We start from the raw sequence: 72,089 nt of genomic DNA, 5'->3' as shown, positions 1-72,089 counted from the left end.
ATGCATGGCTATAAAGTGTGGCAGTCTGCTGCCAAACTCCTAAAGAAAACACAACTGTGCAATATTTTCTGCTAACAAGCCTTTGTCCTGTGTATTTCACTCCCTGGTTATGCTGGATAAAGGCTTCCTGTTAAAGGATTAAGGGGTAGCTTAGTCAAACAAAAATTCTCCATCTTCCAGCTGATCCAGGCAAGGAAGCATCTACTACTCAAAAGCATTTAAGCTAAACTGAAAAAGTCTAGGAAGGAGGCTCAGCAGGTGCAGGGCTTCTGGGAGAGGAACAGAGACATCTGCTTTTGGGGTGATGGGGAGACAGTAGGAAGCAGCTGCACGGGGGAGCAGCAAGCCCCACGAGAGTGGAAACTGGAATGTGTTGCAAGAATCTGAAGCACCAGGTGCAAGTGCGGCTTCGCTTTCTCAGCTCTGGGTTGTACCCGTGTGTCACAAGAAGTGCTGGGTAGGGATGGCAGTCACGCCCTGGGTATGAAGATCCCAGCCACCTGCAAGCAGCACTGCTGCCCCCCAAGGCCAGGGGCCATGCCTGGAGACCGAGGCTGGCTGCAGATACCTTTGGAAAAGCTCACTAAGCTCACTCCTGGATAAATAACCTGTGAACTCTCTTATGCTTGTCCCTGCCAGCCCAGAAATTTTCCTCTTTATATTTTAGTGTACTATCCAGCCATCATGAAATGTGGTGGTTTCACATAATGTTTTCCCCACAGCGACCAGTTATGAAATAAAATCTCAAGGAGGAAAGGAGACTAGGGAGTCAGGATGCTAACCATAATATGTGACAGAGGTTAATGTTTTAATTTCCATCACTCTCTTAGACCAGGACTTTCCACTGCAGCAACTGCCCATTTGGAGGCACGTGCCCTCTCCTTGCAGGTATTCTGCAGCAGATGCCTGTCTTTCCCTACCATGTTTTAAACAAGGCTCAGGCTGTGCCTCCCTACCTACAGGCATTTGCAACAAGCTATACACACACAGCTTGGCCAGTGGCATGATGTGGACTGCAGCCCAAGATTCAGGGGTTGTCTAAGGGCAACTGGAAATCCATACATCTAACATACAGCCTCAGTCTCTAGCAAGGTCCCCATGGAGGACTTAATACATAATAATTTTTGGTGGTTTTCCTCCTAGAGTGCTTGAACTGATGTGAGACTGTTTCCTACAGTGATGTTTTGGCTTGAGGAGGAGAAGGGGAGCTTCAAGATTTTCTTGGATTGTGGTAACTAATGGATGGTGGACAGATCCAGACTTGGGGAATCTTGTCCATACTTTGCCTGTGGAAAAGTATCTCTGAATGAAGTATCCTTTGACATTTATTTAGTAGTGCACATACATCTGTGGGAAGCTAACTTGAAAGGGACCTAGCAAATGAGGCATCCTGGGTACCTCACCTCTTACTCCATAATTCACACAGGCTCCTGAGACATCTCATCCCTACAGGAGCAGAAAAGCAGGTGCCAAATCAGGCTGAAGGTGTTTTTACTGATGTGCCTCAGAAATTGCTTCAGCTCTAACCTTGTGGCTGGCACAATGTCCCATGATGCTGTATTCACATTGATATGTTCACAAGACCACCTTTTTCCTTGAGCATTCAGGTTCCACTGGGAGAGAACAAGTGGAACAAAAATGAGAAAACTCATGAGTTGAAATAAAGATAGTTTAATAGGTGAGGGAAAGAGAAAAAAACCCAAGTGGGATTACTCACTCTGTCCCACAGGCAGATCAGCTGAGCAATGACCACCTTGGAAGTCAAAACTCCATTGTTCACTTTCCCTACCCATTTTTATTCTTGAGGACATCAACCACTATACAGTATGAAATATCCCTTTGGCCACTTTGGGTCAGTTGTGGCTCCCAGCTCCACTGGAAAGCTGAGTCTGACTTCACCAAGTGCCAGCTGGTTCTAAGCATTGCAGTTCAGACAATGGACATGGGATTTCAGTACTAACTCTTCATGTGCATAAGAGACACACAAAACACTTAATGGTCAAACTACCTACCCCTGGATGTGGCTAGAATGTCTTTTTTATGGTTACATATTTCATAGGAGAGTTCTTTCCTATATGTTTGAGCTGTTAAACCTAAAACAGTGAGTCAGGGCTACAATACTGGGACCAAAGACCTCAGTAAGTGTTTGTGTTCACAGTCCAGCTTCTATTTACATTCCTCCCTTCAGCAGCTGAAATCAAAGTGGGAAAAAGAAGTGGGTGGCCAGTCCCAGGGCCAGTACTAATAATTGCAATTAGGAAGCTTCATAAGAATATACCCCACATTGAAACAGAGCACCCAGTGTTTTGCAGCTTTGCTACACTACTTAATTGTGAGTGCTAATTTAACTAAAAAAGGTTGAACTGTTTTTTATCACAAACATCCAGTTTGTTTAGGTCTCTATGGACTTCCAAGAGCTCATGAACAAAAAAACCCTGCACTGAATCCATCATGTTCATTATTTCTTCTGAATGACCAAGTTAAAGTTTCTTTGAGAAAACAGAACATCATCCGAGCCCGTTGCATGCACCCCACCAGTGAGAAAACAGCTGCATCCTACCACCATATCTCTGCCCATCTGTGCAGACTGTCTCTCTACTGACATTCAAAGCATTGACAGGAATCAGCCCACCTTGCCTCAGCTATGCCCACTAGCTCATAAACTTCATTGTTTTGTATCTCTTCTAGAGCCTGCTGCTTATTTGCCATGCTCCTTGCATCCACATACAGACAGTGCATTAATATTCTTCATATTCTCTTGCTGAGCTACTCCAGCTTCAGTCTTACCTGTAGGCTGGAAGTACATGTCAGATTATTTGAGTTAGGTGAAAATTTTTCCTCCTTCCTTCACACTAAGTTTTATTGCTATCCAATAATGGTTTTGAAACTGGGGGTTTAGTACCCTGTTCTGGCAGAATAATATTAAACACAAATTGCTTGTATCTAAAAATAATACATGATAATTTTGTTCTCTCTCAGAAACTGGCACACTGCATTCTCTAAAGGGAGATAAATTAATATGTGAAAACATTTTCAGAGCAGTTGCTTGTCTATAACAAGTCAATATGAAATAAAGATAGAATTTATCTCTTCATAAACACTTACTGAGCTGTGTTTCAAACATCTTTCAGCATGAACCTTCTGGAGGCCCAAGAATGAAGTACTTGATCTTTCTAGAGTTTTCTATTTAGAAGGAGACAACACACTTGAATATTCATCTCCTGGACATTAGGCACAGATTACAGCCCTTGCAGAATTTCTTTGTGGAGTGAGGAAATCATGATAATCTTTTATTTTGCTCTCAATTTCCTGAGAAAATTCTGGGCATAGCAACATGTAGCAATTTCCTACAAGGAGTCCTACATGTTAATTAGATCTCCTGAGAGTCATCTCTCCCAGTCTGAAACAAGGGCCAGACATTTGCCAAATTACATAATTTCATTGTGAGCAACTTCTCTAAGTCTCACCCGTGTCAGCCATGACAAAAATTGTGGTCATGCCCTGATCATTTCTCCTCAAGTCTGCTTGAGCCTTCTCTTCATTTTCACCTTTTTCCTTTGCAACCTATTTAAAATGTCTCAGTAAATCATCTGCCTCAACAGCAGCACCTCTGAATTCTTCTATCATCTTCCTTTGGCCTCCTGCATTAAATTTCAGCTATCTGTGCTTCCCTTCAAGGATCCCCAGAACACTGCCCTGACTTATAGCACCAACTGCAGTATCTCCTGCCCTCATTTCACTCAGCCAGTACATCAAACCTTGGTGACACCTTCATCGTCTCCTCCATGCTCCAGACCATCCTCAAAAATGGAATTCTTCTTGTATGCAGTTTAGAAAGGAATGCACTTCTGTTTTCATACATCCTTTCTCGAAGCACATCTTCCTTTGTGGAAATGGGCTCCTCCAGCCCTTCCTACTCCATTATGATATTCAGACAAGGTTAAATATTGCCAAAACTATCACACTCTGGCCACTAACAAGCACCAGGCACATATTTACAATTCATTGGTTAAAAGCCCCTGGGGCAGCTGCATTTTTCAAGCCCTGTACAGTATCCACCTACTTCTAGACATCAATAACTGATAAAACTAAGAGTCCTGGAATAAAAGTCCTAGTTTCCTTCTTGTTCTACAGATGGAGTCCTGTTACATTTTTAAAAACAAAGTCCCTTCCGAGGTATAAAAAGAGTCAAAGTGAAGATTAGGTTTTCCTGAGAACTCCTCTATCCTTAACTGGCTGGCTGAGGCTACGCCCAGGACACTTTTGTTCTCCTTCTCTTCATATTTGGTCCTAGTTGCCTCCTTGTTTAGAGAGCTCCTAGAAGACAAGAGGCACTGCAGGCTCATGGCTCCAACAAGTGGTGGAGGATCTCACCTGAGTATTGGAGTCCCATCAAACCTAGTGGCTTAGCTATTTCCAGCCATACAAAATGTTAATAATGTGAAGCTGGGTTTGTTATTATATGTATTTACCTGGCTTAAAACCACAACATTGTGTTTGTAGTGAGAAGAGCTATAGGAATCTGTTTCTTATGCATCATTTAGAAGTGTGTGAAGAGAGCATAAAAAATAGAATGTGTTGTATATTTTCTACAATGCAGTATTATCTGGCAATTTTGCAAAGATCTGGTGAGAAATTATTGCAACCATATTTCACACTTAAGCCAATAACTGCAAGTTCACTGGCATCACAGAAGCAGTGTTGGACTTATGCAAATGCTATTTATATCTTTTCCCTTTGGCCTTAGCTACTGTGGCTAAAGGGAGCACTTGCTTATTCTGTTTCTGAAATTTTGAGTTGACCCTGCCTGGATGCCAGGTACCCACCAAAGCCACACTGTCACTCCTCTCCTCAGCTGGATTCCCTGGATTCCCACAGACAGGGGAGAGAAAATTTAACAAAAGGCCCATGGGTTGAGATAAGGATGGGGAGAGATTGCTCACCAGTTCTTGTCATGGGCAAAACAGACTCAGCTTGGGAAAATTAGTATAATTTGTTACCAATAAAAATCAGAGTAAAATAATGATAAAAAAAAAATCTTAAATCACTTTCCCCCCACTCCTCTCTTCCTCCCAGGCTCTACTTTACATCTGAGTTCTCTCAATCTTCCCCTCAGCAGTACAGGGGGACAAAGAATGGGGGCTGTGGTCAGTTCATCACACCTTGTCTAGGCTACTCCTTCCCCCTCACTGGGAGAACTCCTCACCATTCCTTCCCCTGCTCCAGCATGGGGTCCCTTCCATAGGGTGCAGTCCATCAGGAACAGACTGCTCCAATGGGAGTCCCTTGCAGGGTCCTGTCAGGAAACCTGCTCCAGCCTGGGCTTCTCTCTTCAGGGCTCCACAGGTCCCTGCAGGAGCCTGATCCAGCACAGGCTTCCCATGGAGTCACAGTCTCTTTTGGGCACCCACCTGGTCCAGGCATGGGGTTCTCCAGGGGCTGCAGGTGGATCTCTGCTCCACCATGGACCCCCATGGGCTGCAGGGGCACAGCTGCAGCACCATGTTCTGCTCCACAGGTTGCAGTGAAATCTCTGCTACAGCACCTGGAGCACCTCCTGCCCCTCCTTCCTCACTGACCATGGGGACTGCAGGGCTGTTTCTCTCACATATTCTCACTCATCCAAGCAGTTTTTTCTCTTTCTTAAATACATTATCCCAGAGGTGCTACCACAGGCTGATGGTCTCAGCCTTGGCCAGCAGCAGGTCCGTCCTGGAGGCAGCAGGTGTTGGCTCTGTCAGACATGAGGGAAGCTTTCAGCAGTTTCTCACAGAAGCCGCCCCTGTAGCCATCCACTACTGAAACTCTGCCACAAAACCCCAACACAGCAGTATTTTCTACTTTTCCCTTTTCTGGATCAGCTGTTTGATTTGCACTGAGAAGCTGTATCTTCCAACAAATATAAATCAAGCACATAGTCTGTGTCTTCTCTGTTTTCATAAAATGCATGCTTGCCTTCTCTCTCTGCAGTGAGGCTTCTATGTATGCAAAAAAAGAGACTTGCATATGAAAGAACACCTTCCAGACACCAAGCTGGCTCCTTTCAGGCAAGACTCACTCTGCTGCAACCCTCTTCACCTTAGCCTGAGCCTGATGTGTTCCCAAAGATTGAGGACCTGAGTTTGGATCCTTCGAGGAAGTGCTTTAAATGCCAGTGGCACAGGTGTTGCATCTCGTTGTGTAGTCTCTTGTGCCTCACTGACAAAATGCCTACTAGTGCCAGTTCCCAAGAGCAAGAGGTGATGAAAGGGTCAGTACGGGACTTTTGCCAACACTCAGATCCTATCTAGGGATCACAGCAGCTCAGTTACATCAAGGCTTAGCGAGCTTGTGAGTTCCTGTAAGCAAAACCTAGGTTTCAGGGTTGCAGCAACATAGACACAAGGTTTGCAACAAGTATTAATGTCATTGTTGGACAAGGCACTCCAAGCAGCGGTACAACTTTTGAAGTACTCAGTGTCCAACACTTAAACAACAAAGTAATTGCACACATAAATGGCCAGAATTAGCCAGGTTTCATTACTTGCTGTGTTATGTACCGATGCAACACAACATCACAGTTATTGTATTTTACAAATTGGTCCCCTCATAGTTGTTCCAGAGAGATGTAGGCTAATGAAGCAACGTTCTGTCATGGACTCAAGAGGCAGAAACGTCTCTGTAGATATTTAAACAAGACCCTTGCTTGAAGAATTAGTGTTGATAGAATAAAATTAAGATTGGAATAGACTCTCTAGTCAAGCAATTCTTCCTATTACAGCTATCCTTCAGAAATAAAATGTATGTTCCTAAAGCTGTGCCTTCTGGAAATTTTGAGGAAATTTATGTGCCTTAAAAGTCAATGTTCTTAGACCTCGTTAGACACAGAAGAGAAGCACAATACAGAACAGAAGACTCTCTCAATTAAATGCTTAAAATGTTCCAGTAACAAACTCCTCCACATTAAACTGGATGACAACTAACTGAGGCATTTCTGATGTGTTCTGCTGCTTTGGTGCTACACAAGCAGAGATCATCTCTAGAAGGCACAAGATCCAGCCTACAAAGGCTGCTTTGTGCACTGTTTCTCTGAAACAATTTTTATAGCAATTACTTGGAAATTACATTCTACTGCATTTGCCATTAGCTTCAGTGGAACCGGGCTTTCATCCATTTCATATCAGCTTTAGGGGTGGTTTTTTTCTGTTTTCCTATTTCTGGCATGATCCAGTTCAAAGAGTAGCTGCAATCTGTCATCTCTTAGTGGATACTGAATGTATACTGGGGGGAGGCAGGGGAATTAAAAAAAACCCAACCTGCCAAGTCTTTCAGCCTTCAACCTCTGGTGCAGTACAAGGTTTACAAGATGATTTAAAATCTGCATGTGTAGGAAATAAGGAAGATGGGCTGACTCTATACAGAAAATGGGTTTGGGACAGACACAGATTGATGGCTTTGTGACAATGACACTAAAGTTAATAGCTGATACAGGCAGACAACAGAGTCTATTTTAAATTTCAAATTGAACACTGTGTTGCTCACAGCATCATACTGACCATTCATTGCTAGACCTAATTTTTTTCTGCTAATGACTACAAGAATCAGAATAGATAATGATGTGCACTGCTGAACACTGGGGAAATGGCATTAACTGATTCTCCCCCCGCTTCCTGTTTAAAAACCAACAATTTAATGATTACTAGGGGTGACTATCCTTGAACACTCCTGAAGGGTAAAAATTAGTCACTCCTCTGGGGACATCTCTGTCGCCTTTCCTTTCCTTTTGGAGACAGAAGGGGTGTAAATTGTGCTTGCAACAGACTGGGAAGGCTGACACTGCTAAAATATAAGACCTTGACAAAAACCCTGGAGATGATGTATCACTAGTCTCCTGGGCAGTTGCACTCCACATTCACATTTGCACACTGCAGATAATTCCTGCCTCTCAAAATCCTGAACCCAAACTTCAAATGCAAATTGTCTTGGAGGTGGAAATGGAAACCTGCATGCACTGAGACAGTTATTCACATATTTAAATAAAAATCTCACAAATAAAAACCAAATCCTTCAGTCCTGGGGGAAGCATTTCTTTGTTGTCTGTTTCTGTCATTAATCCCTCCTGTTTACCTAACCTGCACTTCAGGGACAGATACCCATTGGTTTGCTACATCTCCACCCATACAAATAGAGATCTTTACCTGGCATACCAGTATATGGTTGATCACCAGAGACAGTATGTCAGTGAAAGGCCTTTAAAAAAGCACACCGACCATAATACAAGGGGCTTCTGAAATTTTATATGCATGGGACATGGAAGCAACTGAATTTGGGAATAAATATTTGTGCCTCAGACCTGAACACAGCCAGCACACATGTGTGAGGTGAATGTTGCTGGCCTTATGCTAGAAGTCTGGGCACTGTCACTGAAACCACTTTTCTTGGTAAGTGCTGTGGCAAAATTTTAATAGTACATTCCATTATTTGCTTGAAAACTGTATTTCAGAGTATCAGCAGGCTGAAATTTCCACCTGTTTTCCTTACTCCAATCTGTGACACACGTTTGCACATGAGAAGGATTTACTGTTTCTCTGCCTAATTTTTTGTTCAACGGGAAAACTAGCTGAATTGTTTGCATCAAGTTCAAAAGCTCTAATATGAAAGCCACATACTTTTTGCTTGAATTAATTCCTACTCCACTCTGGCTTTGTAAAAGTAATTTAAATTATAGCTGTCTCTGCAACTTCCTGTTATAATAAATCAAAATAAATACATCTAATTGTGTGTGGCTTTACTACCATGAATCTCATTACTTTCCAAATGGTATGGTGGGGCTCATAGTTTCGATAAAATCTACCAAATTATTTTGATGAGAAATTGGGACTGTGGCAATCTTAAATACATATGTAAAAACCCATTTTCTTTTCCGTGAGGAAGAGCAATGCCTATGTTCTATTTCCATCCCTTACTTCTGTCTTCTGTGAGTGCTGGAAGGTATTTTAGATGTATTTGCTCAGACTATTCAAGATCTTTAAACAAAGTTTTTGTCCCTAGAAAATAATTGAAAACTTCCACGTTGAACAAAAATATATGTAATGTGTGTAAATGCTATAAAAGTAACATGTGTTTTACATTATTATCTTATAATGGTACTTCATATCTGAGGCAAAATGTGATCAGATATTTTACGCACTTAGTTCAGCCCTCTGTGTTTGTGCTCTCTTGGTGCAGACTGTGACACCAGCTCACGCTGCAAGGCACGCAAGCACTACAGCTGGTTTTGTTACAAGATGGGGAAGGGTGGATAAATAGCAACACAAGTCCCATTAGTGAAAGGCTTCTTAAGTTCTACTGAGTCAACAGACAGTAATCAGGTATCAGCTACTTCACTAAGAAATGCATCAAAACTAGGAGTGGGAGGCTTGGGATGTGAGGTGGGGAAGCAAGGAGTGAGAAACAAGGTTCATTTCTTTGTCTGCTCCAATTTCATTCCTCTAATAGAAATTCCATGAGGGCATGTTAACCTGAAGAGGAATTTCAGCAGCAAATCATAACAAAGAAGACAGGAAAGCCTCTTTAATACTTGCAGGTGGCATCCAGTCCAGGTGTTCTCTAATGAGCTCATATCTGACAGTCATCTGATAAACATGCTTTACAACTGTACAGTCTAAAGGTGGAAAAACCAGTCAGGTCAGCTCAGTCCACCTCTTGTTCTGCCCATCCAAGACAAGATTCTTTCTTGCCTTTTCCCAACATTTTGTTTAGCCTTTTTGTGCTGTTTAGTTTTTAAATTTCCAGGTAACCCAAGAGGTATCTTCTAAACTGCAAAGGAAATTAGTATTTCATATCTTGATACTAAGAGGTTTCCATCTTCACTACTGTTTGGTGAAGTAAGTTCTTGTTTACCTTCTTTCGCTGTTCTATAGTACAGCCACTCCAAATCACTCTACCTCCCCTTTGCATCTACTCAAGAATTTCTGTATTTGAGCCTTGTATTTGCCTTCAGAAGTTATTCTAATGATTATTCATATGGGACCACATCAGTATTCTTCTCTTCTACTGTGTTAGTATCATGCTGACCCCAAAACTAATTCAGTATTTCATGCAGAATTACAGTATCAGAATCATTGGTTTCAGAGAAAGAGCTCTCATATTGCCTACTATGCAATATTTGGACATGCACCCTAAAACTGCAGTGCCTTTTCTCCTCTCACTGCATCCAAATTTATCTCTTTAATGCAGGTTTAAAATGTGCTTTCCCAAATCCCCTTTCATTGCCTCTATTTTATGGCCAGGGTGTACCCACCCAAGTTTTGATTGTTGCTGTTGTATTTCTTTATATTTTCCCATTAATTTTTGAAAGTCTTCCCACTCCAACAATGCATTTCAGTAACAGACTGCCTTAATGAACTTCCTCTCCCTTCTCCAGGACTGTAAATACCACTAAACTCATTATATGGATATGAAAACAACTGCATTACTATCCATTGCTACTCAGACAACTTTAAAATCACAAATCTTTCTTTCTATTTAGGCAAATCTGAATTTATTTTTCAAGCAAGATTTCATGATAAGCACACAGAGTCATAGGAGAAAATTTTAGCAGAGACATGTATATAATTCATTCCACTCATCCCCTCAATTTCAGCTTCATTCTGGAACACTGCTCTGTAGTTTTGTAATGGGCACAGTCAGCTTAAGGCGAGAGCCCAAGAAGCCAAGAAGGGCCTAAGCACATCAGGTCTGTTATAGGATTTAGGCAGAAAAATCACAGTTTCTACAACTTCAGCAGTGATTATCAGATACCATCAGCTGCTGGGAAGATGTGCAGAAGCAGAACTCCAAGCACATTGAACATGGAGGCATTCAATGAGCTATGATGCTCCCAGAGTTAAGGAGATACATGGAAACTTGCCTCTGCTTGTTTACCTCAAACACACTGATGGTCTTTACTGGGTCTAGTCTGGTCAGAAGTGCTGGAAAACACAGATTCTGCTTCTGACTAAATTCAATCAATACAAACACTGTTGCAAATGATTCTTCACAGTGCTATTTGTTGTACAGTGTAGTGTTTTAACAGATGCCAGAATGTGTCCCTTATGCAATATGAGCAAAAAAAAAATCCTTAAAATTTACACAGATGTTAGACTTAGCAAAAGTTTTACTATATTGTATTTATTTAGCTCTTACATTCCACTTATCCATTACATTTTGTTAAATAAAAACTGGCATTGGTACATATTTCTGTCACTTTAATTACTATCCTGCAATATATATCAGTCAGCATGTTCTTTTCACACCTATGGAATAACCTTCCAAGTCAGGAAAACCCCCTTCTCTTTTAAAGCTGATGCTCTACCATATCAGACTTCATTACTATTACATAAGGGGAATGAGAAAACTACTCACTTCCTTCCCCAAATATTATTTCTGTACTGATGTATTTGTAAATTCCTTTATAATCCCCCATTTCCTCTTCTAGCATGAAGCAATTGAACTAATCCATCCTCTGTCAACCCCAGCCGACTCATAGTGTCTTTCAGTGCCACTGTACATTTTTTAAAGTTTTTTTTCTAATTCAGGTCTTCAAACATATATCTGGAGCTTACTGTTTTCCACAGCAGCAGTCAGCTACCCTTCAGCTGTAGTGTTTTTTGTTTCTGCAGCCATCCTGCGCACCGATGAAATCCTGGATCCTATGGGACCAAAATCCTCATCCTCCTCCCTCTAAATCCATTCCTTAGTGATGAATTTGAGTAGCACTTGTGCAAAAGTTCCAGCTTCTCCATCAGTAATACTACAATCAGAGTAGGTTTTTCTCTGGGACAACAAGAATAGTCATGGATTTGGCCTTGCTACCTCTATGGAAGACAAGAGGCAAGGTAAGCTCCTTGCATCTTTCCTGAGCAAGGCATAAATCTGCTCTGAACTTTTGTCTTTTTATGTAAGAAAAACCTTGGACTTTGCATACTGCCTAGCAGGCATCTTCTGTGCTGTGACACTGAACCACACATTCAATATCCTTTATTTTGTCTACAAAGGTGTTGGATTAATGTAGTATTTAATATCCTTTATTTTGTCTACAAAATAAAGGATTAATGGAGTATTCTAGAGTGTGTGTTAACTTGGACTATTTCCCACAAATACTCTTTAAAGTATTAAGCATCGCAGCTCTACTCTCCCAAGTCCTATCTGGGCAAAACAAAGCCCCAGGAAATCCAAACCCCCTCAAATATTTTTGTATTCCCAAAATATAACGATCATATTTTCTGATATTTGCTTTTGGAAGTATCAGCATGTTTATCCAGCTTCTGCCTTATCAAAAATATAAAAATAGTCACAAAATCATAGAATTATTTAAGATGGAAAATACCTTTATGATCATTGAGTCCAACCATTAGCAAGCAGCTAAACTTATTACCAGTCACATGAAAACGATGCTCCAAGTGAAGAGGGGGCACTTCCAGAGCCAGTCAGAGCTCTGTGTGTTCAGGAGGGACAGCATTGTTGCAGGCAGCAATTCTGGGAGCCACCAGCCTCGTGAGGAAAGTAGGGGAGTGCCAGAAGCATGAAGATAATTTCAATGATATATAATGATATAACAGTCAATGATACATAAACCAAACACTGAAACATCTGTGTTTGTATTGCTTTACTGGTATTTGTAAATACCTCATCTGGTGCCATTTCATTAAGCAGCAGTTAAAGTTCAGTTAGCATTAATAAAATATTAAATTTCAGCACATGTTGATGCCCAGTAATTCATTCAAGTGCATCACAGCTGAGAAACACTTTTCTTAAAATTGCCATCTTCTTGGCCAAATCCTATACTTATTCATGGATCTGATAGCATTTGAATTATATTCACTACCCTTACTTTCATTTGTGTAAGTCAAAGTGTATGGTTTTGGTCCAACACCTTGCACAGTCCTGTTGTGACAGTATTTACTGTGATAATTTACAATTCTGTCTATTTCTGCACTTTGCAATTTAGCTACTGCCCATCTATTCTGGTAGTGGTTTGAAGTGTTTCTCCTCTCTCCCAGATGAAAAATTGTAGTACAGACCTTGGCTACTGGTAGCAGCTGCACAGAGAAAGCTGAATATTTAATCACCCAGACATCTACTTGCAATAGCTGCACTCTTACTCACATTTTAGGTTACTCTGTACTGTTTGTGTATAATAAAAAACTCACCAAACTTTAAACACATTTAGCAAGAAGACCTAGATGCCATATGAGCTGTACAGTGAAGACTAATCTCCATTTTCCATAATTGTTCCAAAAGTAGAACAAAAATATGAAGAACTGAGAATTTTACACTTATAATTAAGATGATGATGCCATTTCAGAATTCACTTCAAATACTTCTTCTAGGCTGCTTGCATGCTTATGCATGCACTAAACAGAAAGCTGCCACTACAGCTTGCAAATAAATAAATGCATTTGCATTTTAAACCAACAACAAAGTAAAATCTCTACTTGCAGTCATCTCTTTTTCAAAAGCTTTGCATACAAAATAGTTATGACTCTCACAGCTGCAGAAAAAACTATTATTTCTGACCAGAAAATCTGCCATAGTGCTGAATCTAAACAGGGAACAAACAATTCTGCTGCAGCCTTTGCCACAGAGGAAGAGATCTACTCTTGCATTTGTGACATGGGAGAAAAGAGAGATATCTTATTTGTGAAGTGTTTTGACATCTACTCACATCTAGATACTGTCATACATACAGACCACTTTCAACATCAGGTAAACTAATCAAAATCAACATTTTCTACCACTTTACTTTCAACTGTAAGACTGGATGTTCATTCATCTGTTAATATTTACAGCCTTAAAAAAAAAAAAACAAAAGACTTGTACCTATATTCATAGAAAAGTCACATAATATTAACCAGGTGTGATCACATTACCAGTGATTTTTACCTCAAGGAGTAGACAAATGGGTTGAAATTATTAAAAAAAAAAAAAAAAAAAACAGAATTAAAGAGACTCATAGAACAGAACACCTGTGAGGGTGATGAGACACTAGAACAGGTTGCCTAGAGAAGCTGCAGATGTCCCACCAATGGCAATGTTCAAGGTGAGGCTGGAAGGGGCTCTGAGCAATCCTGTCTGTGGCAGAGGTGTTGGAACAAGATGGTCTTCAGGGTCCCTTCCAACACAAACCATTCTATGACTCTATGAAAATCAGTGTAACATTTTAAAATCCATGAATCTCAAATCAGTAAGTGTTCAGTATCAAACCATCAGACTACAAAAAAGGTAGCTTTTAAAAGGATACCACTTAACTGGACATTTCAGGAAGTTCTGAACAAGTCTTTCACAGAGAACTACTATGGAGTCTGACTGGGCATGGAATAAGAGTTATAAGTGATACATAAGAAGCAAATACTGAAGATGGCTAGATTTCAACCTGACAAATACTAAGAGTGAAGTGCCCTATGGATTTATACTGAAACTAAAACTGTTGTTTTATGTATCTTTTCATTTGGAGAAAGAGACACACAGTACACTGGCAGCATCTGTAGATAACAAAAATTTTCAACATTATTTTCCGGGCAAATGAAAATTGTGAGGAGTAACAAAGTTAGAACAAAGAAAGATGAAGGTTTATGATTAGCTCAAAATAATGAACTGCTCATATACTCCAAAGTTTACTACGACTGATAGTCATAGGGACAAGATTAATGAGGTCTTTATTCAGTGCATTCTGGTAAACAAAACCAAAGTATTCCAACCATACATAAATACAGAAATACACAACCAGTCACAGTTGTTCAGAGCCAGCATGGCTTCATGAGGGTCAAGTCCTGCTTGATCAACCTGATTTTCTTCTACAACAGGGTAACCCACCTAGGTGATCTAGGAAAGCCAGCAGAAGTGGTATTTTTGGACTTCAGCAAAGCTTTTGGATACTGTCTCTCACAGAAGCCTTCTGGACAAAATGTCCAGCACACAGCTGAATAACTGAGTTACATGACAGGTAAGCAACTGGCTGATGGGTTGGGCACAAAGTCTTACAGTGAATGGGGCACATCAGACTGGTGACTGTCACTAGTGGGGTTCTGCAGGGCTCCATCCTTGGCCCTTTGCTCTTCAATACAGGACTGGAAGGAATACTAAGTAAGTTTGTGGATGACACTGAATTGGGAGGAGCTGTCAACTCCCTTGGGGTCAGAAAGGCCCTGCAGAGACACCTCCACAAATTAAAGGGTTGGGCAATCTCCAACTGTGTGAAGTTTAACAAGGGCAAGTGAAAGATTCTGCACCTGTGATGGGGCAGCCCCAGCTGTGTGTATAGACTGGGGAATGAGAGGCTGGAGAGCAGCACTGTGGAAAAGGACGTGGGGGTCCTGGTTGATGTCAAGTTGAACATGAGCCAGGAGGGCCAACCCTGTTCTTGGGGGCATTAGGCACAGCATCACCAGCTGGGCAAGGCAGGGGATTGTATTGCTCTGCTCTGCACTGCAGATAATATAAAAAATACTGCAGACAGAATTGCAGTATCTGATTGATGATTTCAGCCCTCTAGTTTTCTGGAGTAACTCCTGTCTTGCAAGTTTTCCTCTCTGTAGAGGCATTTGCACTGCAGAAAAAACTGCATATAAACATATGTTTTTATAATTTTTAATTGTATTATAAAGAAAATCTAGAAACACTTAATTTATAAAACCCCCTATCTGCATAGCAATCCAAACTACTACTGTAAATTACTGAGGCTGTACAGCAGAATCACACAGGTAAAACTTATACAATGAATCTTCTATAAAAACAAACCCAACACCATTTACATCACTAGAAAATGACCCAACACTTTAATCTTCGAGACTTTTTAAACATTACTGCAATATAATTGTGGAAAAACATGTTACTTCTTAGAAGGAAGTTAAGTATATCCAAACAGATTTGTATCTTCAGTTACAAAGATTGATTTTCCTTGTTCAGTTCCTCATTGCCAACATGGCATTTATGTCCCAAATAAGATTTCGTAACTGATCCATGATCTGCTTCAGCTGCTGATTCTTCTGTTTCAGTTTCTGTGGGAAGAGTTTATTAGAAGTTTTTTTGTGATCAGTTCAAATAGTGCACTCAAAAATTCAACAAAAGTTACAGTGCTATGAAAAGCTATATAAATCTTTTTCTCAGTTGTCAGTGAGCACTATTAGTGGAAGAATACATCCCCTTTAAAGTACATTCTAAAATTACAAGAAAGCCTCAAAAGTTAAGGACCACTGCAAGAGGGGGAATGCTGTTTCATTACATTGCAGCCTTTTATCAAAACACCTGACACCTTCAAAAGCTGGAGGCTTGTGGGCATCAGTCCTCACTTTGAAAAGTCTAAAAGAGAGCATCCTAAGCTGGAAGAAAAAGTCTGGGGAGCAGGTAAATTTATGTGAATATGTGTTTTATAAATTTGGTTTAGAGAAAAATGAGGCATTAACAGTACAAGTTTATAAGGGTATAAACAAATCAAACTTTTGCAGCCCTTCTGCTATGTAGGTCAACTGTGATGCTTTAAGAGTCCTATCTTGAAAAGGTTTTCCCAAGCATGCTGAATTCTTTACAATTATATATTCGTTTCTGCAAACTGCAAAAGCATTTGGAGGAACAGGAGAACAGCAAACTAGCTTTAATTTGGTTGCATAGCCAAAACTTAGAAATTATGTCTCTACAGAAGAAAGAGCAGGGCATCAAGACATCACACAATTTCCCTAACCTTTCATGTTTCACAATAATACCCCTATTTATTGTTTCATTTATTCATTTTCCTGGTCCAATCAAAGCTGTTGAGAACTAAGTTAGGTTGTTGTTAACAGTACGCTGTTTGTCCTTCATTTCATTCTGATTTGATAAGATGTCAGCCTTCCAACATTAGAGATCAAACTATTTATTCATTAGGGAAGTCCGGAGTTCCAAGTAAAGTAAAAGCACAGGAAAGACTTGCTTCCATCAAAACAGAACAAAATGTTTCAGGTTTGATGTAACTTTGTTATTTGCACTACACAAAAGGCAATACATTAAAAGCATGACTCAAATCAGTAATACAACTGAAGTTACTGGAACAGAGAGAAAATGAAGCAATATCCTGAAAATTAGTCTCCTGAATTTTGATGCAGTCAACACAACAATATTTTTAAATTGCCAGCTGGTCAGCTGGGAAAGAAGCCCACAGAAAAAAATGAAGCCTATTCACTTGAGATCTGTAAAAACAGTCTGCAGTAGTATGGTAATTAGGTTAGATTACATGGGGAACATAGTGAGGGAAATACTCCTAAATACAGACTTTGCGGGACACTGGAAGAGACAACACTCAAATCCAGACTCCCAAGAAGGATACAAAAACATACGCAGGACAGTTCATGTGCACTAACATGGAATTCCTAACCAAGCATTTGACAGGCTAAAAAGTGTTTTAAAGGTAAGTATGTGAATTTATCTAATGCTTTCTTTCTTTTCCATTTGCTGATCCAAGACTTCACAACATACAGCAGAGATTCAGCTCCTAACTAAAGACGAGAGACAGCTAAGAAGCATGTAGTTACCACGGCATTGAAATGACAGAATTTCAAGGGTCTTCCTACCAAAGGTCATAAATGCAAGATCCTGATGCTTGAGAAAGCACAAGAGGGATGAGATAAACGAGCATGTTCATGCCTGGGGCATTTTTTAACATAATTCTGTTTGCCATCCTCAGCATCCAAACCTAGAGAAATCAGTGACTGTTAAATCAAAACTACTAGTTTAATGCAAGCTGTAACTCCCTCATACGGAGGCCATGCCATTTCAAGGTATTTCAAAACCTTCATCAATGGAAAAAGGCTGAACAGTTGATGATGGTAATTAAAGTCACAGACAGAAATAAGAACCATTGACCACTGAGAAGTAGACTGTTTTCTCTCTCCATCCATGTCTAATTGTACTAGTTAAGTACTGTTACTCACATGAACTTTGTGTAAGTTATGCCCAAAAGACTCATTCTGTAATACTGTTTTCCTTTCTTGGGAAAGTATTATGACACTGTAAATTGTTTGATCTTTATTTGACGCTGCTAGACAGGGGAACATTCAGACTGGATTTCATCTGTTTTCAAAGCATCTGTAAGGACAAGAAGTATAAATTTGTTTATTTATCTGAAGATAATTTTAGATCCTCATCTTTACTGAAGAGCTAATTTCTTTTCTGGAGCCAGAAAAAACATGTAAGATGAAGCACCATCCCTGGGTTGCTAGGCTGTTAAAAGAATAAAGAGAGGAGAAAAAAATCTACTTCAGAGAGCACAGTCTCCTAATTGAAATGCATACAGTGATCTTTGTTACTGATCTTTGACAGGCAGTGGTCTACACCACAAAGTACTACATAATTAATATGTTCTGCACCACTGGAAGTGCTGGCCTCTGCTTAAGACTTTGCTGAGCCAGTAAGAACATCTCAACTCAAGCCTAACCTTGAAAAGATAGGTGAAATGGCCTTCTTGGGAAATGGGCAAAATCTTTAAGCAGCTTTTGCAGCAGTGACAAATTTTCATTTGAACAGATTGCTTGCAAGTTGTCTCCCACTCTTTCCTCCTTCTGTTGAAATGACTTAGTTGAACTCTAGACTGCTTCTCAGGATTAACAGTTTTATGAAACAAGAAAAAGTACTTCATCCTACATGCATGCTACAGCTTCTGACTTTATCTGTTTTTAGATAGCACTGGGAAAATCTATGAGGCAGTTTATAATGAGTTTAAGAGACTTAAATTCAAGTTACATCTGTCAGGCCTGTTTCTGTTAGTTCCTCTTTGTCAGAAAAGTGATCTGACTGAAAACCTACCCTAGGGGGTCTTCTTTGGTGATATTAATTTTCAATGGGGTCCATTTTGACTGATCTTGCAAGTATTATAGCCATTGTGATGGGGCTGGCAAGGACTGCACCTTCCAGTAACCAATGAGACTTTAGCTAGCTTAGGTCAGGTAGGTCATTTATGAAAACATTTACTGAAGCACAAAACCCACATAAATGAAACAAAGTGGGAGAACCGTAACATACATCCAGAAAATAGTTGTCTTTCAAGGAAGAAAAGCTGCTATGAAGAACATGCCATGTTTCATACAGATTTGGGTTCAGTAGGACACAGAAATTGCAACTTTGATTGAAATAATTTTTTTTACCAGAAGTCATTTTTTTTCTCTTGCATTTCATTAGAAATCAGTGCTGTCCAGACCAATTCACAACTTACGACCAGAGATGTATCAGAACCTTCCTTTGCACAGTGTTCTTGTCTCTCTCCTCATTTTAAGCTCATGTATCCTTCAAATTTTAAAACTAAAACATCACTGTGAGTTATTATGCTGCACTCAACCCATTTGTTAGAAATCCCTTATTCAGGCAAAGAAAATAATGTAAACACTATGGAAGAGTAAGATCATATTCCAAGTGGTGCTTCTAAAAACATCAACAATACTTGTCTAAGTTGTACAGGCTCTTCTTCTGCTTAAGGAAAAAAACAAGCAAAGATCTGTTTCCATCTTGAAAATCTTATATTAAAGACCATTCTCCTGAGTGCTGTGCCAGCTATGGTTTTTACCTGCTCTGTTCAAGATCTACAACAGTACAGACCAGAAGGACATCTCAATGTCTCAGTGTAACATTAAAATATTAATAACCACAGTACCTTTACTTGCATAAATCTTAGCAAAATTTTAAAAAATTACATTTACTTTGTTGATTAAGAGTCTACTACAGAGAACTTGGATCACATTCTTTCCCAGGAGTATAGGATCATGGAACAGTTTGGGTTGGAAGGGACCTTTAAAGATCATCTAATCCAACTCTGCAATGAGCAGGGACATCTTCAACTAAATCAGGTTGCTCAGAGCTCCGTCCAACCTGACTGTGAATGTTCCCAGGGATGGGGCATCTACCACCTCTCAGGACAAGTGCTTTACCACCCTCACCCTAAAAAATGTCTCCCTTATAGTTCATCAAAATTGGTCTTCTTTTAGTTTAAAGCCATTAACCCTTGTCCTATCACATCAGGCCCTGCTAAAAAGTTTGTTCTCATCTTTCTTATAAGCCCCCTTTAGGTACTGAAAGACTTCTTTAAGATGTCCCTGGTGTCTTCTCTCCTTCAGACTGAACAGCCTCAACCAACTCTCTGCCTTCCTCATAGAAGAAGTGTTCCATCCCTCTGATAATTTTTGTAGCTCTCCTCTGAGCCCACTCCAACAGGTCCATGTCTTTCCTGCGCTGAGGAGCCCAGAGCTGGACACAATACTCATGTTACTCCTTCTGACCACTCAACTGCTGTAGGAAGCGATTCTTGAAAGCCTTATAAAGGTGACAGTGGCCTCCATGTTTCCAGGTAAGCCAAGCCCAAGAAATTCCTACAGAAACACAATGTTTGTAATAGGAATGTGACATTTATACTGTTCTTATTTAAAATGAATCCTTCATAATGAAATCTCTGAAGTATGAAGGTGGAAAAATCTGCTTTTTTCCTTTGGTAGTTAAGTTTCTTGCTTGGTTCCTTTGGTAGTTTTTCCTTTGGTAGTTAAGAGACTATCACAATGTTATATGCATATAGCATATATTATATGAACATAGCTGGAAAAAAATATGATGGAAAAAGTGCCCTCAACACTTTGCTCAAACTCTCTTAAAGCTGCCAAGTAGTGTCTTAACTTATGGCTCCTCAACTGATACCAAGGCTCATTTTCCATCATAATAAATGCATATATCAATCTACTTATAGTGTTTTTCCAAAGGGGCAAAAAAAATATTCATCACTAATACAGTAACTGCTGTGCAATTAAATATTAACACACTCACTGTCCAGTATCTACAGCTTTTCCTGATGTCATTACAGGCATAACTGTTCTACACTTAGCAGAAATGTGAGACTGAGTTTTCTGCCTTGCACCTCACCTGACAGCTGAAAGGAAAATGCTCCTTCTGCATGTGTAATCGTGTGTTCTTGAAACAAACAGAAACATCACTGACAGCCTGTGCTTTGCTGCAAGTGCAATACTTCTCACCTATTGACCCAGATAGGATTTTATTTATCCACTGATCTGCTGTTCTGAGAGGAATAAGCACCTTCATTGAAATAGATGGATGTTTGCTTCATACCAATTATTTATCGTTTGGCAATGAGGTCTGAGGTCTTATTTACTGAGTATCATCTAAACTCTGTAGCTTGTAATGGAATTATTCATTCCTCAAGGTGGTTCTCTACCACATTTCTCAGTGTTATATCCCCAGTCTTTATATGAAAATCCTACACATCTATGATCGTCAGTTCATCTATGATCGTCAGATGGCAAACTCAGTCACATGAACACTACAGATAAAACTCCAGTACTGCCAACTTTATCCAAAGATATTTAAGATTCATGTTCATCTCTAAACTTTATATTTTAACAGCTTCCCACATATTCAAAGCTACCACAAGCCATAAGGGGAAGAATCAACAATCACCACAGATAATTTGTGGCCGAGAAAAAAAAATTCACCTCCCAAGAGCTGCCTTAGTTAGTTACTCACTACACACAATAAATCCTTCTCATTCCCAAATTCCCTGTTTACTCAATAGTTTAATGCCAGTCACGCAATACACAAACCAGGATTTTTATAATCTTATTTACTACCATACTGATCTGATCTAAATAGTGCCTAGTCTGCCACAAAAGCAGAAAAGCCCTAAGAACTCTTCCAGAACAGAAAGTGGGAAGGAGGGAAGAGGAACCAAAGGCGATAATGCAATACAGGTTGTATAATATACATCTATATGGGAACAAAAGGGGACAAGTGGGATTTTACAGGCAGCTTTATGCTCACTGTTTCCTAACTTTTCTCAACTTTGTAAGCGTGATATGGTTTTGATATGGATGCAATGTGAAAAATTTTGTGTGCAACATTTTATACAAAACTGAAAAGGAAATAATTCATTATCTGGAATAAAAATACATCTGAATGTTGAGAAAGTTGGTTTTTGACAAGACCACCTTACTTCATTTTCTACTGGAGAGGCGGGATATGCTCCTGATGAAAAAGGAAACATTTCAACTCATTTGCAAGAAAGACAAGGAGGGGGATCCAGAAAACTACACGCTACTCAGCCTAACTCTTGGCTCCAGGAAGACTGTTCAGCAAATCCTTCAGAAAGTCCTATCCAGACACATAATGATAAGGTGACTGGGAACAGTCATACTGGATTTCCTACAGATGCCTTGTGCCTGACCAACATGACAGCTTTCTATCGAGAAATGACTGGCTGTGTGGCAAGGGGAGAACAGGAGATTTTCTTCACTTTCATAAGGTAAAATCATTCATTAGTCAGGCTTTTGACACAGCCTCTCATTGCCTTTGAGCAAATTGGAGAGATGTGGTTTGGCTAGGTAAATTACTGGGTTGATGGAAAACTGGCTGGACTATGGGATTCTAAAAGCTGGGATCATCAGTATTAAGATCAAGTGCTAGCTGGTCACTCTTCAAGTTTCTCAGGTTTGATACTAAGGTGGATATTCTTAATATCCTCATTAATGACTAATCTGCACTTAATGACCATATCAAAGCTATCAAATTGGTGGAGAATGCCAAACTGGGGAGAGTGAAAAATATACTCAGTGGTGGGATATCAGATTAAGAGGGACCTCAGCAGGTAGGAAAGGCAAGCCAACACCTATCTCAGAAACTTCAATTAAAGCAACATCCTACATCTGCACACAGTATAAACTCATACAACAGCACAGGCATATGGGTGACTGAATAGAAATGAAATTTGCAGAAAAGGATCTGAGGTCCTTTTAGATACTCTCTAACAAATTTAACATGAGTCATCAGCAGATCTTTTTTTGCAACAAGGAAGACAAACTGCACTCTGCCCTGTATTAGCTAGAGTGTACCTCTCAGGTCAGGTGAGTACCTCTCATACTCTGGCTCTGGAGAATGACTGTCCAATTTGGGGATCAATACAAGGCTCTGTCATACTGGATAATACCTAGTGGATGGCCACCACAATGATTAAAGGTGTGTTTGTTCAATCTCAAGCAGAGAAGACCAGAGGACAGGATCACAGTGCTGTCTTCAGCCACATAGTGAAGCTCAGAAAAGACAAAACTGGACTCTTCTTGAGTATACACAGCAGAAGAATGAGGGGCAGTGAATATACAAGTTATGACAAAGAAAATTCCAATGTAAAATTAGGAAAAATTTCACAGTAAAAGTCAACCATTAAGAAGGGCCCACAAAAGACAGATTTTCAATCCTTATAGGTATTTGAAATGCTGGAGCATGGACATGAGTTGAAGCAGCTGGATTTAACTTTGCTGATTGGACTGTCTTGGGCTGGGGGCTGAACCAGATAATCTCCAGACCTCCTACTGAGCCTAAATTCCTCTGATTCTACCATTGAAGAGAGTCAGTTTGGGTATTCAAAAATCATGGAATTGTCCCTAGTGCAGATTAATCTGCCCAGAAGGTGTCCAAGTAAAGAATTCTTCCCCTCTTGCCAAAGCGTTCCTTTGTGCGCACTCATATTTTGGGCAAAAAAGGACTCTACAAATATAAAACCAATTACAATACATGCAAATAGTGTGAAAGGCAGTTTAAAAGGAATTTAGGTAAACTGACTTGCATCAGCTGCAAGGCACAGTGTTTGTGCTATCAAAAAAAGCCCAGCGCTAAACTTGTTACTTAAGCTTAACTTAAAAGTCTGTCATGTAGATTGTCTTTTCCTCTCTTAGCAAGATCAGTGTTAAACACTTAACAAACACTAGTTAAGAACATTAAATAAGATTATTATCTAAACGGCTACCTGGAATGTCCAAATGCTATTTTGCTTTATTTTCACCCAAATGTACTTACACTACTAAATACGTGATGGTTTTCCTATGTGCTTCATTGAAACCAGACCTACAGCATGAATGAAGCCTAAGCTGTACTTGCACAATTTCTAAAAGTGAGCAGTAAAGAAAACCATTGACAGGGCAGCAAAACAGATTACATAATTCTCAATTTTTGATTTGGTATTTCTGTTTCAAGACCTGCCAAATGTACTACAAGACCACAGACTGAGGGTGAGCCTACCTTGAAAATAATATTGATGATTCTATACTTAAAAGGTAAAAAACGTAATAGACAGAACATTGAACACTTGAAAAACATGAACTGAAGAGAGGAAATCTTGGTAACATCTTCCACTTGCTGCAAATAGATTAATTTCAATGAAAACTGGATCAAGACATGTACTAAAAGATCTATTCAAGTGCTAAACTGATTCTGGAACAGTAATCTATTCCAAAAATTCAACCACCTCAACAATTTACAAGCCCAGAAAGCATATACAGATAAAAAAGAATAAGCTACATTTTTGGAAACTGCAGGAAAGAATTGCTTAAGACAAGAGATAGAGGTAGCCAGTGCTCACGAAATGGTTTGTTTTGTAATAATGGCAGAAGCTTCTTATTGTGGGCAAAACTCCCTTGTGCTATAAAGCTTAATAGGTTTTATTTAAACCTACAGTTGCTAATTATTACTGAATTGCTAGGACAGAAATTTATTGCCTTGTAAACAAATCTATATTTTAAATTAACAGACAAGTACTTGCATAGCCAAGGTCAGCACATTAAACTTTCTGACCTAAAAGGTAGCTCTAATACAGCAGAATAACTATGTAAGACCAAAAGGTGTCACAATAGACCAACACAAAAAGCTCCTGCAGTTTTTAGGAACTCTGTTACATCAGCAGGTTCTCCTGCCCCATGAATGAGATGGTGAGCATAGGAAGTACCTGATGGTCCCTTCCTCCTCCTGAGGATGCTCCCTTCCCAGACACCTGCAGTAGCAAAGGAAAGCTGCTATTTTTCAAGTCAGTGGTTCATGGAATGAGGACATTTTGATGTGAGAATATATGAGCCACAAAGTTTATGAGAGCTACTACTAGTTTTGGCAGTGCTCCACACAGTGGGGCAGTTAGTGTCTTTTATATACATCCCGAGCCACTAAAGAAATCAGACTGGCTGGGATATCATGACAAGAAGGGCAAAATTAAGAGACCCATGGCAGGTGTAAGAACCAATTCAAATATCACAATAGTGTCAAAGTCTTGGGTTATTACAACAGTGATTTTTTAGTACCAATAACATGTAAGACTGAAAAAAATAATGCCTATCACAGCAGAAAGGATTAGGTGAGAACAGTACAAGGAGCTGAAGGAAGAAAAGATTTGGTCAAGATTATAAAAAGCTTCTTTAACTACCATGTTGGTTTGCCTGTCACAGTATTTTTGTCAACAATTTATATTACTGAAATTTCCCTAAAATTAATTCATCAAATTGAGTTGGACGTGGACATTACAGACTAGAGAGGAGTGAAGAGCTGTAAGGTGTGCCAGCTAAGAACCAGAGCAAGCCCTCCTTGCAGCCAGCAGCCAATGTTATAAATTAGACCAATTATCTGATTCTAGTGCTTTTACTTTGCAAAAAATAAAAGAATAATTTATATATTTCTAGTCATAAAAGCATTACCTAGTCTGTAATGTATTAAAATTTGAACTTTGAAAATGGTTGTAAATGTGCTTATACAACTAGAGGAAGACAAAAGAAAAAATCAGTGAACTTTCAAAAAACAAGAAGCTTAACTTTCTTTTGCTGCAGTTACTAAGTATTTGTCCACAAGAATACTAGAGAAAGTTCAACTATCTTGTGAAGGTTTACTGTGGAAAATCTGGAAATTAGGTCTAGGCATTTAAGTATAAATACAGGATTTCACCCTATATTTATGTGAAAATTTCAATGCATTCTTAATTACCAGTTTGCTACCAATGGTCCTGTGACACCATCAACCTTTTTAAGGTTCAGAACACTTCATAAAAATTTATGAAATTATTTTCACAAGATCACACCAAGGAGGTTTAAAATCACATTAGCATCCAAGTACAACAACAAGGGCAAAACCATGTCACAGAACTATTAAAACCACAGCAAATATGGACAGTTAAGCTTATTAATACCTAAAGATTGCAAATAAATGTGCATTAATTCACAGTACAACACTACATACAATATAAAATATTCAACCCTGCTACATCAGCAGTGAAGAGAAAGATTACAACAAGAGAGCTGACAACTGCATTTCTCTAAATTCACAAAGTCCTCATTTTCTCCTGTATAATACACACGCACTTTTCTAAATAAATGGGTTATGAAAAATTCAATACATGTATGATTGGGGAAGACAAATTAAAACATTGGAAATATTTTAAAAGCCCAAATTTCATCAATTATTCCTCCCATAAATAAACATTTTATCTATTTATTTATTTATTTTGTTCAGTTATTTTTGTAGATTATAACTCCTTTTTACTGAGCATTTGCAGACATTAGAGCTATAGAAATATTTATTTAATCCTATATTTGTACTTTACAGATTGAAGAAGCAATGCTCAAAATTGTGGTCTGGTAAAACTATGTATTTTTAATCTCTGTATTACATTAGCTTTTATTACAGCATAATTTTTTTTTAGATTTGAATCCCTCTTCAGTAATTGTACCCAGCTGCACAATGCCACTCAAACTGAAAATTTAACATTTAAACTCATTTAACATTTATAATTCATAGTACATTTTTTTCTGAACGTGCCAAGATTCAATAAATGTTCCTCTTTACAAAAGGAACAGTCTTCCTCAAACTGTCAAAATCCAGAAGGTAGACTTGAAAATTCTTTACCAATTCACATAATTGTAATAATATTTACACATCTGGTGTAAATATTATCTATCTATTATTTATTCTGGTGTAAACACTTTTACACCTAAGGTAAGTTTTGAAGATAAATCAGTTCAACGGGCACCTTAGTTCAGTTTGTACTGTCAGTATCTAGTGGGTTACACATAAACATAACGCACTGCATTCATAAGAATATATGTCTGTTTTAAAAGAGACACAAGTTAGAATTGTTAGGAAACCCAATTGTTAGGAAACTCTACTGGCAGAGGTACAGCTAAAACTAGTTGTTTAACTAAAAAGTCAATACTGAAATATTTATTAAAAAAAGTATTTATCTCCAGTTTTGATAGCAGTCATCACACATTCCATATTTAGTACAGCAATCTAGAAATTTAGGCTTCGTAATGTGAAAATGACATTTCTCAGTTTATGCAAATTAATTTCAACTTTGTTACCTTATTTACTTCCATGATTTCCCTTCTCTCTTCACTAGCAAAACGAAGCTGACTTGCAGCACCACGATCATCATGCTTGGAGCCATCTTCTTCAACATATGGAATAAGTTGCTGTGAAGACAAGACACATCAGCTTTAGAGAAAAAAAAAAGAAAAAAGAAAAAAAAAAGGAAAAAAAGAAAAGAAAAAAAAGAAAAAATCAAATCCAGGAAATACATACAGTACTACCATTTTCTCCACAGGTTCTAACTGCCCAAGAGAAAGCAAAGACAAGCCTGCTTGCCACCTCAAACCTAAAGGCCTGGCAATGATCTCAGTTGCTTCTCCAGAAAAACAATGTGTTTCGAAAAGACACAATCTCACACATTACCAAGCCTAGACCAAAGAAATTTTGTAGCTGAAGGCAGAAGCCAGTCTTTCCATTTTAAGAGGTTTGACATAGATAATCCTTGTAGTTTCAAATTCTACAGACTGGGATTTTAAAATTTATTATTCCACACTAAGAAATAAAACCACAAACATAAAGTTATCATTATGCTAAGTCATTTTAGTGATATACTGGACATAAATATAACTGGCTTTACATAGCTACTTGGCTAATACTCTAGTTATGTCTTCCTATTCTAATGAGCCTCTGTTTAGCTACTCTTAAGACCGGGCCCAAAGTTACCTAAAATTAGTTTTTCTGTAAGTATTTCTCACTGTGATCTCCTCAGACACACAGAATCATAGTTTGGTTTAGGCTGGAGAAGACCATAGTGCACTGTCTTTTCTGTAAGCTTCAACAAAGCCAAAATTCCTTGATGTAGAATTTCTAAATAGATACTATTATATGTTTCCTTCCTAAAAAAATAAATCAAAAAGAAATACACTAGATACAAAACAAATACTTGCTTCTGTATCAGAACTCTCCCAAGCTACTAACAATTTCTTAAAAATAATACATCCACGAAGTCCATAGTCTGACACTGACTTTTCTGTCCTGAACTATGCAAAATTACATCTGTGTTCACAAACACACTACAGACAAATGGAAGACTAATACTGATAAAATGAGCAAGGAGGCATTAGTTTAAAAGCCTGGGAGCAAGCTGCCCATCAAGTGCGTATTAACTTCTTACTTAGGTTGGGGTGCAATATTACAAAGTGTTCAGTGCCTCCAGCACTCTGACGGAAAACTTATTTTGATTTAACACACTAAAAATGTAATTTCCTTCTATACAAAATTTTTTGCAGCCATTCTTATAAAGCTTAGCAAAATGGACAAAAGCTACCACACTTAACTCTGCCATGAAAAAGTTGCAAATGTTAACCAGTTATTACATTTGCAGACTATAAAGAAGTAGTAGGGCTGCTATTTGCCCTTGGAAAAAAATCTCTCTGATGGAAAAATAAAGTAGCACTCAAAGTAGAACATTTCTTTAAAACTTCCTTATCTTCCAGAAAAGGTGATAGATAAAAAAAAAAAACAAAACAAAAACCAAACCTACCAAGAAAAGCTGAACTATACCTAATACACAAAAAAAAAAAAAAAAAGCAGGAAATTTAATCTTTGTAGGCAGATCTCCTTCACAATTATCTCATGCTTTCCTATGATGGTTAACAGAAAGTTAGTAATACCTATTACAGATTACCAAAATTATGAAAATATTTATATCAATAAAAATTGAATAAGCAATACTAGTAGGTATGGACTTCTCTTGATTGTGCAAAGAAAAAAAAAAGTTTTGTTGCTATTCTGTAAAGACGTGGTTACAGTATCAGCCACTAAATAATACAATTGAGACTATTACTGAACTACTGGAAGAAGAATTTAAGAAAACTGATCCAAGAGGAATGGTGTGCCACTGTCATTCACTCTAACCAATAAAAACATGAGGAGGCAGACATCTACTAAGTTCAGAGAGGAAAAGACTAAGAAGATTCAAAAAAAAATACCCCAACTATCAATAAAAAATTCTGCTGTGACTAAGTTATCAGTGAAACCTTGCATTAAAAAAGCCTGCACTGACTACTTATTTTCTCTATGGAGATTCTTTTCCATCCTGATAATGGGAAAAAAATGTGAAAAGTTATAGAAAAAAACCAACCGAACGCCACATCATTCCACTGTTATGGGAAAACAGGACACATGAAAAGCTTTTAAAGAGGACACAAGTACTTGGTTATTGCACACAAGTTCAACACACCGTGAAAACAGGTTTTATTTTCTTAAATGGGAAAATGAACTTATTCCCCTGCTTGCTGTCAGGTTTCCAGATACATATTTATTAAACCCTTGTCAAAAGTCAGCAACTGTTAACTGAAACAGTAGTCTAGAATGGACTGTACAGAATGGACTTCTTCCTTTCTTTACTCCTATTCAGTTAAGAGACTCACGCTTCAAATATAATGCCTGTATGATTAACATTCAATGGACAATCAAAAGTCCATTAATAAAGTTGCCTCAGAATCCAGAGGTCAGTAATTAAAGAATGTCAAAGTTCTGGTTAATATAGAGCAAGATCAACTCAAATTGTAACAAAACTCAGGGTTTACAAGTATTACTAGAAATCAGAAACAACTTATGAGGAAGATGACATTTAAGATTTTATGAATAACAGCAGTATTATTAAGAAAAACTTTGGCCTCCCTGGAAGTTTTATGTTGGAACTTTTCTATCACCACTGCACATTTAGGTTTGGTTCATACTGGCCAGCAGGTTAGGAATAGCTGAGTGACTGAGTGAGGCAACTATGGAGGCACAGACTATTGGCCAGAGAAAGTAAATAATACTTATTACTCAGGAGCCAGGTTGACAGGTGAGAGCTTGAAGCAGGCTTTTTCCCACTTTTTCCCACTTCTTGTAAAAAATTTGCCCTGATCTTTTCACAGAATCACAGGATCAATTAGGCTGGAAAAGACCTCTGAGACCAAGTCCAACTTATGATAGACCACCGTATCAACTAGACACTAAGTTTCACAATCTTTCAACAAACTAATTAATAAACAGAATTCAGTCCACTGAATAATTCCAGTATCATTAAAACTTGTTATGAGTCTCCTGCAACTGAGGAGGATGGATGATTTGCTATCCAGAGTGGTTATTCTGATTTACAATTTATACAAAAATAAAGATACTTACTTCTATGGGAATAGGATCAAGCCCAGCACAGTTTTCATTACATTTGTCATAGACTAATCTCAGTTTTCTGAAGAGTATTGATAGCTGACGGAGATGTTCCTGCAGCTTTGCCAGTCTGTCTTGGTATGTTGCAGTATGATAAGTAACACCATTTGGTAACTTAGAGAACCAAAACATGAAAAATATTAAAGTTTCTGTCACATGAAATAAAGAAAGATATCAGACAGGTTTCTCTGTATTTTAAAATAAGACAATCACACTTTTCTTACAGTAATCACTGAAATTTTAATTTTCTTTACTAGCAAAATTACATATTTTATGTGCTCAATCACTGCAGTCAAACACCCTCATGTATTCTACACTTTGGTCATTGTCAATCCCTCTGACTTTTCAGTGAGTGTCTTCACGATGCCTAAATATGACACCGTTGTGATTGGGGTTGAGATTTTGTGTCTCAACCCCAGGCCACTCAATTCAGTGACACAAGAGTAATGAAAATACAGGAGTGGGAATTTATTTATCTTGTACTTTCCACAGAGAAAACACAACAGAAGTTTGTATGTTTTCTCAGTATAGACACAAATAAGGATTATGTTGTTTTTCCTAACAAAAAAAAGTTGTAGGTGGAAAATATTACAGAAAAAGATCAATGAAAATTCCTCTAAATTTACTCCCCATATGTTAACATAAACAGAGAAACATAACCGACATATGAACAGACATCACTGTACATAAAAAAACACAGTTACTAAGCGTATTGAGAGTTTTTTTATTGGGAGGGCAATGACAATTCAGCATTTCTGAATTTCACTTAATGTACAGGACTAAGCAAATATATTAAGAGTAGTACTCACTTCTTCAACCAGTCCTCCTTTTCAGAGCAGTTTGATGGAGTTTTCTGAACATCCTAAGGCATCTCCTGAGCCTATATATACTGGCAGTCGGTGATAAAAACATGGCAAGTTGAGTGTATAAATAGTTGTTTCTCACCTGCATGTTCCTCAGTAGCTGGAAGATTTCCATGGTTCGAAAGACAATGTCCTGCACGGTCTCCTGGCCGATGCGGCAGAGGGAAGCCGTGTTCACCTCCCTGGCAGCCTGAGCCTGCGTCCCGGAGAAAGCGCCCGGCGGCATCCCTGCCCCGGCCAGAGGGGGGGTCGACATCTCCTGGCCTTGACCCGTCACACTACGGCAAGCTGCATAAAGAAGTGATGATGGAACTATCAAATACTTGTTTGACTCTATCCTAGCAAACTTCTGCAGGGTGGCTATCCCACTCCTTTTCCCCGTACGCGGCTCTGTCCAACAGATGAGGCCGGCTCAGGGCAGCACCCCTTGGACACCGCTCCCTGACCCACCGAAGCTTTGCCGGGCGGTGGAACTGGGGATGCCCCTCACGCACCTCCCTCCCGTCAGAGCGGTCATTGGGCGCGCCCCTGCCCCGATCCGTCCCAAGGGGAACACGACAGAGGTTTTGCCCAGCTCCAGCAGGCAGAACCGCAGCCCTGGGCTCCGGGACCTGTGCCTGCCCGACCACTCCTCCCTCCGCTGACGCTCCGGCTCCCGGGGCGAAGCGGTGCCCCGGCACGCAGCGTTCCCCGACCGGCGCTCCTGCCCGGGCCCGGCTCCGCTCCGCGCTGCAGCCGCCCCGGCCCCGCCGGCCCCGCCGCACTCACCCCGTGCCCCGGATCTGCAGGCGGAAGCGCTTCCCGGCGCCCGGCGCCGTCACAGCCGGCGGGCGGCAGCGGCAGGCGGGGCCGGGGCTCTGTCGCGCCGGTTTGGGGCCGCCCTGTACCGCTGCTCTCCGTCGAATATCTCTCTCGGAGCCGGGGCGTTTTCCTGGCTTGCTGAACCCAGTGCGGGTTTGCGGGCAGGTCAGCCAGCGTGCGGGCTCTTGAGTTTGAAAAGTTTGGTCAGAATCCCCAGGCATATTCACACATTCCCACCACCCCTCTGATTCATAGAATCATTGAACAGTTTGGGTTGGAAGTGACCTTAAAGAACATCTAATTCCAACCACCCTGCCAAGGGCAGGGGCGCCCTCCACTAGACCGGGTTGCTCAGAGCTCCATCCATTCTGGCCTTGAACACTGGCAGGAACGGGGCAGCCCCGACTTCTCCGGGCAACCTGTTCAGTGTACCACCACCCTCACAGTTAAAGATTTCTTCCTAACACCTAAGCCTACTATTTTTTTCAATCTGACGCCATTCACCCTTGATGTTGTGATGCACTCAATAGTTATTTAGTTGTTGTTTTGCACTGGGTGATTGGGAATTTGCACTGAGTAGGTTTTATATTGCACTATGTCACATTGGTCTATTGCACACACCTTTCCCTTCCCCTCCCCAAGCCTCAGGTGTGATGGGCTCTTCCTGACCTGCTCTCCCCTCTCCTTCTTCTCTCACTCTCTCGGACGCCATCAAACACCTCGGCCTCTATTACCCTCTCTGGTGTTGCCTGGATCTGAAGTGGCTCCTGTCAATAAACAGGATTTAGTCCCGATGAGAAGAGTGCCTTTCGTCTTTTACTTGTGTCCATGTAGGATTCCCACCCCGTGATCAACTCCGAGGATCACGCCTCGCCGGTCGCCCGAACGGCCCCGCAGCGCCCGCCGGGCACGGATGGCGGTGGATGAAGGGAATTCCTACATCTTATCGCTAAAGTTAAAGATAAAGAGTCCCTCTCCACCTTCCTTGTAGGCCCCTCCTACAAGGTCTCGTCTCCTCCAGGCTGAGCAGCCCCTACTCTCTCAGCCTGTCTTTGTAGGTGAGATGCTCTAGTCCCAGTCACACAGATAAATGGCTGAGTATCTGATTTGTGGGATAAGTATGTGTTGTCAGTATGCACTTTAAAACCTATGCTAATTTTATAGCTTTATGGGTGTACTGGTATTCCTTCCTGCATAGATATATTATTGCTAATACAGAAAAGCTTTAATGTTTGGCCTTCCTGTGTCATAGTATTTGCATGGATATAAAACAGCCCTGAGTGCTTGCACCACACTAGTACAATTGAGGCATTTTTGAAGTACAGACAAGGCCTCCTATGTGAGGGAGAGGGAACATCTTCAAAAAGAAGCCAGGCAGGTTCTCTGAGGCCTGACAGGAATGAGCTCTTTCTAGAATAGCTACTGCTGTCTGCCTAACAAAAAAAAATCTTCATATGCAAAAAATCAGTAAGTACCAAAGTTTCTCGATCTTTTCCAATTGACATAATATCTAGGACTCTGTATTTGAGTGATTGTGTCAGTAAGTATCTAAATATGCAGAAGAGAATATTTATATACTTGCAACTTCTAATGAATTCTTAGTACAGTAAAGATAGTTGTGCTGTATTAAAACTGATCTTACAAATGATCTTTTGTGTGAAATGTCTTGCATTTGTAATGCTGTAAAAATAAATCAGAAGTTTAATGTGTGCTATACAGCCTTTGTTAAAGAAAGAAGAAAGCAGTCAATGAACATTCAGGAACAGAACCATATGAACTTGCTGTCTGAGGCAAAACATTCATAAAACATTTTTTACCTCAGAAACAGACTACTGAGGGGAAAGAGCACCCCCTTTCCTAAACTGGGGATTTTTGCTGCCTGGCTAAGTTCTTCCTAGCACTCTGTCCACTCTTGTCATGGTTTGACACTGGCGCAATGCCAGCACCCCCATGAAAATGCACCTTCCCTAAATAAATGCTGTGAGATGTTATCAGGGACAGAGCAGAGCAGGCCCAAGCTTAATAACAAAGGAAAAAAACTTTATTAAACTACTACTAATACAGAAAACACATAAACTAAATCCAGGATGAAGACCTTTTAAAACCACCCCTCCTCCTCCCAATTCCAAACACACCCAGCCATGAAACATCACCCGGGATTCTTGATCAAATTACCACCCTTCAGGTAATCTATGCTTAAACTATCAAGGGAGAGAGAAGTCTCTCTTGCACCACAGGTCCCCCAGGAAACACAGCTGCCCCCCTGTGTTTCCCTGTCACACATGGCAACCGCCCGGAAGAAAAATCTGCTAGTGTGACACTCTCCATTCCATGTCACAGTGCTCTCACCACCGTGCATGGACAGACTGCTCATAGGGCTCCTTTAAGGATGCTTTGCCATGGACCCAAAGATACAACAGTTCAGTTTCTCATCCTGGGACTACAGTCCCCCTCATTTTCTCCTGGGTCCGAGGGGTCCAAAAACAGGACTCATCTTCTTCCCGAAGACAGAGGGTATCACCATTCCCTCTTCAGCTCTCTTCGTTTTTCGCCATTCCTGTGCTGTTCGAAGCTGAAACAGGTCTCCCTGGGTCACCACTGCATCCCCCTAAAATGCAGTCTCTATTGCAGGAGATTTTGGTTCAGTCCATGGCTAACAAGAAGAGTCTAGCTAAAAGCTACTTCATCATCTCCTCCCACCTAAATATTTCTTCTTCTAACATCTCAGGTCCCGGACTATCTCTCTTCCACTACAAATCAAGGAGGAGTAATACTTTTAAAAAAAGCCCTCATTTCCTGGAAAGGGTTAAAAGTTCAGACTCCCTGGACGGCCGATATCTCAGTCCGGCGTTCCGCCTCCCACGCTGGGCATTCCCCCCCCTTCTCCTTCTCCTCTGCCGGCAGATTTCCAGGTGCCGCCAGGCTCTCTGTCTCTTTCCCTCTTGGGGGGGGGGGGGGTGGGGGGCAAAGGCATCTCCACTTCTCTCCACCCTTCCGTCCACAGGAGCTGGCTGGGTTCCAGACCCTCAGCCCCCTCGGCCTACCTGGACAAGGCCGCGTGGCTTCCCCTCCCCCACCCAGCCTAAGGCTGGGCAGGGGGGGAGTCTGCACTCTCTGACGACTGGAACCAAAAAAGAAACTTCTCCTGGGAGTTCTTGCTTTTAACCCCCTGTGTTGTCAGAGGCGTGTCCATACTTTCAGTGGTCACTCCAGGTGCCAATATCTAAACCTGACCACTGATTGGTTTGACCCAACTTCCTGGAAAAAATTCACTTCCATGTCAAACCACGACAACTCTGCACTCTCAAGGTGCAATATAAATAACTATATTTTAGCAAAGATCTTAGCATAAAGGGTACAAAAAATGGTTTCTTAAGCAGAGAGGAAAAATGGTTTATAGAAATAATATAGAAATAAGAGGAGGGTATTTTCAGAAAGCAAAAGAACATCCCATGGTGTCTAGCTAGACAGTGCTTGGGAAGAGCAGCCTCTGGAGAACTTCAAAGGGCTTGTTTGAAGGTTTGCTTCTCATTTCACTGTACACTAAGAAAATGATACAAGAACTGTTCAAGTGTTGAGCACAAAGGATATTGTTTTCATCTTCTGATTGCATGCCCAAGAGCTCTGTTCACAGTGCTTAACTTGCTGCCTCAAATCCAACGGCGTAAGAGTAATGATGGCTTCAGACCACCCACTGCTCAGGGCTGCCAGACTCCATCTAGAGTCGTATCCTGCAGTATAGGGCTGCCATGTACAGTAGGCAGTTGAAATACAGAGCCAGGTCTGCACATAGAGAGTGCTGGAGAATGTTGCTGGGAGGCTTAATATTCTTCATTACTACTCTCTGGAACCATTTGAGTCTGGGATTTCATTCCCAGACAAAGGAATCTTCTTTTAGATAAGAATGATTTTCTGGTTGAAAAAGATAAAGATTAATTTGCTTTTAAAAGCAATCTATTAAATAACCACTCTCTGTGTTCATTTGGGCAAAGTGCTTTCATCTGGAAGGTGTCCAAATCAGAGATCATCTTTTATATCCATTTCAGTTTCTGTGGCATCAGTTCAAACCAGTATCTTAGGATTCTGCTGCCTTTGTTGTTGGTTGTAGAGAAGCTACCAAAAACCTAACAAAAGCCTATGTCTGCATGTAATACTCTAGTCCAATCAACTTTAACCCAAGTTTGAAATTAGGACTCTTTAAAGAGTGACTACTTCAGTGATTATAATTTTCACCATAATAATGTCTTTTGAATTCTTTTTGTATTTTACGATATACCCTGAGCAACTCCAAAGATGGTTTTGCAGTGCTTTTTAAGGAAAGTAAAAATCCTCAGAAGTGAGGGAAGAGGGTAATTGTTGCTTTTGTTCAAATAATTTTCTCTAAATGTGTTGATACGCTTGCAAGGCGATGTGAATCATTCTGTTTAAAAATAAGCAGAACTGGTGAAATTCCTGGATTATCATCTGTTTTCCTCTAAGAAAGAAGAGTTTACTCCCTCACAAGTCTCCTCACACTGTTTCTTAGGCAGTAGTGCTTTGTTACTGCTCTGAGGGTGACAGATGTGCTTAGGGGAAATGTGTTAACCAGGGAAGGACTTTCATTCTCCAGCCTGTCCCATTCAATGTTTATGTGTTCATTCAAGGAGAAATAATGGGACTTTGTGGAACCTTTGCCAACAGTAAACAGACATGGTACAGTTTCACTGTTACCAAGCTGTGGTAGATAACAGTATGGCACATAACTTTTTTAGAATGTGGCCAACACTTAAGGTAGGTGGAGTTTAATTCAGCAGAGATTATATTTATAGACCAGTGGAAACAGTTAATGGCTGTGAGTAGGTGAGGAGGACTGGGTGCTTGAGGAGTTTTTTTTGCAAGAAAGGGAAGTTTTTGCAGTGGTGTTTTCTGCATCCAGGCAGGTATTCTCACAAACTATGAGAGCATCCATTTAGAGGGAAGCAGGACCATCTGTGGTAGTGCTATATAAGATGGCATAAATTAGACAGGATCAGAGCCCAAAACATCAGAGCAGAGAGTGATACTCCATGCCCTTGCTCAGTAGGGGGTGAACACAGCTGTCTTCTGGACCAAGGGGATGCTGGAGTTGAGTAATGAAGACCTCTCTGCCTTTACAGGTTTCTCTTGCACAGCCCTTTGGTGCTGTGATAGGTGATAGAAGGACAGCAAGGAGAGCAAGATGGAAGGGGCTCAGCCTCCCTGCTTGTCTCTTGCTTCTGTCATCTGTGTATCCATAAGCAAACGTGTCTATACGTTGTATGGGTTAATGGCACAGTCTGCTAGGGCACAAAGAAGCAGGGTCATGCTGACTGGGTTTCATACAGGTAGTAACCAACTTGAGTGGTTTGCCACAGCCCAACCTCTGAATTTCACAGAGTGGTCAGGAAAAATGATCAGGAAACCACCAATTTCAAAATGGCTTTATGTGGTGGAGTGGCTGCCAGATGCCCAGCACTCCACCATCACATTCCCTCACTCTCCCCCCCTCCCTCCTCAGCAGTACAGGGGGAGAAAATAGGATGAAAACATCATGGGTTGAGATCTGCATGTGGAAGCGCAGTCCTCTCACAGACTGATCCAAATGGTACTGCAACAGCTTAGACACTGTCAGGACTTGCACTGACTCCATGAGCCAGGGCCAGTGTGTGGGTTACTATTATTACTATATGGGTTTACTATTTCCCATAGGATAAAAACAAGCATTAACAGAATTATGGGGAAGTCAGGTGTAGTGTGGTAATCCAGCCTACATGTAGGCTGTTTAAAACATGATGTGGCTTTTGGTTCTCACTATGCAGTGGGTCCTACACACCATTTCTTGATCTTGACAGGCATGTTGTATCATCAGTTCTCTACTTCTCTGAAGTTTCCTTCTTGACATTCAGCTCAGGAATGTTGCCCTTGGCCCATTTCATATTCCTTTAAACACCAAAGAACTAGTTTTGTAGTCATTTGTTTCTGGCATGCAGATTGTTATCCTTTCCCATGTTTTATGTGATGGGCTGTTATGCCCGGCAGCTGGTACTCTCCCTGTAACAGTGACAGAAGAAAAAGGAGTAGCAGGACTTATTCCAGGGTATCACAATGCAGAAACACCATCCTGATAATTGTTCTGCTTTTGCAGTTGTTCATTTGCTTGTCTCCAAAGAGCTCTTTGGAAGTCTCAGCATAATCTTAACATCGTGACTTCAGACCCAAACCCAGAAGCAGATGTATCATGTCTCCTCTGGTCTCTCACTACCCAGCACCTCTCCTGCAGCCTTCAATTGTATTGGTACTCCAAATGCTGACACTGAAAATTATTTAAATAGAGCAATATCAAGTTTCTCTCCTTTCCCCAAAGTAGCTGTGGGCAACCTGTGTCTTCTTGTACTGGGCTTTCAGACATTTCCCCCAGTCCTATTTTTCCTGAGCAAGTGGCCCCATATAGGACTAGCTGTTTGGAAGAGAGGCATTCTAAATCAAAGTTTATATGAACTCTATGTCTTCATCAGCTAAATGTACATCACAGCTTGATGCCTGTGGATAAATTTTCAGCATGCTTGTTTGATGACTTCTCTTGGGGCTTGCAGAAAAATGGCTTGGAAATGAAACATTTGCAAAGAAGTGGATGTTGGCAAAAGAAAGCGTTACAATGAGATGTAAAATATGTGCACTGTAATTTATACAGGCAACTAGCTTCTGGAAAACTTGACCTCTGGCCAGTAGAGGACAGAAACATATCCAAAGAGACCACTGAAGCAGTGACTGGTACCCAGTGGGATAGAGATGGAGGGAATAATTATATTTTCACAGCTGTTACACCAGTGCTGGAAGTATGTTGGTGACAAATGACTTTGTGGTGGACTTCACAGTAGTTAATACAGGAGAAAAGCTAGTGTGCCCTGTGGTTTGAAAGCTTATGTGCTATTAGCATTATAATCAGGAGTGCAAGGGTGGTTTTTTCCCTTCAGGGGTCGTTGCCAGTATGCAGTTTCCCATTGTTCCACAGTTGGAGGCATAGTTCTCATTAAGGTGTTGACAGATGATATTCCTGTGACTCACTGCATAGTAGGATAGACAGAGAGGTCCTGTGCTTGTTTCCTTCCTAAAACATGTCCTAGTGTGTGAGGGGACCCTTGCTGTGCTCTGTGGTACATGGCTTTTTGTCTTAGACCCTGAAAGGTGCAGCAGCCCAGGGTTTCTCTCTTCATCTGCCTTATTGATGTTTTATTTCTCTCTCTGACTGTAAACCCCTAGCAGTAGGTGGAAACTTTCTCTGTGACTTTACAGAAATAAACTCACCTCACCATCTGGGGGAGCACTGAGGACCCATCAGCAGATTGCAAAGAACATTTGTATTCTTGAAGTATATTAAGGCTCACTTTTGTTTCTTGTACCTGTGGCACAAGATGTTTTCTTTTACCTTAACTTCCTTCTTATGAGCAAAATTGTGATTTATTCAGTGTCAATTAAGCTAGATTCTTTAGCCTCGTTTCTTATTCACAGGTTCCACAACCCTTTGTGCATTTGAATTAGATATTGCACGTAAACATGGATGGCATGTAAAATAGGCATTAACAAGATCAGCCATTCTGGTGCTGCAAATCTGGTCCTAGGAATTTTTGCATTCTGGTCAGTAGCTCCCCTACGTGTGTGACCATTCACAGACTCATTCTGTGTCCTTCACTACCTCATTGGACATTCATGCATAGAATGTATTAATCCCAAGATACATTTTGCTCTTCTTGTTTTGTTCTTTGTAGATTTAGAATGATTCAAACAAACACAGACATACATTATGTGATTGTGTCAGATGCATTATGGTAGCAGCAGAAGACTTTAGGTAAGAATATAACCTCGTTCTGCTGTGTGAGTACAGAAGAAAACAGTCCTTGTCCTTGATGGTTTATGATTCAGAGATTGTATATTTCACAGCAAAGAAGTAGATAGATTATAAAGGCACCTAATAGTTCCTGGATAAGGAGGTTGGAGTGTCCTAATTTACCATGAAAATCATCAACAGTATAGATGGCAATGCAGAAAAAATTATAAGGGCATGAAAAATGTATAGTGCAGGTTGTGTCCACAAAAGCCATCATCACTTGATGCAAGTCAAATGCCACTTGTGTCTTCCCAGTGATATAAGACTATGTGAAATAGGGAACGGAATAATAGATAGGAAAAAAGCATAGCTGGAGGCAGATGTTTGAACACAAATCATCCTTCTAGGCTGATGCATTATTGCCGGGTTCCTGGATTGACTCACTGACATTATTTATGCAAAACTCCTGGCCACATTCCCTCTGTGCAATATTACAAGCAATATATTACAGAATGGAGGATGTCCTCTATTTCCCCAGAGTTTTCCATCCTGTTCCTATATAACCTTCCAGATGTATATCACAATTACTAGAAGCAGTATATTGCTCATTATAACCTGAATCTATATACAACATCTGGACATTTTTACTGACCACATTCCCATCTAGTGCAGGCTTGGATGATGGCAAAACTCATCATCTTGCTGGATCTGTACTAATTGCACATTAGCTTTTAGACGTTTTTTCTTAAACATCGTGTATCCTAATTTTATTACGGCATGTTGGAAAGTTTTTTTGTAGCTTGTAGGGTATGGTATGTTGTGAAGCAGATGTTCAATAGACTCTGTATGGCTGCAACTGTACTAATAAATTAAATCCTCATCAGGCTGTTCTCTGGGTGCAAGGCCAGTTGGCGTTGAATAATCTATATGAATAATATTTGACTCCATTAAACTTTGGAAAAGTGCAGCAATACATACACTGCCTACTGGAAAGGATTGCTGTCTTCTGGTACCTCTCAGATGGTTGGTGACAAGAGTGCTACTGACCAGGGTAGTCTAGTTTTCTTTTTTGCAATGCAGTCTTTCCAGTGTGTACACCATAACAAATGCATTCTTTAATTTGCTTTTAAGACCAGTAACTCTGAAATGCAAAATGAGATGGAGGAAAAGCAAGCCACTAAAGAAGAAACTTCACAATCTTGTAATCCATGTCATTTTTAAGAGGATAATGGAATTTGGTGGACTTGTTTGTTTTTTTAATTGTTACAGGGGCTTTTTTTAACATGTAATGTGACATGAACTAGTGCTTTCTCCATGAACTGTGTGAAGTGAGTGAGAAGTCTGGTGTTATTTCAGTTTCACATGTTTGTCTGTATCTGGAACAAGGCTTTTCCTGGAATGAAAATGATAATTAGTGATCTGAGATCTAAGTGTGTTCTGAGGTTACAACTCAAAAAGGCTTATTAGCAGAGTGAACATACTGTCAGATGCCATGTGACAGCATGAGGATCTCCAAACATGGAAATGCTTGGAGAATTCCTGCTTTGGATGGCTTACTTACAGTCATCTGTAAGTAGAGACTTGGCCATAGCTTCTAAAAGCATAGCAATGTTTTTACTGAAAATAATGTTAACAAGAGGAAGAAAGGCGTGTCAGCCCCACAGGGCTCACATATCAGTCCCTGCTGCTGTATCAGGCTGTTACAGATGAGAAGTACAGTGATGTTACTTGAAAGGAGCTGCCACAGACTTGCGGATGATGGTGCTTTGACAGGCACAGCAGAGGAGCTGCCTCAAACCTAAGAAAACTCTCATGGCTGCATCTGTCTTTACAGATAATGTGGAAAGCAAGAGTGCAGGCAGACAAACTGTAAGGGTAGAGAGGCAGAGTAAATTAAAATTACATGGGTACTGTAATAAAGGATTCTGAGAAAATCCAACTGTTTTAAACCAATGAATTGTCAAAGAAAAGGAGAAACAGAAAAGCACAACTCCCTTCTCATGTAAAGCTTTACTACTGAATCCTTCAAATGGGTCTTCAGCTCCTCTGCAGAACTCCCTGAAATCTTGCTGTGTTAGCAGGTGGCATGACATGGTTTTTATTTGCACTGGCAGTGCTGACAAATCACCTTGACTTCATCGCTGTATATACTGTGACTGTTGCAGCAGGGTGCTACCCTCCTGTGCCTCCTTCATCAAACTGAAAACAGCCATTATGGGGCTCTTTAGCTGCAGTTACCTGTTTCCTGTAATATGGGAAGGTTTGATCCGGATTTTAAAAGGCCACATTGAAAAAAACCCATTAAAACAATTATAAAGGCCCTAAATGTAGGCCTTAAGAAAACAAACTATGCCAACAGTAAATTAAAATGTTTTCACCAGGTATTTTCACCAGGTATTTTAGAGAGAACTACCCATGTGGTAATAGAAACAGAATTTGTTAAAAACCATACTTTCCTCATTCCCAGCTCTTTCCACCTGATCCCCAGTTACTCCAGTAAAATGGTTAAAATTATTTTTAATGATTTTCAATTATTTTTTTTTTACTTCTGTAGTGTGCAAGAGGGAGGCTTCTTTTTGAAAGTGCTCATCATTTAATATATAATGTGAGGAGTAGCTACAGATGTTTTCATTTAACTGAATAGAAGCTTTTAATTAAATCAACATTTTTGATGGAAAATTTCTGGGCAACACTATCTGAATGACATATCACATGGCTCTGTGATAATAATAAGAGAAAAACCTGAAGTGAAACAGACCACCAGGAAGTAGTAACCTGAAAAGGAGAACATAACTAATTAGTTTGATTGTTCAAGCAAAGAAACCACAACAAAGCAAGATAACCAAACCCCCCAAGCTTACTATTTATTGTTCAACTAAAAATCTGAAAATTCTTCCATTTTAGTGCTATAAGGGCATTAATAGGAAGAATATTGCAGCTTTGGAGGTAAAAAATGGGACTTCTAAATAACGTTATTTTAACCAATACTAGCTCTTTAGAAGATGCCCTTTCAGAAAATACTAGCAAAAATCATCCACGTGTTATCAACAGAAGGACTCAGTATGCTCTCTTGGTGTGAGGCTGGTAACCATAATAACAATGCATGCATCACTTTAAAAGAGAAAATATGAAAGTAATGTTATTGTAGACTTCATAGATTTCTTTTCTTGTTTTTAATTTCTAGAGGTATTATCCTTATCTCTGATTGTTTGAGCTGAGGATCTTCAGACCCAAATGTCTTTATTTTTCATGTACAGGTGCCAAACTACTGTATAGAAAGAAGGGTTACATAATGTAGAAAGGAATTGTTTTTTTTTTAATTCAGAAAGATCTCTGAAATCCTTTTTGCAGCCCTTAGAGAATGAAAGTCTGGGTCTAGAAAGAATGCTTACAGATAAAATCTGTGACCTGTTGCTACTTCTACAGCTGAGATTAAGGAATGTTTAGTTTTATGTAGAAAGACTGTAATTTACCAGCATATGTTCCATACACTATAGGACAGTCCTTCCTTTGGACCTGTAAATATATATATTTTAAATATTTTTTCTTCTGTCAGCCTGTGCACATCCTCCCACTGAAGATGCAACGCTGCCATCCTTTCTTCTTAATCTTAATATTTAATGATAAAAATTTATTTAGGTATGCTGCTTCCATTAGTACCAGAAGTGACAGAGCAAACATACATATTGAGGATGTGGGAAGAGGTCCTTCAGCTGCTGATATCTGCTGAGTAATAGTTGCAGGCATGAGAATTAAAAGCTTATACTCAAGCATGAAAAGAAGAAAAGGTCAGTTCAATATTTCATCATTTGTCATTTGTGTCAAACTAGTTTTTCAAATCCATATCCTCTGATAGCATGAAATGTGAAGTTTTCTAGGTGACTTATCTTTTGTCTGTATGGCACTATATGACAACAGTGGCAGCATCTAGTGATTCATGTCTTCAGGGAAGTGGGTAACAGGAGGGAAAGAAAAATTAATATTGGGTTGATGGCAATTGTCATGGTTCCACTGACGTCAAAGAGACAGCTATCAAGTGGCAGGAGTTGAGAAAAATTTACATGAGTTGAGCATCTGTGCCATCCTGTATTTTATTAACTGGCAATCCTGACTGAAAACTAATGAGGGAGAAACTTAAAAAGATTTGATTCGCACAGACTCAAAATGTGAACTGCAGAATTTAAGCCTAAGTGTGGAAGGTTTTAGAATATGGGACTGATGAACTTGGTCCAGTTCCAGTAAATACAGGGCCATTTCTAAGAGGCATATCTTTGCTGGGATAATTATTTGAATCCCAGACTGTGAGCACATTCTTCCTATATTATCCAGCTAACACAAAGTTAGTGGGAGAATAATTCTTTACATGACACCTAGACACTGGTGGGATCCTAATAAAGAATGGCAGAGAAAAGTCTTTCTCTGATTTTACATTCTTTCATTTTTGAAATACTTTTGTTTACGGTTAAAATTGTTCAGAATTAATTAGCCTTATTGTTCAGCCTTCCATGACCAATAGAGTTTAAAAGTTGTAATATTTCAGCTAAATTAATTAACACCAACCCAAGTAATACATTTCAGATGTTAATCACATCAAATCCTCAGGCTAAATGGGGGAAAAAAAGACATTAGGGACAGAACTGCCACTACTGAAGTAAAGGAAAAGGCTGCATTAAATCACTAATGGCCTAAACATCAGGTCTGAAATAACAGCACGTCTCAGACTCGTAATCCCACAGGGACCGACAATCTTTCATCCTTATAGAGTAAATATAATAGCAGTCAGTAGTTTGCTATGCCTCAATCTTTAGCTTTAGAACTTAAATATCAAGAAGTTGTGTTTCATATGAACAGATCTTATGGGAAGAACATGTTTTAGTTCATCCAGTCTGCCATTATTTTCACCATTTTTTAAATCTGCCTATCCCTAACTCTGGGCTTTTCAATGTTACAGTAAATTTACAACAGGAAGAACATGGGAGTTCTAAGCGCAAAGCAGGAGTCCAGACTAAGGGCAGTGCTGGCAGCTATTGTACTGAAAACACTGAAATAAAACCAGTTTAAAGAACATAACTGATAATTTTTCACCACGTATTTACAAAACTGTTTATATTGACTAATAGATAGATGATGCTGTTGCATCACTCCAGCTGCACATCTGCAGTGGGTTTTTGTTTTCTGAGGGAACACCAGACTTGGTTTCTGTGAACATACTAATGTTTTTGCAGTCCCTTAATACGGACAGAAGTGGTGGAAACACATATGCACTCCCCAAAACTGCAAGACTGCATCTGAATCTCCCACTTGGCCCTTTCCCCATTGTTAGGGCCATATTAAGGTCAGCAGAAACCAGTGACAGTCTTACTATTACAAAATAGAGACAGGTTCTTACTGGGATGCCTTTAGCAGATCTGTCTCCTGACCTCAGCTTCTTGTCATGTCCAACAGGGGCAGTTATTAGTGTCTCTTGTCTTGTCTTTGTTTGTGTCCAGTCTCTCTATGTAATCTACTTTAAAAAGTTCAGTGACCATTTTCATGCTAACGTTTCATGAGTCTACCTTTAATGAAACCCCCATCTTAGCTGGTTTTGTTGGCTCTGATCCAGGCAAGTACTTAAGTATGTACTTAGCTTAGGGTTTACTGGCATTCCAAACTCAGACTAACATCACACTTTGGAGAGCTGTAAAAATAATAACTGAATTTATTATTGAAATTGCTATACAAGGTTGATAAAAGATTTTGATTAGTATTGACCTACTAAATAAGGTATGTTATAAAGTTGTTCAGGACAGAAGTGATTTCTGAAAAAACTGAAGAAACAGACAACATAAATAAATTTAAAATGAGTTATATGTATTCGAATGCCATATTTTAATAATATTACAATACAAAATTCTACATTTAGGAGATTATGTTTATAAAAGCATATGAACCATATAAGCTAATATCTCATATTCTTGTATAGCATGTTAAATGTGTATATGTGTGTATCTATATCTGTATGTAACTGTATCCATATAAAATGTATGCATCTGCCCACTTATCTCTGTGTTGTAAACCATTGTATTAAAAATGTAGATGAAATACATAATGCTTTCTGACACCTCATGTATTTCAATTGCTTGACTGAAATTCTGAGAATTGTCCATCTGTCTTCAGACTAGGAGAATGATAGCAGCTCTTGTCTTGTCTGGTAGTTATTTGTTAAATGTCAGAAGGATAATTGGTCTGTAGGAATTGTGCTACTTCTGGTAAGGCCCGTGCCATGATGTGTATACCATGAGAAGATGCCAGTGCTACTGGTCGTGTTTATTATGAGGAGAACACTTTCAGAATGAATTTAAATATTCCTTAGCTAAAGGAGAAAGGAAGAGTAGAAAATAGCTTCAGATGAAATGTTCCTTAGGCACAGACAGAATCCTTATTTGACCATATAAGGCTAGACCTAAATTTGAGTACAACCTTCATATGAGCCAGGAACAGATTGTCTTCCTGGCAAAAACTGAGTGCATTGCTTCAGCAGCCTCTCCTTATTATATTGTTCCCAATGCCATAAACTTTGTTACAGTGATAATTGCTTTTTTCTGGATTCCTGAATCTTCTCAACACTGGACCAAGAGTGGAGATCAGCTCAGGCCAAACTGCCCAAGGCTCCTGTGCCTTGTGACATTAACAGGTCACAACATCTGAACTAGACTACCCCACCTTCTTACCCTCTGATTAAAAGGGTGAATCAGGAGCTAGTGGGAAAGTCTAAGCTATGGTGGATAGATCCAAAGCATTTTGGATCTGTTCTTGGGAACTAACTCTTGAAATGTGTTAGTTGGACATTTCTGAATTTTGGATATTTAGGAGCAGATACCTGGTGTGGATATAAATTTAATTTTTAACCTCAATTTTCATAATCATTGGAATTAAAAAGCTCTGAACACTCAGAGCTTTTGGATTTCTTCTGCTCAAGATCTTTATGTCAAGATGAGGAAATATGAGGTTAGAAGGTGAAAGGGGTGAGAGTGACATCTGAGCATAGCAGGCCAAACAATTCCATATTTGGAATGCTGAATCTATGCTGTGATACTAACAAATTTAGCAAATATGAAAGATTTGCAGAATAGAAACTGAATATAGACAAATTGAAAGGACATTGACAATCATTCTCAAAGAACCTTCCTACTGGCTGGCAGAAGAAAGCTGGATGGGTGTGGCCAACTACTGGCGGAGCTCTCCCTTGGAGGGTGGATGTGTCCTCCTCTGCTTGGCCTGATGTCTAACAGCACCTAGAGTGGTGCTGCAAACTTTCCTTCAGTGGAAGCATGCACAGTCCCTCTTTTATCTAACTGGGTACACTTTGAACACAGAATATGAGAATTACAACTCTCATATAGCATCCCAAAGAGGGATGGCTGGTAACAGGTGGAAGAAGGTCATGGTTTTTATTACCATAGTAGAGATCTGGGGAGGAGAGCAGGTAAGGATAGCATTTCTTTGTAAATATTGGCCATCTGAAAGCTGTGGTGTGGAGGCTGACCCTGTTGTCCAGACTGTCCCACTTTTCAAAGGAGAGTGAAAGGTACCTTACAGCAAATGAAGTCCCTAGGACTGCTGGTCATTCATCTGTCTTGACTGTAGAGAGCTTAGACTGAACACCTGAGTCAGGGAAGACAAGCTCCATTCCCAGTGCCAGAGGCAAATCTCCTGGAGACGGCTCTGTCATAGTTAAAAATTGGAAGCAGGTATCCAGAATCCTGTGTCTTATGTGCAATGCTGTTCTTTATGTTTAAAAATGAATGTTTGATGACAAAGAAGGATCAAAGTGGAAGATTTCTGCTAAGGAAAAACTGGGGTCATCAGTTAGGTCTGGAGCTTAATCTTGAGAAATCATATCCATGTCAGAGTTTGAAATTAATATGAAGGCTGTATGGAAAGTGAAGAAGTGAAAATGTGGCTGTGAAGCAGAGAAAGTGTGATTAGTTAGCAGACAAGCAGGTTTTAATTTCAGTAGAGAGCTGAATATGACAAAACAGACAGTCCACCTCATGTTCCAAAGATGTCCTACTGTGCCATATGACAATGACAGATAAGGGGAGCGTCATTTGGAAAAATATAAATTGAGAAGTGGTTGCTTTGTGGGTCTGACTGATGAAGCCACCCAGAAGCTGAGACTTCATCCAAAGAGGATTAGTAATTTAAACATAGGACTTGGTGTCCTTCAAAGGATTGCAAAGGTGAAAGGCTGTCATACCAGAGGAAAAATGGCACTTTGCTACTTAGTCTCTGTTCCTAGAATGAACTGTAGGCAGGGCAAAGGAGATTGAAGATGTCAAAAAATAAAAATTGCAATAAAAGAGTAACAAAAGGAAAAGAATTGTAAAAGCATTTTAATTTCATCTGTGATAAAATAGAACCTATTTACAAAACTGTCTACAGCAGCCTTCTTTCATCTGAAAAACCATAAAATCCTGCACAAACTGAGGTTAATGGGATTTATAGCAGAGAAAGATTTGATTTTTATACAGGAGCAGTTTCTTTGATATAATTGTATTTGTTTTCTGGTACTGTCTGCCTTGCTGTGTCCTTACATTCAATTTTGTTTTCTGTGGAACCATTTTATTCACTTGAGGATTTCCTTTGTATCAGTGTCATCACCAGTACCTTGTCCCTGTTTCACTTCCCCTTGTATCACAAAATGCTTTGTCTTAAGAATGTCTTAAGGGGCCTAAGGGTATGGTTTGATTCACTGATAATACACCCAGCCTCAAATCTCTTTCAGGAGGTGCCAAATGCTCCCCTCTATACATACTAACTTTTTGTATACCAGTGGTTGGAAGTCCTCAAATCCAGTAATTCTAAAAGCCAGCTCTGAGAGTCTGATAAGTTTTGAAATTTGAAACAGGATCCCTGAGTGTAGTTTATATGGTGCTAAACAAAGGACACAGTTTGTGGTTTTTAACATGTTTTCATTATTTAACTGATACATCTGGCCAAAGCCTGCACACCCCTTGCAATTTCTGCCCTTTCCCTCTCCTGGCAATGCACTTTCAATCCTATTCATGTCAGGGATTCAGTTTCCATTCCCATGCTCCCTGTATTGACAGATCATTTCAGATGAAAGAGACAAAGCAAAGGCAACAGGAATTCAGACAAGCAACTTGGAACAGCAGGAGATACATGTTGCCAAATGCCCAGTCTATCACTATCAGCATCACTGAACCCAACATCTTTCTGCACTTCTGAATCATCATGGACTTTATAAACCACCCCCTTCCCAGTTTCTAAATGTCTTTGTTGTTCTGTATAATTTTTCTTTATAGTGGATATTATTTCCTTGGGTTTTTCATTGCTTCCACACATATTTTTATGCAAGTCAGAAAAGATGTTTTGTCACCTGCAGCTAAGCTGCCGACTGAAACTGGTTGGCATATGCACATTAGGCCAGGAATCTGCAAGCTTCACTGGCTGCTAATAAAGTGTCAGACTGATGTCAATGTTAAGATTCTCTGACTTTTAAGTACCTATACTTAGGGTCAGCCTTGTTAGCCTTATTATTTATATAGTACTAAAGGTATACATAGCACTTATCTAACAAATTAGTAGATTAGAGCCCTCCATTGAACATTTATGGTGGCTAGTTTGGTTTGCTATGATGTATAAAAAATTAGTGGACACATGCAGGTGTAGGGGCAAATAACACTAAAGAGGAACTGAATCACTCAAGGTTTCATGGAAGCAGCAAAGATACAATACTGTTGGCTTTAAGGATGTCCTTTATGGTGACTGGGGGTATTTTTTGGACTGCAGCCTCAGGGAGCTGGATTTAACACTTGAGTCCTCAACAGATCTCTACTCAAGCCTTAGCAGTGCATATATATATAGCTATATATATAACTATATATAGCTAATACAATAGTGTGTATTGCTGTTGTGCTGCAAAACAGGGTCTTAACTATGTGCTTTACTTTAACTTTTGGCATCTTGACTTCAGTAGACCTGAGGCAGCTTATATCACCTGAGGATCTGTGCCAAAAATTAGAAACTCACAAACTACCTACCTTAGCTGAGTTCTGAAGAGACATCTGCAAACATTTGTGCTGTTTTATCTGATGTCACTAGGGTTTATTTGTAGCTTATCTGGCAGAAGAAGGTGAAATATGCCTTGCATACCATTTCCTGGGCAGGTACATCAGAGACTAAATCACTGTTAACATACTTTGCTTTTTTCAGTCTTAATGTGCATTTTCTGCTGCTAGTGTACAAGACATATAAACTATTTCAATCTTTACTTTTCTCTTTATTTGTTGACAAAGCAATGAGCCAGTCCTAACGCTGATCTCTAAGGTATGCAGACATTCTTTTCAGCAGGCAAAGGATTTGTTTATGACAACTTGCTGTTCTTATCTCATTGTTCCACTTTCTGCCTTATCTGTTGATGCTTCTTTCTTCACATTAGACATTTGTTGCTGGTGGGCTGTGTTATCAAGTGCACTAGGACATCTTAGCTAAGGGCTGCATCTCTCATGAGCAGCATGTCAGAGGGATCTTCAAAGAAGTCTTAACAAAGGATGCATTTGAAGCAAGAGAAGTCTGGCTATTTTAGCTATTCTTCCTTTTGATCTCCGAAAGTAGACTGTGAATATGACTGCTCTGTATTTTCCTGTTGGGTCCCTTGACTCTTTTTCTAAAAGGTTATGTTAGTTACTTTCTACTCCAAAGGGACTCTTTCCCGTACTAAATGCATTTCTGAAAATGTCAGCCAAAACTCCTCCACCTTCTATTCCTGTTTGTTTTTAATATGCTCAGTTTCCTATAGACTGAATCTCAGAGCACCATCAATTTTCAAATCTTTCAAACTTTTCAGAGAAGTTTGGTGCTACTTAATGTCTTATTTGTCCTTACCACTTTACTGACTGACAACAAAAGTGATTCACCTTTTGCATCTTAGAATGTGGCTTATCACTTTATTATTACTATTACTCCTCCTTCTCCTCTGCAGCTTCTCCTGCCCTTGTGCAACAAACAGGTTTGAAAATCTGTTTGTCAGGCCTTAGTTTTCTTATTGATTATTTTCTTAAATTTTCATGCTTTCATTTAAAAGCAATAACAACCTATCACTCTGTTTCAAGGTGAACTGAAATATAACTTACTGTTTAAGACTAAAAAGCAAAATAATTTTCATTTCGGTTTTAGTGGGTTTTATATATAAATTTCCTGATGTTGTTGAATTAGGATAGGAAGAGCTGTACAGGAATTGATTTACCAGGTATTTTATTTGTTCATTCAGAATCAGAATAAAAATGGTAAATTAAAAACATTTCCATTAATAAACATATTTTATTCTGATCCACTAACACATTTCTTTTCAGTGAAATCAGAAATTTATTGTCAGTTTTGACAATCTTAATTTTCCAGAATTTGTTTAAGGGTCAATGTAATTCAAAAAGTAAAACTAATGTATTTATTGCCCCGAATGAGAAATGTTCAATTTTTACACTGTACCCAGGCTTCTTTTTTTTTAATTGCACCATCTGCTCTAATAAAGTTTGTTACATCTCCTTGCGAACTGATTCTGTGATGAATATGGGTAACTTATTTAAAAATCTTTACTGGTGTGCTCTTGTCATGGTTTAAGCCCAGGTGGAAATAAAACACCACACAGGCGCTCATTCAACTCCCTCCCCTCTCCTCCCCCACCCTGGTGGAATGGAGAGGAGAATCAAAATAGAACTCGTATGTTAAGAGTAGTTTAATAATTTAAAACTAAGTAAAATTCAAGAGTAATGTTAAATAATGATAAAGAAATAAGTGAAGCACAATGGAATTGCTCACCACCAGCTGACCAATGCCTGACCCGCTTTCCTCAGCCCAGATCAGCCACACTTCTGGGTAAGTCCCCCCAGGTTATATCCCGGGCATGATGTTCTGTGGTGTGGAATATCCCTTCAGTCAGTTCAGATCACCTGTCTTGCCTGTGCTCCCTCCCAGTTTCTCTTGCATACCTCCTCACTGGCAGAGCATGAGACAAAGGGAAAAAGGAGTCCTTGACTTAGGATAAACATGATGTAGGAAACCCCAAATCATCAGTGTGTTATCAACACCATTCTCATTCCAAAAGCAAAACACAGCCCTGTAACAGCTACTGGGGAGACATTAACACTACCCTCGCTGAAACCAGGACAATAGCCACCTTTTACTCCATGCCATTTATGTCATGCCAAGTTTCACATTTTTTGCATTCCTCAATATCCCATCACCTTTCCTATTTATCTGTTTTGATAGATATACAAACACCATTCTCTTAGTCTATGGAAGGCGTCTATCAAATGTTCATAAAATGTTCACACACACACACACACACAAAAAGTTTGTTGAATTAATTTAGTCCATTACTTTAGTCCTTTATCCTTGGTAACTCTTTCAAGCAGGAAAGATGATGTAAGGTGTTGGATTGTGGCATGTTGCACATTTTACTCAGTTGTGATTTCAGTGCAGTTGTGCTTGTTCAGTTTTATCAAAGTTCATTCTTCATTGGTGTGGGTGCAATGGTCAGAGGAAAGTCAGGCTAGGATCCCCAGAATGTTTGTGGTTAAAATCGATGCCCGTGAGCTGCTCAGTGAGGTGATTCACGTGTAGCCATCACTGAAATGGTAATACACAGTGTTGGATAATTATTAACATAATGCAATTTGATTAATTTTTGATTTTCATCCAAAATCAAATTCCCTTTAGGCACACACCAGATTTCTCAATCCTCCTGTATTACCCACCAAGTGCACCCAAGTTTGTGAGCAAAAGCAATCCCATGGATAATTTTGCCTTTGCCTGAGCCGGGAATAATCCAGACTGTTTTTCCCAGTATGTCTTTAATGTACACCAAGGAAATTTATCTTCTTGTACAGCACATAAAAATTAAGAAACTTGTTATAGTTTTATCTGTGTGATCACTGGAATGACTAGTGTTAAGAAAGGTGAGGAAGTGGGATGGTTTTCTTAAAAGATACAAGAATGTTAGTGAAGGAGGGTATACCATAATGTGGGGACTTCGGAATTAAGACTAAAATGGCTGTAGGCATACTGGCAAATGTGCTCGCTTCTGTGAAATCTAATTACTAATGTGGATTTCTTGTCAAGTTGTTTTATTAACTATTTTCAAGGTGGCTGGTTACTATATCTGATGAGAAAATCTCTTGATGGCTGTAATCTGCCACTTGACTGTAGTCAAGTGCTTCTCTGGGACTGCTTGATTCCATTTCTTCCTGCTTCAGACATCAGAGACAACATAGCAGCAAACTGCATGGGTGACATGGTTAATCCATCCAGAAGGGAACTCAGAGAGGAATTTTAATGAAAGATTTCTTGTTCATAATACAAGTAAATGCTTTTTATTTTTTTTATTGCAGCTTTCCAGTCAACCTGGAGCTGATTCCTAGCCTAGTAAGGCATAGTAGTGATGAGTTTACTCAGGTGAAATTGGAAGGACACACAAGAAAACCAATGTGTAGAACTGAAACATAGTATGAGGCTTAGCATCTTTAATAGGAGGAAGTTTTACTTAATGTTTCTTTGCATGCATATGCTTGTAGGGAAAGAAATCATGAAGAGGAACAGTGATATTTCCACTTTGTCGTGGGGAGTTTGACATATACCCAAAATGACAGCAGAAATGAAAGGTGGCATGATCCACGCATGATTTCTCGTACTCATTGTAGCTCCAAATAGTGTAAGCAGAGCACACAGAGCCTGTAGTGACTATTTAACTCCAGGTAGCCTAGGGCTTACAGCTTGTAAATCAGAGTCTCTACCTGTGTCATATACTTTGCTGTGGATTAGTTAATATCTTGAATGCATTTGGAAGTACCAGAATTCCCAATGCCTTAAACTAGACACCATTTTGCTATTTGCAGCTTCATATTATATAATTTTGTCTCACTCCTATTCTGTCATTTTTTAAGAAGACAGTCACAAATAGAAATACTCAACATGAGGTTCATTCCTGGGGTATCATGGAGCAGCTCTCATGGAAGAAGGGGAATCACAGGGCTGGGAGTTTCTCCATGAGAAAAGACACTCCTGCTGGAAAATCGCTGTGCTAAAAGAGAAGACTCTCCACTAAAAGCAAATTCAGATTCTCGTTTAATAAAAGTCATTAACAATGTGAAAAAGTCATTAACAATCCTAGGAAGGATCTCAATTTGGAAGGCTCTACCAAGTTTTAAGAAGATGTGTACCTCCTCCTACCCTTTTAAATAATGCCTGAATCTATTGGTTGATCTTGAATTTCTATCCAATCCAGAAACATCACATTCATGTAGTAAAATGAAGATACTTTTACCTCCTTAATCTCAGAAAATTATCTCACTATTTCCAGTTTTGTCAATATATGAAAAATGTCCCCATGTGTGGTATATAGGAATGTTAGAATATGTTGTTCATGAAATAAGATTATTTTTATTTACAGCAAAGTCTGTACAAGCAGGCAAGCATTTGTTTTCAAAGATGATCTTAAAAAGAAACAACTCCAAAGGGAAAGGTAGAAACTCTTTACAAGAGAATGGAGATGCTTCTTTACCCCAATCTCCATTTTGAATGTCAAATCTAAGGGTGAGAATGGGATGCAATCAAAAGGGGTGATTGTCATTAATATTGATATACCAGAGTTTGCTTTTCAATCAGTGCCTGCGGATCTGATGAGAGTTTGTCAAAATTTTATCCGACTTTATGCAACCTATACCATTGGGCAAGATGCTGTTTAAATACCTGATCTCTATTTCACCTAATTATAGAAAACAGTTCTAGAAGGGACCCTGACAAGTCCTCCAGTCCTCCCTTCACTGCTCTTCATCCTAAACTAGTCTCACTTGTTCCTGAAAACCAGTGTCATGAGGTCTCCAGAGTCACCTTGTACATTTATTTCCAGTGCCTTAATCTCTTTCTAACAGCATTTTCTTTATTGTCTAAACTAAATATCCCTTTATGTTACTTTTTGTCCACAGTGAATGCAAAGGGCCGTGTATCTCCGCAGTGCCTTGTAAGAATTTCTCATGTACATGAAAACTGTTAGTGTGTCTATTTTCTCTCTTTAGGGATGAACCTCTAACAGTAGCACAAAGAGAAATAATGACAACAAAAATAACCATGAGGTCCAATTTGCTGATACGTCCTTGCAAGTTATGTACATTGTGTATTTTATGCTCTCACCCTGAGATAAACATAGAACAGTAATCTGAATTAGAGAGGCTTCTGAGTGATCCCCTGGCCAGAACGCAGGTGCTGCTCCCGGGCTGGGGCGGGCGTGCGGCGGCAGAACCGCGGGCCGGTGGTGCCACCTGGTGCCCGCCCTGCCCGCACCGGGACGGGCGTGGATGCCTCGGGAGACCGAGGGGACGGCGCGGGGCACGTCCCCAAGCAGCCTAGGAGCAGCCTAATGAAAATATATTCACTAAAACAGCAGGTAGAGAAAATCCCATTGCTGCCCAGAAGTCCAGGCCCTCCGTGTTTAATTTCTTTTTTTTTTTTTTCGGTAGCAGCAGTGGCTTTTTCCAGACCAGAGCTATGAAAAGCTTTAAAGAGTTAAACATTTTCCTAACTAATTTGAAGTCAGTATGAGACACGGGCATACAAGCCTCAAAACACAGAAAATCTCCAGGTATAATCTCTGCTTCCCACTGTCCAATGTCAAGATCTTATCTTAAATAAAGTTGACTTGACACCAATTAGCAAGCAAACAGCTGAGGAAAATAAGAATAGTTCTGAACTTTGTGATCTTCCTCAAGTACAGCACAAAACTTCTGAGAGGTTTGATTTGGCCTGGAGAATTTCAGAACATCTGTATTTTCCAGCTTGCACTGGTTGGGTCATGGTGTTAGCCAGGCTTAACACCTGGTATTTAGGTTCTGGTGCAGTCTCTAAAAGAGAATAAATTACTGTTGCTATTGGCGACACTCCAACAGGGTAATATTAAACATAACTGGACATGGCAAATAATTTCTATTAGAAAGTGCTAATTATAGGAAATAAAAATGTTAATTAGATGTATTGGTTGCTAGATTTTTTAAATTAAAAACATTGAAACATCATGTTCTGGCAGAGCAAGAATATTTTACATTAAGTTCATCAAAATGTGTATTTTCTATATGGCTACATATTAGAAAAGGTTAAGAAAAAGGAGTGAAAAGTTAAAAAAAGCTGAATTAATTGACTGAAAAATCTTCTTAGTAATTTTCTTTCTACATTTCTAAAACTTGCATGGCACAATGAAGTCAAGAAATGTACTCCAAATTTTTTTACATCTTTATCTATGGAAAAATCCATATTCTTTATGGCAGAAAACTGGGGAAGTGGGAATGGGAATTGTTGCAATTACATGGAGAACTGGAAGCTGAATGGTATAAAGCAGTAAGACAGAAGGGGAGATCACAAGAAATTAAAAGATGCGTCAGAGACATACAAAAACAGAACTAGCAAAGGAGTGAAAAAGGAACAAGATCATCTCTGAAAGTCCATGTAGATTACTATTGTACAATGTAGTAACTCAAATATGTTCCTGCGTTACAATATATGAATTTTACATTAAATTTACCCAAGTACTGATTTTTTTTTTATTATTATTATTTAACAGACTCATCCTGCACAGCAGCAATCAATTTCCTTTCTGCTCTGTACCTGCATTTTTGCTAGGTGCATCAAGCAGCAGCCTGGGAGTGGAGGTAAGCCTTAATGGTTCCATATCCAGTTATTCCTGTATGTGCACATATGCCACAGAAACCGCACAGTGCCCCTTGTCTTGGTCACTCTCTGACTATCTAGAACATCCCTGACACAGTGAGGTTATCACACAAAAGTCTAGGGAACAACAGACTTGAGTCACAAGCAAGAAAATATTGAATTAGCTACAACCAAAAAATTACTTGGAACATCAGCTTAAACTTGATGTACCAAATCATTGTTGCTGCTGTGCTTGCCATTTACTTTAGCAGCGATGAAGAATGGGCAACATGAGCTGGATTTGGCTTCATAGAAGAAACTGATGTTGTGCATTCTGCTGTCAGCAATTAAAGAAGATTCATTTGTAGATGCTGAGGTGGAAAGTGATTTTTGTTATGAAGCGTGCAGACATGCAGCTGTATGAAGGAGGTTTCATAAAGATAAATGGAAGTAGTAGATGTTGAATGGGCTTTGGGTAAAATAGATTTTTGTCATTTATTGAAATAACTTGCGACTTTTTATGAGTATCAGAAGGTAAATTGTCTGAAGATAAAGTTATGAAGTAACCCATGAGTTTGAGACATGACATATTTGACAACTGGATGATCCATTGCTGTCATCTGGAACCGTACCCATTATGCACATTGTCTGACTCAAGGCAGGTGCCATAGGTAACAAGTTGGTCTCTCTATGTCTTCCACCCATGATTCTTCCAGAATGATAGAATATCTCAAATTGGAAGGGCCCTGTAAGTATCAAGTCCAACACCCTATTCCTCACAGTACTTCCTAAAATGAAACCATATGACTGAAAGCATTGTCCAGACATCCCCTGAACTCTGACAGGCTTAATGCAGCAACCATTTTCCTGAGGAGTCTATTCCAGTGACTGGCCACCCTCCCAGTGAACTTTCTCCTAATGCCCAGTCTTGACTTTGCCTGATGCATCTTCATTCAATTTCCTTGGGTCCTTTGAATGGTCACCAGAAAGAGATCAGTGTCTGCCCCTCTGCCTCCTTTTCCAAAGTTGTATACTTTGATTAAATCACCCCTCATCCTTCTTTTTCTGAGCTAAATAGAACAAGTGCCCCCTCAACCCTTCCTCCTAAGTGTTCCTTCTCATAAGTGATCCCCTAATATCTTTGTAGACTTCTTTTATTGTAGTGCCCAAAACTGTACAGAGCACTCGAGGTGAGGCCACACCAGCGCAGAGCAGAGTGGACCATTACCTCCTGCTACCAGCTGGCCATGCAGTACTTGATGAACCCCAGGGTAGTCTTGGCCCTTTTGGCTGCAAGGACACACTGTTAATTCATATTCAACTTGCCATGGACTGAAACTCCCAGATTTCTCATTCTGCAATTTCTCTGTAGGTATAGGATTACTCCATCCCAGGTGGAGAATCTGGCAGTTGCTCTTGTGAAATTGCACATGACTGGTGATTTCCCAGGTCTCTAGTTCTCTGCAGGAACTCTCTCCCCTTCAGGGAATCCACAGCTCCTCCTACTTTAGCACTGTCAACAAATATAATTATGTATGAGATTTCTCTGTCCAGATCATTTATAAAAACATTATAGAAGGAACAAGCCCTAAAGAGAACTGGCCTTGAAATGGAGTCCTGTGGAACCCCACTGATGACTGGCTGCTATTATGATATAACCCCATGTACTATAATCCTTTGAGACTGACCCATCATGCAAGTGATCACCAGCTTATGATGGACTTGTCTATCTGTGTGATGGCCAGTTTATCCAGAAGAATGCTGTGAAGACACAGTACCAAAAATTGTGCTAACATCAAAAACATCACATTTACTGGCTTCCCTTGGTCAACCAGGAAGGTGACCTTGTTATAAAAGAAAATTAGGTTTGTCAAACAGGACTTTCCCCTCCTGATCCTGGCTGTTCGCTCCCTTGCTGGCTGTGACCACTGACTCCATTTTCTCTCAAGTGATTTTCAGTACCTCCCAAAATAATCTCCATAATTATACCAGGCACTGAAGCAAGACTGACAAGCCTGTAGTTTTCCAGGGTCTTCCTTCTTACTTGTCTTAAAAATTGGGACATTTTCCAGCTTTCAGTCAACTGAGGCATCTACAGACTTCCAGGCCAGTTGAAAAATAATGAAGACAGATCCCATGATGACAGTAGGCAGCTTTATCTGTGCCCTTGCTTGAATCCCATTGAGCCCCCTATGGACATCCAGATAGAGCAGCAAGTTTTGGACAAGGTAAGAGTCAGCTGAGTGTCTGATCTCCCCAGTTATGGTCTTCCAAAACTGGGCTCTGAGGATCCCACAGTCCAACATCAATGCTGAAGACAGACACGTAGAAGGCATTAATATCATGTGGTAAGTTTGAACACTCAAATTACTTCCTGAAGTCTGCTTTGTCTTACCTACATTACCTATGTAAAAGATAGGTACCTACTCTATGCTATTTATTCAGCTTCCCTCTGTAGTGAAAGAGGCACTTGAAGAGAGAAATCAGATTATCTGTGGTGGGCTTTTGCTGAATCCCTTGGGGAAAGCCAATCTCCATTAGCTACATGGCAGCACTGAAAACTAATCCTCCAGTTGCCATTGGCACCTACTGTTGGACAGTGAGGACTCTTGTACTTTTATGACATTATTTTGATTACAAAAACCATTAGAAAACAAATTATAAGTTTTATATGCAAATTGCTGGGACATTTCAAATAGGAACTCTTAGAGATATCCAACTCAGCTGCCCTTCAAATGATAACTCCTTCAGACTCCGTCCCAACAATCACCCCTGGGTGAACTTCTTATCTCTAGAAATTCCCTGTCACTATTGATGCAGTCTCAGATCTGCTTCTTTCTCCAGCCTCAAAGACTTTCAGCTTTCCCAAGTTAGCCTTCTTCTAAAGTGACAAGCCTACACTGTACCTCCAGATTTCATCCCTCCTTTCCATTGAAGACCCTATTATAGCTGCTTATGCTTAGTTATCTCTAAAAGTGTTTTCTTTGGTATTTCATTAGCAAAGTCTTATCTCGTGCAAGCTGCCTTGCCCAATAACTGTAGTACAAAGGACACTACCTGCTTAGCTGCCAACTGGCTTCTCTTCTCCAGAAGCCTCCAATCTCTGCTTCTCCATCAAAATGCCTGTGGCAAAACCAGAGATGGGATGAAAAAAGAAAGGTCTCATCACAGGATAGGAGCTGTTTTCAGTTGAACTCTTCCTTACACACCATCGCTCCAAGTGCACCCATTCCTACCCAAGGGGATGAAGCACTTTTAGCCCTGTGTGTTGGCCTTCCTCATTTCTTACTGCACTGGGCCATCGCTGGGAATGCTGCTAGCTATTCTAGTTAGGAAGATGAATATTAAAGTGCTTTACTTGTGTGAATGATTGCAGCAAGCAGGTTTCTTTTGCTTCCTCCTTCTCTTGCCTTCTTCTTGCCGTAGGTATCTCATTCAGTACCTGGCTTTGTGCCGTTGGCAGCTGGCACCCCTTGACACCCAGTAGCTGAGACGGTGAAACCTGCAGGACTGGAATGAAAATGTGCTTTTAATTGGTCCCTGAAGCAGTGTGCAGGAGTCCAGAATAGGATATTTCAGTGATCACACAGCTTAAATATTTGATGCCCAGGCTAGATTTTGGAGGTTGACTTGGTTTTGTTTGTTTTACATCATAAGCAGACAAGTCTCCAAAGTGAAGTTTGGCTCTGAGGGGTGAGTCTGAGCTGTTATTCCATATGCCACATTTTTGTATCTCTTGGGTTTTCTTATTGAGTTTTCACCTGCTTAGACATATTTTTTCACCTTCAGTGTTACATCTCAAATTGGAATATTTGAAATCTGTGTCCTTTCTTCTTCCCCAGCAACGAAGTTTATGGAATTCAATAATTTATACCTTGGTTTCTGTTCATTGGATATGCAAGTATGGAGCAGATTCATCGCAGCTAGATTTGTTCCATAGTGAAGGGTTAATAGTGACTGTCACCTGGAAAATCTTTTCCTTTCTTATATATGCCCTTAAGTACACACCAGGGCTGATTTCTGAGCAAATGTGCTTGCCCAGGTTTTTAATTTTGTGCCTAATTTTTATGGGTCTTTTTTTTCTTGCACTCCTGGTTTTACTACATTAATTTTGAAAGTGTTTTTCCTGATGTGAGAAGGGTTAATATGTGAATTTCTAATGACCTTAATTTTAAAGAAATGATACCACTGAGTCTATGACATAAAGATGTCACATAGGTGTTATATCTAGTCATAATGAGCAACTTTTTATTGTCTGCATCATTCAACAAGAACAGAAAATTACTTGCTGCTTGGTAATTAAACAAAATACATGAATAAGCAACCAGTCTTTAAAAAGCCCTGACAGATCCCATGTGAGTTCAAAACTTAAAAAAGAAAAAAATATGATTGTGATAAATCATAGACAATGCACTCATAATTAAGAGTGAGTAAATAGTTCTGGAAACATTTAAGATTAAATAATGTATTTTCTAAAATGACAGATTATATTTATCCCACACACATAATATTTTGTGTTGTTTAAAACAAGTTATTATTTTAAAGAGGTAAAAAATAAATTATTAAATATTTTGCAATTTTATCTTTCCTCTTTTCCACATGTCTTTCTGCTGTCTTGGAGCCTCTGATATTGCAGTTTGCAGAATGCTGTGAAGATTAACACAAAAGAGCAACAAAATTGTACTAACAACAATCTAAGGATTTGGTGTCCCTGAAATATCAGTAATGAATTAAAAATTGTCATAATAAAAGAAAAATATTTTTGAAATCTGAAAATTCTTTACATTATTTTTGATAAAATAGAAATTTTCATTTCATATTTAAAGAAAGAGATAGGAATAAATTTGGGTCCTGATTTCCTTTTAGCCCATTTGATTCAGAAACTGGAATGCAAATTTAAATATTCTTGTTACTAAATAAATAATCATATCTTATAATAATTATATTGCAATGTATAATTCAATTTTAATTTACTTTACCTTATATTTACATGCAAATTTTGTCTCAAATAAAAGACATTATAGAAAATAGGTATTTATTAAATGAAAATAGAGTTCTATGTGACACTGTATTACATGTGAAACTATATCAAAATCTATGAATTTTATTGCAGGTATATATGTATATGTCTTTTTCATTTTACAACAATCTTCCTGAGCAAACAAACAAACAGAATATTTCAGCAGCAATGCAGACAGGATCCTTGAAAGTCCCTTAAATGCAAATGGAGCCCTGTGGTGGAGCTGAGCCTTCACTGGGTAGAGCCTCACCTCACCTTCCCCTCTAGCTCTGTTTACAGACGCAGCGCTGTGAGTTGGGGCATCCCAAAGACTCCAGCTTCTATGGCAATGGATTGGAGGCAGGACGAGCAATGGCTGTTGCTCTGGGCTTGTGATTTCCCATGCTGGCCTCAGGAGAGCAATCCTGGGACGCCAGTGTGGGCACCACAGTGTGGAAGTTACCCCAAGGCAATGCACGGGGCTGCAGATCTGTGCTCTCTCCCCAGAGACTACCCCAGAGTCACAGGGGTCCTATGACCTTCAAAATCTTGCTGTGGGTATTTGACATGGCAGCTGAAGGCTTTATATCCATGCACAACCAATTCATGTGTCATTTACCAAAGGCTCTGGGCTCCTTGTCCACCACCACCCTGAAGGGTTAATCTCCCCAACAGAGTATAGAAATAGTAATTCCAATTAAGGTGATCACCAGGGAGCAATTGAAGGAGAAATAAAAATGTGGTGTTCTCATTTCCATAAGCAAATGAAAACAATTTAGATTACTTTTATCTAGATGAAGGAAAACGCCTATGTAAAAACTAATTACCCTCCATGCTAATTATGACAAAGAGGATAAAGGACAAACCTTTTGAAACATATCCAAGGATATTAAATGGAGTTTTATTAATAGATGAAGTAAGCTGAAAATGAGAGTTGTGATATATTGTGTTTGGGCCTAGATTCAATAAAAACTCTCTCTGGCTTCCACTTCACAGCAGCCCCATAAAATCAATTTATTATATGAAGCCAGATGGGTCTTTTATTGAATCTGGACCTTATTCATTAAATAAAAGTAATTATCATCAGAGTTAAAAGAAACAATACCTACTGCTTCATGAATCAGTTACTATCCCATACGTTTAAGTGACAATAAGAAAGAAAAATATGTTTTTAAATCAATAGACATACAGTTCATCAAGTGTAAGAGCAAGACCCGTAATATATTTTCTGGTGTAATTTGTTCCTCATCACAAGGTTCATTTAAATCATAATATCTGCTTTGGCTCAACCAATGGATCAACCAATTTGATCAACAATTTGGATCAACCAATAGCACCAGCCACATGGAGAGTGATGCTCTTGGCCTTTTCCCTGGACTTCCAATTTCAGACATGGGGCTAAGAGCTGGATCTGAGATGAGGAATGTGAAAAATCAGTTGTGGTACTGAACAAAACTCACCATTCTTTGCACCACTCCACTTGATATGAACTTTGTCCTGCCTCCTCTGCTGGCAGTGCTTTACCCCAGAGACCAACCACCCCTGAATGTTCAAGTCCTCTCTACATCTCCAACACTGTTCTGGGAGAGGAGCTGGCATGAAACACAAAGATACTGTAATGGGCTTGTGTGACAAAATTTTGGTAGAAGGTGAGTACTACTGGGATGACTTCTGTGAGGAGCTGCTGGAAGCTTCCCCCACATCCAACAGAGCCAATGCCAGCTGGCTCTGAGGCAGACCTGCCTCTAGCCAAGGCTGAGCCATCAGTGACAGTGATAGTGCCTCTGGGATAAAGTATTCAGGAAAGGGAAAAAACACCAGTAGAGAGCAGAGTGAGAATATGTGAGAACAACCCTGCAGATACCAGTGTCAGTGAGGAAGGAAGGGCAGGAGGTGTTCCAGGTGCTGGAAAGGGATTCCCAGGCAGCCCATGTAAAGACCATGTGTAGGCAGCTGTGCCCCTGAGCCCATGGAGGTCCACAGCGGAACAGAGATCCACCTGCAGCGCCTGCAGGACCCCACACTGGGGAGGAGGCTTAGAGTCCATGGGAAGTCCATGCTGGAGCAGGTTCCTGGTGACTTGTGACCCTTTGGAGAGCTCTGTTCTTATCTGGACCCAAAAGCCTTTAGTTATGCTGTTTCTCCCGTGCCCAGCTGAGGAGGCTGAGCGATAGAGTGGCTCTGGTGGGTGCCTGGCATCTAGTTTACCTTAGATGAGACCTCAGATGGGACATCAGTAGATGCCAAGACTTAATGTCAGAAAGGTTGTAGGATGTAGGTATAGCCATTTCACACTGCCTTGCTTAAGCTATCGTCATGATAGTGAATGAGAAATGGCTCCACATGGCAGAATTTTTGCTTCACACAACTACAAATGGTTCAGGATGAAGGAAATCAGAGGAGGACACCACAAAGGGCAAGCCATTCTAAGGGGCTGACTAGAAACATGGTGTTTCAACAGGATTGAAATTCACAAGGTGGTGCTGTTTAACCCCAGCCAGTAGCCAAGCTCCAAGCAGCCATTCACTCACTCCCTCACCAGTGGGATCGGAGAGAGAATCAGAAGGGTAAAAGCCAGAAAATTCATGAGTTGGGATAAAAGCAGTATAACAGGGAAAGCAAAAGAAGGAGTTAATTCACTGCTTCCCCGGGACAGGCAGGTATTCAGCCATCTCCAAGAGAGCAGGGCCTCATTACACGTGATGGTGACTTGGGAAGACAAGCACCATCACTCCAAATGTCCCCTTCTTCCTCATTCTTCCCTCCACTTTATGTCCTGGGCATGATGTCATATGATCTGGAATTCTCTCTGGTCACTTTGGGTCACCTGTCCACAAATCCAAAACATAGCTCCATACTAGTCAATGTTAAGAAAATTAACTCTACTGCACCTGAAGCCAGCACACAAGGAAAGCAATTAAAACTTGACTGAACTCAGACAAGAAGGGACCTTCCAGCAGGGTTTTCTCAGTGCTGCTTGCACAGATGACAGGCACACATATATATAACTAAAGAGTCCACAGACTTAGATTTCACTATTTTTAAATATATAATATTTTTAATGTTGTTGTTTTGAATTATTTCATTGTCACAAATCACTTTCAGGAAATTAGTAGTTTCAAATCAATACTGGTGATAATAGTGTAATGCCATAAATCAGTGCTTAAAGCCCCAGAATACAGGTCTCAAAATTTAATGCATTGTCTTCAGCTGCTGTTTCTAGCACAGTGCCTTTCTCCTGCTTCCCTGGAGGAATTTGTATTTGAGTTATATCAATTTAGTCACATCTTGCTCTGTATTTTATAACACACAGAGGATAAAAACTTCCCACAGTTAAATCACAACTCACTTGAGCACAGCCTCTAGTTTAAAAGCTGACTTGGAAAGCATGCTTCTCTTTTCAATTTTGTTCCTTTAGGTATTTTCCCCTCCGTCTTTCAGGATGATAATAATGATGATTTGTGTTGCTGCTATCCCACTGTGTTAGCTGCTCTGTGAGCACTGAACAAAAAGGTTACTCTGCAGGATGTTTCTACTGCTTGTTTACGGCCTTTATTCCCGGGACACCAGTAGTGGGATTCCTGCTTGGCAGAAGAACTGAAGTGCTTAACTGGTTGAAATGCAAGTCAATTTTTCCTAAAACTTTAAAGCACTCGGTGGGGTCACATCTGATCACTGGGAGGCAGCCCCATGCCACAGCAAATCCTTTAAAAGCTGATGAAGTAGATGAGCTTAACCACTCACTGGAGTAGTCTCTGCTATCTTCAAAAGAGACAAATCTGAGGGACTCCATTCCTTGTGCCTGCTGGAACAGATGCACTTTGTGCTGGTAAGCCTTTCCTGGCCTCCACTATCACACGAAAACCAGCGAGGCCTTCCTCAGGCACTTGTGCTTCTTCACGAATGTGAGCTGGTGTGGGACTGGCACACGATGAAAACAGAGGCATAAGAGCATCCCAGTAATTCAGATTCTGACAGCCTTGTGCTCCTTTTCTCTCTCCCATGTTTTCCTTTGAGTTCTTTCCAGCATTAGGGCACTGCTTATGCCTGATGACTGTATCTGGTTAGGCAAAAGGCTCAGAGTACTCATTCTGCTCATCAAAGACTTCATTTAGATCAACATGTCCTGAATAGTACGTGATTACTTGGGACATATGTACCTTTCAGAGTTGAAGCCAGTGTTCAGTTTAAGGTATATAAATCCTGTACAGTTATTGAAAATGTATTGGAAGAGGTGTCTGCAGAGAAGGGAGGAAACCGAAACAAACTAGCAGGAATCTGTAACACAGGGATGTCACTGAAATCTGCCCTCTCAGACCCATGTAAGGAGGCACACTGGTGTCCAGGACCCAGAACTTGCTCCTGAGAACAAACATGGGTTTTTCTTCTTTTAAAAGCAGAAGAGAGATGACTTTCAGAGTGCAGGTGCTGAGAGGCTTTGTTCTTCAGCACTCAGAGTATGCTCCCAGGAAGGTGTGCAAGGGGTTGACACTGTCTCAAGCCTTCACCTTGCACCATGCAGTTTACATTAAACTAAAACTATACTGAAAGCTCAAACAATCTTCTCCACCCCTTTTATCAAAAAAAAAAAAAAAACAAAAAAAACCAAAACCAAAAAAACCCCAAAAAACATCTGCAGCCACACGTTGTTTGCAGGCTGATCCTGTTGTTGTGTGTTAGATACTTCCAAATGTGGCTATGGGCTGTGGTTGCTGAGGGCACTGGGACCCTGCTCCACAGCAGCTTTGATGTTCAAGCAGGGCTTCAGAAGAAGCACAAGGTTTACAGACACTTCAGGCAGATCCATATCTTTCTGGTGAACTTCCAGGCAGCTCTTGAACATGAATTTTGAGGTTTCATTTTAGGCTGAGGCCGCTGACATTTGAGTGAGTATACTACATTGCAGTTGATGGGAAGATGGATTCAAGAGCAATTAGGATCATTCTGGCTCATGGTCCACTTGCCTTCAGACTACCTTGTGCATAGCCTGAACACAAGCTCTCTGGGCACTTGACAACACGCTGGCGGATGTACTTGGCTCCGAGTACAAGCGCTGTCCAGGAGAGCCCTCAGCTGCCCCTGGAGCTCAGCTTTCCCATTTGCCATTAAAGCAGTGCTGAGTGGTGGTAAAGGCAGCCTTGAGGCAGCACCTCTCATTGCAGTACAAACATGGATCCTAAATCCAGATTTGCACCCTGCCTTGGGGCTTTCACCCTGCCACAGTTGCCTCTGCCATTCTATTTTCTCCTGTGTACTCTCTCTCCTAATGGAGCAATGGGTAGTTCCTTAACGAGAGAGGAAGAAAAGACTCTGGCTTTTAAATAGGAGAGCTGTGCATAACAGAGGTGCTCAAGCTTACACGATAGTGGGTAGCTGAGCTAGGGGGACTGTCTTCCTGCTTGCATCAATAGCTGGGGATTTAAAAGATGTTCTGAGTATGCCTTGGGGGTCTGATTTAACCATGTGGGGTGGGTTGTTGTGCGATGGGGTGAGTGGAGGGATTCATTATGTAAATCCCCTTACTTTGGTGTGCTTAGGGATGTTTAACTGCAGTATCTCAGCAATGCAGTTTGTAAAAGATTTGTATTGATCATGGATCAACCTTCATTATAAATTGAATTATTTTGCGGGTGATAAACATAAAGCTTTTCCAGACTCAGACACCATAAAAAATATCGGTGTCTTGCACTGGGATATTTGGAATGGTTTATCTTAGATTTTGATTTAGGTCTTCTGTATTATCCCTTCTGCTTCAAAATGGTTTATTTCAGAGGGATTATTATGAAATGTAACTATGTGATAAAATCTGCAGTCCACCAAGGCTGTGATTCAAAATAAACCTCTTTCATATTTCCAACCTATGCTTAATTCTATTTTAGTCATACATATTTTAGTCTTAGCCTTGCCATCCTTTAATCAGAGATTTGATACCCGATTAGAAATGTTTGGGATACAGAAGGGAAAAAATCCCTACTTCGAAGAGATTTCCTGCAGGGTAGGAAAGCCTCTAGATGGCAGAAGTGCACTGCAGAAAACTCCAAATCTTAATTAAGCAACAAGCTGCAGAGGGGTTGTGCGCCAGCTGTGGGGAGAAGGTGCTCTGATTATTGACTGGTCCACTGACCTCTTCGTCCTCCTCCAATTTTAATTGCTGCTCCAGATGACCTGTGCTTTACAGCCACACAGACATGATGGCAAACTGTGTCTGAACAAGTTTCCTCATGGATGTAGTTTTTCTCTTTCTGTGAAATGACACTGCGGCTATTTTTTTAAAGGTGAAGTGAAAGGCTCTGGCAGCTGGCAATATATGGAGTTTGGGATGACTTCTGTTAGCAGCTAATGCCACCCCTGAAACTTCACAAGGAGCTGCATCCTTTATGAGGCTGTGTGACTATCCCTTGGGAGGTGATTGTCAGTCTGCAGTCCTTTAAAAAAATAAAATCTCACCTTCTGTGTAGGTGGGCAGTACACATCTTAAGGTATTTTTGACTTAGAAATAATACAGAAAAGTTTCAAGTGTCCTTATCTGTCTGATAGAACTGTCAGCAACTCCTATTGTAATCAGTTACACAAGAGTCCAGTAAATTCTGGCATTGAAGCACATGGAAGAAAATCATTCTGTAAATCTGAGGTTTAAGCAGTATTAATGCCTGACACATAGCTAACTTCTGTGCCAGTGAATACTGTTACAGCTTCATCAGGATCTCTCTGCACAGTCACCTTGAGAGAAAACCCAACTGCTTAGGCTTGCATGGTGCCAGATAAGTAAATGTAGATAAAAGTCCAATTTCTAGCTCTGCAGCCTACACCTCAGTCTGGGTAGAAATTTATTTAAGATTTCAGAGTATTCCGTTTCAAAGGAAGGCATTTTGACGTTGGCTTTTGGTTGCTGATTAAAAGCAATTAAATGGTACTCAAAAGACTTGGATGGGTCTTCAGTCCACCATATGGCAGGCATGTGCTAACCTTGAGGCAGGGATAAAACAGTCTTTCATGGGATTCTGCTTAGTATTAGGTACATAAACCGAGGACTTGACCCTTGAAATAAGTCCCCAAGTCTGCAGGAACCCCACAGCCTTGACATGTGCCTCCAGACATTTGTGATGGCCATGAGTCACCTGGGCTTCGGGTGTCTGCAACGGCGTGACAAGAAAACAAGTATAGAAAAATCTTTGCTTCCTGCAGATCAATTGCTTTTGGCAATGATTACAAAGGATAGGCTTTTTATTATAGTGTTTTCCCACCAGGTCTTTCTTCCTTCCATGGACCATAGGCATGTGTCAGAAACCAGGCAACAGTCAATAATATTGATTGTAGATTACAGCCTTGGTGGTGTCTCAGTGGAAATCCTGTAGTGAGCTACCTAGAGCTGTTTAGCTGTGTAAAAAGCAGCATAAGTTATCCCAGGAACTTCCAGAGTTTCCTTTTCTTTTGTAACAAAACCAAGTGAGTAATTTCAAAGAGACATGCCAGCTCTGGCACAGGTGGCTCTTGGGCACACTCATGCAGTCAGCGGGACTGAAGCCACTGGGGACACCTCTGCACCACTGTCATAGCCATGCTGATAACCTGTTAGGGATTTGTTTCTTCTTTTTCCAGGAATGCTGACTGATTGCTTGCTTGGCCTTCTCTTTCTAATCTCTTTCTAATCCTCTAAATTTCTCATTTGTACTTCAAGCAGCAGATTTCACATTTTAAGCAAAAGACCTCAATACGTGACTTGGAGACTCCCAAAAGTATTGTAATAAGATGTGTGACTACAGTAGAGACAGATACACCCAATATAGCTGGCTAGGCAGCAGCGAAGATGTGGCAGCACAATTTTCAAGGCAGCCTAGCGACTCAAGTAGCTGTTATTAGCATTACTGTCTAGATAGACGCTTCTGTCACTATTTCTGCCTGCTTCTGCAGCTTTTATAGCACTTGTCCTTGTTCTCAACATACCAATGCTAATGACAGGGGACAGAATTGTTTATCTATTGCATCTCACATTTTTTCAACCACACTAAGCACTAAATCAATGCATCATCACAAGGTTTGAGGGCTGCTAGCCAATTCTTCAAGTAAGAAATAGAATCAATAGCTGTGCCCTATTTTATCAAAACCAAAGATCCTTGCATATTTTTTAACTGATCCAGACTTTAGACCTGATTAGACTAGAAATCGGGTAATCACAAGGTATCTACCCAGTTTCAGACAGACTTGTCTTCATGGTTGTGTATCCATGATATTTTCTCCAGCCTTGCATTTTAGGAATGACTGCATTTCAGGGGAAAGTGAGCGGGGTATTTTTGGGGTAGTTTGTGTGGTGCACAAATATTTTAGTTTATTCAGTAGATTCTCAATGTTTTATTCAGATTCTCATAAAGCTACAGGTAGACCAAGGAGTTTGTACTTTGTGTTGTATTTCTGCTGGGGAAAGTTTTGCATTGCAGACAGCTTGGCCAATGTTTAATAAAATGCCTAGTGCTCTGTAGTGATAAAAGTAAAATCCTCAATCCCATTCACATTTAGAGGGCACTTGAATAGCTGTTACTTGAGGCACGAATTAGCCTGAGTGTTGGTGAAAAGAAACACATACTGTATTTTTTGGAAGCATTTGATAGTTTCAGAATACTCTTCCCTCTGAGAAACTGTCAAAGCACATAACATCCTGAGTGAGCAAACCCCTTGCAGGGCTGGAGGTCATGTTACATATCAGCAATGGCCGTGGAAGGGAGCCCTGGTGCTCACAGTGAGAGCCAGGCTGGCAAACAGACGGGATGGCCCCTTTGATCTGCTGCTCTGCTTGGGGGCACCCTGCAGCTGCTGCCTCGCAGAAGGTTGTTAGGGTCTGTGGGTTCTGGTTGGGTATTTCGCTTCTGTGACTCCTCAAGTGTGGCAAGCACATTTCTCTCTCTCTCAGAATTTTTCATAAAGGTACACAGAAAGAAATTAAAGAGAAAACAATTTCTATTTCTGCGCCTTGTTTTTCTCTTGTGGAATGTGTTTGGAGAATTACCTAGAGTGATCGCTTGGTTGGATCATGGTGGATTGTTTGGGCCTGATGGCCAATTGGATCCACCTGTGTCTAGACTCTGGAGAACAGGGTCACAAGTTCTTAGTAGTTAGATATGATAGTTGGAGAAAGTAGCATGTAGTTTTTAGTATCCTCTTTTATATAGTATATTAATGTATTATAGCATAATTATAATAAAGAAATCATTCAGCCTTCTAAACTAAATCAGACATCATCATTCTTCCCATTAGGTTTGCCGACATCTACAACATTCAAGCTCAGTCCTGTTCAGATTACAGATTTCTAATTTCACACTTAAATATGTTCATTGCCTTGTTCTTGCACTTTGTTTGCTAACTTAAGCAGCTCTTTCCTGGCTGAGCCTCCCAGGATTTCATTTTCTGGTTTGAACAAAGATCTATTATGGTAATTTCCACAGAACCAACCTTCCTTCTGCATCGGCTCATTGCAGCATGTTAGGGAGTGGAGGGAGGGAGTCTGGAGCTGGAGATAGCCACAAAAGTCTTTGGAAGCTGCATTCAGGTTCTGCCCTTTCTGTTTGGTGTCCTGGGGCTTGAGTGCAGCCACATAGAATGGTGGGTTTGCTGGTTTGATGCCCTCCCCAGGAAAAAATCAGCCTGAATAAAGCTGTATTGTACTTTCAGAATTTCTTTTTAGAGTTAAGAGACCAGTTCGAGTCTTCTATTTTCTCAGTGACATCCTGCTGAGGAATTAGCTCTGGGTATTGACAGGCTGTTTCTGAGAACATGACCCACAGAGCTGCTGTTGGCCGTAGCAGCAGCAGGACAAGAGCTTTCCTGGAGTGAGAGCAGGGCTGTCATGCTGAGCCCTAAAGTATAGGAACATGCAGAGTTAGAGGCATCTCCTCAGCTCCCACAAATCCAACCCCACAAATGAGTGCATAAATGAAACAATTTATTTACATGTGCAGAGATTAATATTTTCTACTGTCTTAAACTTAAACCCTTTATTAATTCACAGGTAACCAAACCTCAGGAGCAATGTCAGCAACAAGCATGTCATTACTCTCCATGCCAACATGAGAGGCGGCACAATGTTCTTTCTTCATGGTGTGCAACAGCATGGTGTTCTGAGTAGAGCTATTCACTTGCCAACAACTCTGATGCAGAGAGCCTTTTGACATTTTTAATTCATTTCTGGTCTACACTGAATTGGCAACTTTGAATTTTATGGCAAAATTGAAGCAATAAAAACACTTATTGGCCAGACCACAAGCTTGATATGTTGGAGACTCTGGGTACATCCACATTAATGTTTCAATTTTGGCCAGAGATAAATTGAAGTGGCACTTTATCATCCTCATTGAATGAATTTGTTTTGGGTGAAACTTAGCTAAAGGATGTGCTTTGGAAGACACTTGGTGCTTTCCAACCTGCTGATAGACATTCAGCCAGCAAACCAGACTGGCATTAACCCTGGAAAAACCTTTCATTTGGGCCTTGGTCCCTCAATTCTAGCTGTTCTCTACAGATTCAGCCTGTGCCAGTGCCAACAGAGCCTCAGGTGGGTGGCTCTGCCCAGCCTCCTGCTTCAAAGCAAAGCAAAGCAAAGCTT

The 72,089-nt window shown here is 40.0% G+C and overlaps 1 protein-coding gene across 4 annotated transcripts; it reads right to left on the bottom strand.

The window, feature by feature from the left end:
• Positions 1-14,661: 14,661 nt before the first annotated feature.
• Positions 14,662-31,991, bottom strand: MED30 (mediator complex subunit 30). 4 transcript variants are annotated; one of them, XM_053945197.1, is made up of 5 exons: positions 31,947-31,991; positions 31,261-31,466; positions 30,271-30,429; positions 27,147-27,257; positions 14,662-16,019 (listed from the first exon to the last, which is right to left on the bottom strand). In XM_053945197.1, exons 2-5 carry the CDS (start codon positions 31,432-31,434, stop codon positions 15,924-15,926), a joined length of 540 nt encoding a protein of 179 aa, XP_053801172.1. In that variant the 5' UTR covers positions 31,435-31,466; positions 31,947-31,991; the 3' UTR covers positions 14,662-15,923. The 4 variants fall into 4 exon arrangements, with proteins under 4 accessions (XP_053801172.1, XP_053801155.1, XP_053801164.1 ...); XM_053945180.1 differs by lacking the exon at positions 31,947-31,991 and adding an exon at positions 31,629-31,895; XM_053945189.1 differs by lacking the exon at positions 31,947-31,991 and adding an exon at positions 31,673-31,895.
• Between the last annotated feature and the right edge of the window lie 40,098 nt (positions 31,992-72,089).

The sequence above is a fragment of the Vidua chalybeata genome, chromosome 1 (assembly GCF_026979565.1).
Source record: "Vidua chalybeata isolate OUT-0048 chromosome 1, bVidCha1 merged haplotype, whole genome shotgun sequence".
Taxonomy (NCBI): domain Eukaryota; kingdom Metazoa; phylum Chordata; class Aves; order Passeriformes; family Viduidae; genus Vidua; species Vidua chalybeata.
This window is presented reverse-complemented; position numbering and strand designations above follow the sequence as displayed.

Excerpts from the sequence above, each read along its gene's own strand:
- MED30 (XM_053945180.1), bottom strand. The coding sequence starts at position 31,695 with ATGACCGCTCTGACGGGAGGGAGGTGCGTGAGGGGCATCCCCAGTTCC. Across the intron at positions 31,467-31,628 it reads CACCGCCCGGCAAAGCTTCG|CTTGCCGTAGTGTGACGGGT; the intron begins GTGGGTCAGGGA and ends TTCTTTATGCAG. Across the intron at positions 30,430-31,260 it reads AGCTACTGAGGAACATGCAG|TTACCAAATGGTGTTACTTA; the intron begins GTGAGAAACAAC and ends TGGTTCTCTAAG.